Raw genomic sequence first — 60,948 nt, forward strand, 5'->3', positions numbered from 1 at the left:
ATTAGTGCTCGGACTAACTCCCACATTCCCCTAACTTTAGTCATGATCTTGACACGATGCACCAGTTTACAACTTTCAGTGTGTATTTAATATATATATGGTTTATAAGAGAAAATTGATATATCGTTATAAAAAACAATTAACAAAAAAATTCTATTAAAATTATAAGATGGTGATGTGTATATTTAATTTTTTTTTTTTAATGTTATCATTTGATTTTATCACTTGATATTATTTTATAATTAAAAAGATATTTTATTAATTTTTTAAGAGGATTAATCATTTCACACACAAAAAACTTAAGACTCTTCAAACTCTAATATAAAGAAACTAACCTATGACAAAGAGACTTATACATTGTGATAAAATCTCTCATATTGTAATGGCTATATATATGGTAAAGTTATTTTGAGAACATTTTTTTTTTGCGAGAACCTCTGAGAACTTTTCAAATCAAGCCCAACCGATGATTGTTCTTTACATGAAAATTATTTTTTGACTGTTTTTTGAATAACTTTTGTGTAATTTTGAAGTTTATAATTGTGTGGAGGCATGGATTATCATCCGTTATATAAATATGAGGAGATTTGGATTCTTGATTACGTGTGCATGAATATTACTATGATCACATGTATGCAACTCAATCATATGTAATCATAGCAATATTCGTGCACATGTGATCAAGAATCCAAATCTCCACATAATTGTATAACGGATGATAATTCATGCCTCCACACAATTATAAACTTCAAAATTACACATAAGTTATCCAGAAAACAATCAAAAAACAATTTTCATGTAAAGAATAATCATCGGTTGGGCTTGATTTGAAAAGTTCTCGCAAAAAAAAGGGTTCTCAAAATAACTTTTCACTGTATATATGGGGATGAGAATATAAGACTGTTATGTACCTAAGCTTAGGTGTGAAACACTCACATGTTCTTTTTTTTAATCCATAAAATTCATGGGGGCCATGTGATTTATTTAAAATTAACAAATATTAAAAAAATTAGTATGTGAGAGGTTCCACACCTCCTAAGCTTAGGTGCCGGACAACCTTATATTCATTTTTTCCTATATTTATATATATGAGAAAATGGGGTATGTGGCTGTTAGATACCCAAGCTTGGGTGTAGAACCTCTCGCATACCAATATTTTAATATATATATATATATATATATATATATATGCTTGGGCCCCCAATGCTTTTCATGGATTAAAAAAACAAAATTTGAAGGGTTCTACACCCAAGTTAGGTATATAACAACCACATACTCCATACCCCCCCTCTATCTCTCTCTATATATATATACTAGGTTTTTTATCCGCACGATGTGCGGCTATTTAAATATTTGCGTGATCATTTAAAATATCGTTAATGAAATATAGAAAACTAATTTAGATGTAAAGATATGTTGATGATTGGTAGAAGTATTTTTTGCAAAATTATACATCCATGTTATTCATTGGCTCTTGCATTAATTGGAGTTTAGTAATAGTTATAGTTTATGGTTGATAAATGTACTCGAATTACTTGAAATCTACATAGTTTTAAAGTTATCTCTTACTATGATGTGTGCTATTTTGCATCCTTATAAATAATGAACATCCTTAAATGTTAAGAAACAAAATCGTTAGTGATTTACATATATAAGAAAAAAAATTAGGGAGATTGATATAAAACTCAAAAAAATATAAAATTAAACCTATGTTACACAATACAAAGTACATACCTTCTAATTTGATAAACATAAAAAAGTGGATATTTTCATAACCAATGATTCAAAGTTATTTGATCTGAAAATGATTAGAGAACCATAGTTCAAGATATATATATATATATATATATATATGTGTGTGTGTGTGTGTGTTCTTCCAAGACTAAATTAAACATTGTGTAGAAAAAAATTGAGAGGAAAATAAAACATATATCAATCTAAAATAACATAATAGATGAATTTTAATACCTATATAGTATTCAAAATAAGTATGTTAGATTATTCTTTTTTTAATATTACATAGCATCTTTGAGGTAGTCTTATTTTCTAGAATATATACATGTTCATGCATTTTTTAGTTAATTATTAATGGCATATATTTACTTTTGAAAATCACGTATTTATTATATTGAGAAACTTTTGCCAAACAAATTTAGAAATGGATTTAAATGTGTTATTTATTTGTTTATTTTCTTTATATATATGTATATGTATATATATAAATAAAAATATAAGAGATATATTGTAATAAAGTGTGGAGATGACACATAGGATTTATCCTATGTGGCAATATTTAAAGATAGTTTTAGAATTGAGGAAGACTTTAAATCGCTAGGATTCCTACTGTTTTAATAATTATATAGATATAAGATTTTACCCTGGTTAATTTTTTTTATTATTATTTTAAAACCTTTTCTAACAATCTGCCCTTATATATATGTAGAAAGTCAAATTCAAACCTTGTTAAAATGCCTCAAGGTTAAAAATCTTATCAATATATCATCAACCCTAATGGTTTTTCAGCATACATAATATGTACCTTTTACAAAGAAACATAAAGAAATCTCTAATATTAATAAAGGAAGATTGTTTCTAGAACAAAAAATCTTATGTGTCATATTGTAATTCTTCCCTACATTCTATATAATTAAAGATGATGTCACATTACAAAAATATAATTATTATAATCTAGCATTTTCTTTATTTAGTCATCATAGTTTAGAATTTCCACTTAAGTTTTGATAAAATATTTATAAATTAAAATTAAGTATATCTTCTATATATCTATCTTTAAGTAACAATTTATTTTGAAATTAAAATGCATAACTACATGTCTATTAGTCTACCTCGCTGGTGTATTGAGTTTATGGTTATAAATACGTAAATTATGTTTTGTTTTTATAGGTTGTAGGTTATATTATTATTACATAGTGATGATGCTAATATTATTATACTTTGAAGCTTGTATAGTCTAATTAATGTCCACCTATAACAATTTTTAATTATTACAAATTTATAGTTATGATATTTTGTTCATTATTGAATTCAATATTTGATAATGTTAAGATTAATGTCTGCCTTTTATAACAAATTTTATTTTTGTATTTATTATAACGAAATATATTTGTAACTTCTCGGACTGCATCCTGGTTGATTAAGATTTTTTAAAAGATCTTGACACCTCATAATGTTTCTAAAAATAGTTGTAAAAAATAATCCTTCTTTATTATATATAAAGATAAAGATTTCACATAGTAGATTAACATGAATTTTTATACAGATTGTAATTTTCTTCGAAACTTGGATGCACTGTACTTATAAATTGGATGCCCTATTTATTAGATTTCATATATTTTTAAAAATGTTTATCTTTCATTTATGATGTCATATTTAAAAAAACTCACTTAATGCTTATTTAAAATTCCTAATCTTTTAATTTTTTCTATATAATATTTTGAAATGTTTTTCTATACTTTGTTAATGTAATAGGTACTCTTCATATCAAGTTATAATATATCGATAACAAAAATTAGATACATTCTTTTTGGTTTTAAAATTTTAATTACAACACCCGGGTTGAACCCGGGTCGATTAACTAGTGTTACTGTACATAATAATTGTATTTAAGCAAAAAAAAACGTAAATAAATGGAAATAGGGGCCTTTATAACCATTTTGGTTAGTGGGGGTTTAATTTTGAGAAATGATATGAAAGTGTTTATTTGAGTTAGTTACAAGCAAATATGGGTTGAATAAAAAAAGAGGGTTGTTTACAAGAATACAAGCAAATATGGGTTGAAAAAAAGAGAGGTTTGACTTAGTTTGACCAATTCAAAACGGTTTAAGGAACGGTGCGGTCTGACTGATGTGATTCATGCGATTTGATCCGGTTTAATACTATGGATCGATTGGTATTTATTGAACAAATTTAATGGAAAAAAAGAAAAACATACAAAGCGTACGGATACAAAGGGGCGAAACTTTAATTTACTAGCTAGTTTCAAGGTACAACCACATGGACTGTGTGAACACCATCTTTTAGTGATAAACAATTCTACGATTCTCCATCTAGTTTTCATCGCAAAACCGCATTTCGAGTTTATTCATATAATAATGTTAACATGGATACAACTAAAAAGAAATACCTCTCAAAGTTATACTAGCTTCGAGTTAAGTTTTATATTTGAATAAACGTTCATATACAAGTAATGTATATATACCACATGACGTATATATGTAAACAACAACCAAAAAACTATCCAGATTGCTAGCTAGGGTCTTAACAGACCCCAAAAATATGACATTATATTAATGAAAATCTAGTATATCAATATAAGAATAAAATGATATAATATAGTAACTAGGAAATTAACCTCATAACACATGAACCAGACAGTCAAACTATGTTATCAGAGCGTTATAATCATAATAAATAATTGTTGAAAATACTTTATTAAATATTTTAATGTAATTGAATTAATTTGTTTGACCATCATAGACACAATAAGACATAATATAGGTTTCATTATAACAAAAATGTTTTTTTGCAACAAAAATTTGTGTTCGCTAAAAATACGCTACACGACAAAAAACTTTTGCATTTTGGCATTTTTTTAGTCAAACATCTTTTTTAGTCATGTTTTTTGCAACGAAAAATTTTATTACAAAAAGTGATTTTTCTTGTAATGTTTGCAAAGTGCACGCCTATATAAATTTATTATGCTTTGGGGGCGATAGTACTGGGGTCCGGAATCAACGCCCTTAGGAGCGGGGTTCAAGTGGTAGTAACCCCTAGCGGGGACCAAGGGCCAAAGCCCCTGATTGAGGTCGAGCTTATGATAAAAATGCCCTAAATTGAACAATATGAATGAATCGCTGAATTAATTCAATCTAAAAGTAATTATACATTTTCCAAAAAATACTATAAATCCGAGTTGATTCTTTGTTTACTTATTTTCTCCAATACAGTTGCTGATTTGAGTAGTCGTTCACATACAAATAGATAGTTTGAACTATCATTATAATATTAAATAACTTTCTTTAAAGCTTACATTCCTTTTCACAATTAAACAACTTCACCAAATGTATCTAAACAAGTAATTACGTAGTTCATGTTAGAGTGTTGGCAATGTTTCACATATTTTATACAGCACCTCAAATTTTCCATTTTTATACCATATTAACTAATAAACTCGAGTTCAACCCGAATATTTTAATTAAAATTTTAAACAAAAAAATATATTAAAAAGATTGCATGTAATGTTTGCTATTGATACAATAGTGTAATAATTTATAAATAAAATTGACTATTGCAATATATAAAAAAAGTCATTTCATTTCAATAAATGATTAGGATTTTAATTAAACATTTAAAAGGTTATTTACTTTAAAAAAAACAAAAATAAAGAAAGTTAACCCAACAAGACAAAGAAAAAAATTGCCATGAATTAATGTTTGCAGTGTGATAAACTTTGCCACAACACAACAAAATAATGTTGACGGCAGTGTTATACCTGGTAAAGCCGTAAAGGCTTTTACCACCTCAGTTTATTAGTGTTATCACCTTTAATTATAAAGTTAATTATTTAAATATTACCTAATGTTTACTCGATATCGTTGATTTCATACCTAATGTTTAGTTATTACCCAAATCATACCAAACGTTTTAAAAATTCCACTCGGAAACCAAAACGACGTTACCCTCACCCCGCCCCCCACGTATGGTCCACTCACGCCGTTTTGCTCCAGGTATATGGTCTGAGTGGAATTTTTAAAACGTTGAGCATGATCCGCGTAATAATTAAACGTTAGGTATGAAACCAACAATATCGAATAAACATTAGGTATCATTTAAGTAATTAACTTTTATATATACTTTGTCATTTCCGATATATAGGAGGGAGCATCACCCATTCACCCGACCTGCAGAACATTAAGCATCGCTACGCTCTCATATTTGATCTATATATGTATTTTCCGTTTTACACTTTTACGTCACTTCCACTTTCGTTTATATCTTAATTAAGTTGTAGAATTCTAAAGAATCAATTAAGCATATTAATGATATTTGGGGGATTAAAATTTTTCAGATTGGATGTAATCATATTTTGCATGTTTACTTATATTTTGACTACTATCTAGATTTTGAACAATAAAAATTTAGATACTAGTCAAAATATAAGTAAACACATTTAATATACGACCCGAACACGCAAAGACTTAGATCAAGTGGTTATTGTTTAACAACGTTATCTTTGAAGACAAAAGGTATTTGTTCGGGCTTTACCCTTATAAGGCCAGAAAATCTATTTTATTTTAGGTAGAATTCGATGCAGCTCTCTATCGTAAACAAGGATAAAAGTATAAGACTATCGACATCTATACCTCCTGATGGGTCGTAGAAAATATGATTAATTAATAGTTACTTATTTCACATTTATGTTATCTTTTGAATTATGTAATTCTCTAGATTTGAAAAAATCAATTCTAAGTATAATTTGAAACAGGACGGGTAGGTATACACGAATGAGGCATAGCAAATTAGCAATAAGCAAATAGTATGAACAATTAATTAAAGAGTTTTGTTAGTGACAACCCTTAGGGGTTGTCAGTAAAAACTAATTGGGTGCATTAAAATTTGTGTCTTGCTGTTAGAAAAATCAGGGGGCGGTTTTTAATATATAATGTACAAGTTTTTAAGCATATAATATGTTGTTAATGACAGCCCTTAGGGCTGTCATTATCATTTTCCTTAATTAAATTAATGAGGTCATTGATGACAGATATCATTTGTTGCCTAAAAATCATTCTAAAACCATATAAACGTGACAAATAGATTTTACTCAATTTCTTTTCTAATCTTACCTCTTGAATTTTTACATGTCACCATTCTATAAATTAAGAGGATTAATATTAATAAATGCTATATATATGATTCATATTCAAATTCTATCTTTTATTATACTAAAACACGGTTGCTCTAATAACTTATTGACCAATCACAACTCTCGATTTTTTTGTTGACTTTTGTTTTCAATTTTGACTTTAATTTATACTTTTTGGTTTTCCATTACAAATTTACACTTTTTACCCACAAATTTTAATATAATAAATAAATAATAAAAGCAAATATATATCCAATAGAATAATAACTAATATGTATCCAATAAAATAATAACTAATATATATGCAATAATATGTTCTATCATATATATAATTAATTAATTATAAATAAATAATTTATTAAGATTTTATTTTAATTTTAATATACACTAAAAGACAGTTGAACTAATGACTTATTAACCAATCATATCGCTCGATTTTATCAAATTGACTCTCGCCGATGTCATTATTTAGTTTTTTACATAATTTTATCTAATTAATAAAGAACAAATAACTAAAATAATTTTTTACAATGTTATTAAAATTGGTTTCTATCTACAAAGCCCGATTTTCACACACGAACAATTGTACATTGCAGTATCTCGAGTTAAGTCGAGAAAGGGCTTTAGGGTGTTAATATGTGACACTTAAACAAATTTCGTCTAAAAAGAAGTGTTTCAAATGATGAAGGGGGTATATGCTTTCAATGTTTTTTTATTACATAAGTTTTCTTTTTATTAGCTTAATATTTTTGATATTTGAATTGAACACTTATTATCTATTTATATTTCAACTTTGAACTTATAAGCTTTTATGAGTTACATGTATTAATATCTAATATTAATTTAAATCTAGTGTTAGACACGGGTCTAAAATCTAGTATCTATCTATATGTATAATAAATTAATAATAAATTCACAATATATCTATAGTTATACTTATCAACCAATAAACTAAAACATGATTAACATGTTCTTGAAACGACGCGTAGCTTAGTCTTTGATCGACTCGTGTCCTTTTAATTTATTTATTTTGTTAATATAGTTTTTTTTTTTATATAAATCCAATTTTCTTATTAGGCTTAGAATTAAAATTTAACTCTTCATAAGACATTATAACCTTATTTGATTGATCGTTTTGACATTAATAAATTATCTATTTTTCTTTCTCAATTATTCAACTCCTATTAATTATATTTATTATAATAAGTTATTAACATGAAATTTCAAAAATTTGAGTTTACGATCCGAAATCACAAGGTTATTTGTCATCATCCGCTATGCTTAAAAATGCTGATTTTGTTGTGGTTCTAAAAACTTAAGGTAAATCCAAAATCGTAACTAAACATATATTATATCTATCGTTAGTGTTTATTATAATTTAGTTTCGATCATCGATTTACTTTAACCACAATTTATTTCATACTCACGAATCATGTATGAGACATATTCGAATTTTTTTATGATACAATCTACATAGCTATCGTACATCGTACAGATATTAGGACTAGTAATTATATATAAGCATGTATATATACAAGTCCCAACATATTAGATTTGTATACTAATACTAACATATAAGGAAAGTAATATATTAATTAAAAAGTAGATTAGAAATACATTTTTCGATGAAGGATTTTGCTACATGTCATTTGAAGAACCTATCAATCCAGTTTTAGTTTATTGGTAAATATATCACGTTAAAGGATAACAGGGAAGATATTGGTTACAAAAGATATGGTAATTAGGACTTGATAAATTAGCTACCAAAAGAAAAGAGAGGGAGGGAGAGGGGAAAAAAAAAAAAAAAAAAAAGAAAAAAAAAAGAAAGAAAAAAAGAGAATAAATCATCTCCATTGATGAAAAAACAGTAACAATATACAACAAATTTTTTAAGTGTAAATCTATAATAAATGACACCCCAACTCAAATGGGCTAAATACCTTCAAAGTATCACTTTATGTCATTCGAAAATACACTGATGCGAGTTTAAAGTCTCATTTGAGAGTAACTCCACCATGCGCTGCTCCAGCCTATTGGCTCCTGGACCAGGTTTCAAAACATCAGCATCACCCCAAATTGAACAAGCTTCTTCCTTAGAGTCACCTAAACACCAGCCACCTGGAACCGTTTTGCCCTGGACACGGTTCAGCAGCTCCTGGTCAATACGGTCAAGAATTGGATCATCAGGAAGAAACGGAGAAGCAAAGGCTGAACCACTGTTGGTGAGGTCATTAAAGTCGTCTGAGTGGAGTGTCCTTGGTTCGTATTTGGTCTCATATGCAGAATATTGCAAATTGTGGTTAACGACTGTTTTGTTTAATCGGGGAGAATTACATAGAACAGTTGGAAAGTATACAGATTGGGATGAAAGACTGTTAGATAAGTACATAAGTAAGGTCCGGGGTAAGTTTTCTGTTCCTAAGATGCAAAACTCCACAAACTTGCGGCTCAATATAGATGTTGGTGAACCTGCAGTAAAAATAAAACATTTGTCATCAATGATGCATAGATGATTATCTTTTAATCTCTTTCATCATAATAGACGAAAGGATTGCAATTTCAAAGTGATTTAAATGAAGATTCATCCAAATAATAAGCAGTTTTCTTCTGATAACTCCTTGGTTCTTACCATTTTCTCCAAATCTGAGTATTTTTTGACCCTAATAACTAAAAGACTAAAATTATAAGTAGTTTTTGACAAACACTTCAAACATGATTATTGTATATTCAAGTCGCAATAATGAACTTATATGCACATCTAAACACCTTACATAAGATCTCAGATCTCTTGGAGTCTCGGGGTGTTATCCTTTGCTACTTTGATATCCTTCAATGTTTCTCGAACAGTATAGGAGCTATGCTCATGCCATCAGGGGATGTATCTTTCAAAATTCAAACTGATATAAGAATTAGTGAGTCTAATTCTTGTTTTCCACCTAACCTCTAAAGTCTAAAGTTCACTCGTCTCTACATCTCATGTCTTGACTGTTTAGTAATTAGTATATAACCAGGAGTAGCAGAACCAATGGTTATTAAGTTTCTACATACAGACATAGGGCAAGAAAAGAACCTTTAGCAGTTTAAGAGAGCAACACAAACATCATATTATTAAGACGGTAAAACTTTTTATCACAAAAATCTTGAGGCATAGAGAATGTAACAGTAAACTGCTGGAACTAATACTTTCCTGTGAACAGCCGGTATGCATCTGGTAATGGCCGTCTTTGGGTGCCATAAAAGATCTCACTATGTTCAGCAAGATATAGCCCTGGGTCAACAACCACTGGTTTCAAAATCCGCGACCTACAAAAATATGAAAAATCATAAAACTCCATGATAGTCACTCCGCTTCCTATGCAAAAATATTAATACGTAAAATTGAGTTTGCCGTACTCTTTCCAGCCAATATAGCTTGTGTGATTCACAAAGTTGAGATCTTTAGGCAAGTATGATAAAATATGAAGAAGATCTACAAAACAAAAGAGTAAGGTAAATGAAGATTATTAATTTAAGCAAATAATATACAACAAATCCCATTTAATTGACTAAATCCATCCAAGATTGAGATGTAGATATGGGTATTCGCAAAGGAACTGTGAAACCAACAGATATCGCACAAACGGCAAAACTAACATAATGAGTATATAGGCCAACAAGCTTTCAAAGTAAAACATATTCAAAAATGATAATTTTAAACAACAGTGTGGATACAACCTAGAACAAGAGAATCTTTACCAATGCAAGATGAAGATTTCATGAAAAGCTTTAAAAATCAACAAAACATAATTATACTCGGGGTAAACAAAAGGCGACTGAGATGTACACAGCCTAAGCGGTATATCCCTGTGGGCTGTTCCCAACTTTTTCCATGGTTAACCCCTAAGATGTTTACCTAGTAAATTATGAACCACGGACCTCGTGTGTCGGGACTAGTTGATGGAGGACTAATAATGGGTCGGTAATCCTAATATAGTTGTCACTTTACAATGTTAAATAAACGATATTAAAAACAGTCATCACGAGTATACTAAAAGTGTTGATTCAATAATAATGAAGTATGAAAATAAGTAAAATTAAGGGGGAAAAAAAGGCACCATCTTGAGTAACAAGGGGATAATCAAAAGGAGAAAGATTAATAAACCAATCCCAATCAGAAGAAAGCTTCAACAAAATGGCAGCACCGTGTAATGTGGATGATATGGTTGAGCACCCTTTGGCTGATACTATATCCGCTTTCCCAACCACGTTCACATTCTGTGCTGCCCAAAACACCCCTATTGATTGCACTTTCAGTGCTAACAAGTCACGTTCTTTTTGAGGGGCAGAACGGTCAAGGTGTAATAAATACTGGTTTCTTGGATGGTAAACAGCCAGCAGCAGCCGGAGGATCCGACCCGAATCGTTTGAAGATCCCGATATGAAATATGCGATGGTGGGTGATGCAGGTGGTGATGGGTCACTTGTTTTGTTGTTGATGAATAGGAGTTGGTGGTTGTGATATTGGGCGGTCGATTGGCGGTGGGGGAATAGATATGGGTCGGAGAAAGACGGCGGCGGAGGGGGCGATGGGAACGGAGAGAAGAAAAAAACAAGGAAAAAGATGGTGGTTATTGTTAAGATGGTGTAGATTGTGGTAGTTGAGGTGGTGGTGGTTGGTGGTGGTGGTGGGTTTTGCATATCTTGAAAGAAAATAATGAATCTTTGGAGTGTGTGTTTGTTTAGAGATGGTGGTTTACGGTGGTGGGTGTGTCGGTCGGAGGCGGTGTGATGTCACAAGAAGAATGATGCTGTGAATTGTCCGTCCGCATTCTTTGAGTGAGAGAGTGTTTGTGTGTGTTTGATTTATCAATTGAATTGTTTTGAAAATTTAATTTAGTGCGAGTTCGATACCATCAATGATTCAATTCATTCGTTGTGTGATAATTTTCTTTTTGATGTGTGTGTTCGAGAATGTGTTTGTTGTCTAGATTTCAAAGGTTACCCAACGAAAACGTTACCTTATTAGTTACGAGTATTTATAATTTAATTAGAAGAAAAGATAATCAAGTCCTCATTATCATTTGCCATTTACCCCTAATGATCCTTTTGGATTGCTAAGGTTCGAATCCTAAGGGCTATCAAAGTATTTGCAGAATGTTCATTTTAATGTCAAATCTTTCATTTCATTTTTTTTTATTAACTTTTATAAATTTGCATAAATAATATTTAAATTACTTTTTATTTAATGATATATACTTAATAAACCTCAATATTAAGAAAATAAAAATTTCAGCTCAAATAAATACTCTTATTAAATGTGTCTTACTTTGAATTTTCAAATTCTTTTTTTTTTTATAAATTTTGACTTTAAATATTTTAATTTGTGTTATATAATATTTTGATGAAAGTTATACCAATAAAATATACATTTAAAACTCAATTAATTCATATAACTTTCATTAAATATTATATAACGTTAACACAAATCAAAATATTTAAAGTCAAAGTTTATAAGACCATTCGTAACTGTTCACCTTTCACCTACACATTTTTTCACCACACCAGCATCACCTTCTCATTTCTTTCACCTTCTACTTTTTCCTTCAACCATTCACTAATCATTTGGTTCCCACTTTATTTAACTAAATACACTTAATAGATATGTAAAATAAAGTAACATTATTAAAAACACAATACATTTAATCATTTGGTCGCCACATCTTGTCTTTTTACCTAGTGGATCACCTCCATTCACCTTCACTTATCACCTACACCCCTTAATCATTCACTCTTTTCACTTTTACCTTTCACCTACCTCTTTGCAAATGGTCTAAATGAAAACTTTAAATATTTTAAATATGACATATTTAATGGGACGGAGGGAATATTATTTTCCTGATGGAATAAAATATGTCTTTCCATTCCGGACCTCATTCTAGCATAACAAACACCCCCTTAATTACTTATTTCATTCTTCTATAATAAAAAACAAAAAAAGTATAATAAGTGGTCAAATTCTTTCCTCTAGTTCATATACCATTACAACTAAAATACAAAGTATAAATAATAACTCAATTAAATTTATTTATTTATTTATATAATTATACTGGTATTAATATCCGTGCGTGATGCACAGTTATGTTAATATACACCTGTTTAGTGTTTTCGGTTTTTTGAAAGTTGAAGGGCACAAATGCACACCAAGATATATCGGTGATGACACAAGTTAATAACCCTCAAAATAATATAACATGTTAATTTATAGTATATTATAAAATAAATAAAGTTTCAACTTCAACAATGTACACATGATAATGCATGATTTATCATACATCAATGTTGCACAACTTTCAATTTTCATTTTTATCCCTCTCCACAAATCTCAACTACTCATTTATTTCTTCTATAATCATTTTATTTCTCTAATTCATTCAAAATCTGTTATCTAAAAAACCGTATATCGATAAATTATAAAAATTATATGGGTGTTCTTAAAATTTCATGTTATTTCATTAGAGATGTCATTAGATATACTTTAGATGAATTTTTAAATCTGAGAGCGGAGCCCGTACAGATAAGACATTTGGCTATCACACTTTATGACCTATCACACCACCATCTTACCGCCGCAACGCACAGGTACTGATTCTCATTACTCCAAAAGAAAATAAAAGAAAAAAAGTAGGAGACAAATATGTGACAAAATTCTAATTGAAAGCAATGACGAAACAACCAGAGATTGGATACAAACATAATTTACTTGATGTCCTTATTACTTAACTAGCTTTATACCCGTGCGATGCGGCAGGGCATAGGAAAAAAACGTTGGTTAATTAGCGGTACCTGCGTAATTACCGGGTCACCGTACCTATGGCTATGTGTGTTTTAAACGGCGCAGACGACGACACTTTTGGGGGGCGGTGGCTACGTGTGTTTTAGAGAGAGGCGGTTCCGAGGGGATGTATGTATGTGTTTTGTTCTGGGGATGTATGGGTGTGTTTTTTGTATAATATGTGAGTAGCTTCAAGGAAAGGGAGGGAGACAAATCGGGTGTAAGGTTTTCTTAAGGGCATTTTTGATATTTCAGGATTAAAGTGTTTGGTGGTAGTGTAAATTAAAAGGGTAAAATATGGAATTTAAAAATAGAGTGTTTAATTTGAAGAAAAGTAGTTTGTTTATATATGAAGTATAGATAAAGTCAATCTATTTATGTAACTTAAAAGTTTAAATTATCGCCATAATATAGGTGATTGTGCATACGATAATAAAAAATAATGAACATCAAGAAGACGATAACATTCAAAACATTAATGAAAGTTAATTTTGAATTACATAGGAAGTTAGATAATATTTGAAGTCTAGTACATGTCAAGAATACTAAATTACAACATGAAAGATCTTATAGACTAAAATTTATCATTACCGGAAGATACCATTACATTGTTTGAGATCGCGAGAATACGGAAGAGTAAAAGATAATAAATAATTGTAATCGCAAGAGATGTGTATATATATATACAAAAAGGTATATAAAAGATCGAGTAGCATGGATCTTGATTATATATGTTATTGAGAAAACACATCTCATTCAAATAATGCGCCATATGTCTTATTAAAAAAAACCTTAAAAAACCTATTTTTATTAGTAGATACACTGATTAATAATAATTTCATCCCAGCCTTTTACTTGCCTCCACTTTTCCACATAAATAGATAAACCAAATAGACATCTGTTGCCCTTCTCCACATAAATAAATAAAGCATTATAAAGTACTAGATGGATCCATCAGTAAATTTGTGATTACCAAACACCGACAAAGATACCACGGATATGTGATAAATTGTTTGGCGCCGATGAAGGTGGGATGAAATTCAATTCGGTGTAGAATGCCACATCATGTTCGGGGTTCGGGCTTACCTTTCCATACCCCATGCTCTAAGCGTAAAAGTTAGAAAAGAAATGGTTAATGCCACATGTAAATGTGGTGAGAGGTCTTGACAACACTATACTTATTTAACACATGTGGAGCAAGAACTTTAAGGCATTTTAAGAAATCGAACCGGCATAAACACATCCGCATGAGAGGTATTAGTCATTTATCTGTTATTGCATGTCTTTAAAAAAAAAAAATCCTCATTATCATTTCATTATCATTATTATTTCTCTTTGTTAAAACATATGTCCATTTCCTTTTCAAGTTTTTATCTTTTGAAATACTCAAAAAGCCTGAGTATATGTCCATTACCATTTGTCATCGCCACCATTATCCGTCGTTGCCATCGTCACGCAACCTCTACACCATCGATGCTGCATTGTGCAGACATTTGTCTAGTTAGTTTCTTGATAAAAAGGAGGATTTGAAAAAAGTTTACCAATAGAAATTTATTTGCATATAATTTAATAATACTAGTGCATTACAAGTTTACAGAATCATTTCATTTTTTTTTTTCCGGATGAAAAAATACACAAGGACACGGTAATAAATGTTTAGCTGATTTTTTTACCGCAAACTAGCGGTGTTAACGAAACCTCCAATTAGACATGAGCAAACGCCATTGTGTCTTTAAGTGTACGTCATTAATATCAAAGAAAGACCTAATGCCCGTAGGCCCATTATTGTCACAAAACCCTAGAGTTAGGATCTACCTTTATTTGTCATTTTATGTAAAGAACTAATTACGTTTTTGGTCTCAGTGTTATTTACACTTTTCGTACATTTGGTCCAAACTGTCCAATCTAAAATTTGGACCAAACTTGTATAAAGTGTGATAACATAAGGACAAAAAATGCAATTAGTTTTTATGTAACTTACTTCCTATATATCTATATCTGAATGAGTGTTGTATTTTTAGTTGTATTGATGTTTCTCTGGTGTTGCTGTATTTCTCCGTGCTTGACCAAATGGCTATTAATTAAGTAGTTGAGTTTGTAATTTGTTGGTTGGTTGGTTTTACTCCAATGTTGCGAGAAAACGAAGTGATGACCTCCAACGTTGTAGAGTTAATTGCTTTGCAACTTAGGTCTTCCAATCTTACAAATCTTATAATACATTCTTATAATAGATATGAATCCTTCCTTGAATTCCATCCATCTTAATTGGAAACATTTCACATACAAATTAATTTGAAGGAAGAAAACAAACAAAAAGATAGACAGTTACTTTTAATTTGTTCACAAAATTAACCCCCCCCCCACACACACATACATGAATTGAAGCACGACCCGGCCTTAAAAACAAATTTTTTTTTTTTTTGATTAGCTAGTAAGAAAGATGAACGGTGAGCCTGAGCAAGGACTCCACACCATCAGCAACAATCTGACCAGCCGGTATTAGGGAGCGAACCTCGGCGAAGCCACAGGCATGTAGAAACTTGCCGGTTCCACCGGTGAGTGACAAGCGAGACATTGCGCTTCCGATATGGTAGACCCCAAAGAAGTTGATGCTGTCTCCGTACTCCCCTCCTTCCATCATTGCCGTGAATGTCATCATCTGCCTGCTTCCGTCTGCGGAGCTCGAAACATAGACGCCCTGTGCCCTTCCTAGTGGCTGAGAACCCAGCTTCGAGTCAATGGTCAATAAGTCATCTATCACTGTTATGGTCCCAAACCCAAGACCCAGCCCATCTGGTCCCAGTTGGGCTGCTGCTACCTGGTTTTGGATTATTCCTGCTGCGGCCGCGAATTGTGTGCCAACCAAGCCGGTTCCGAGCGGAACTCCATTTGCGTTGACGGCTGGAATGGCACCGTTGGCGTTAGGAATGACAACCCCGCCTTGTGGTGCGCGGAAACCGATACGTCTAGCGAAAGGTACCTGACCGCTGTATATGTTACCTAATAAACCTGTTACTGGTCTGGCTGTTGGGTTGCTGCCGCCTAGAATATCATGCATGTACAGCTCGAAAACATGTCCTCCTCCTCCTGCCGCCGCCGCCATGATATGATCTACCGCTACTACTGTTACCTCCAAGATTCCAACAAGTACTAGTATTGTAAAGATCCATGGTAAAGATTGCTTTGACATCTTCTTCAAAATTTAAATTAACTACTCGTAATTAAAGATACGAAAGCATATATATATACATTCTTAATTTATTTTGTAGTGGTTCTAACAAAACCATGATATATATATATATATAGATAATGTGAATTTGATCGATCGATCATAAAGGTACACCTAATTTCCATACATTATAAATTATTAATTCTCATCGTATTAATTATGTAGTAATAAAAAATACTCGTAATACATACTAATTAATGGGATTACGTACATTCATTTAATTAGTAGTACATGTGCAGATCAATCCATTAATCAACGATATGATCGCGACCAATATAAACAAAAGAAAAACTAACATTATATATAATGCAAGTAGGCAGGTTACTTTTACAATGTTTCACTTGAATATTGACGACGACTCATAACACAGCATATATGCACTACTTAATTTGAATCTTGCTGATGCTCTTGAGGTTGTTCATCATAATTCATGATCTTGGGTTGTCTTACAATTGGAGATATCAATTTCCATACTGCATTAATTACAGTATACGTAGTCGGATCATTTATGAATTGAAGGTCACAAATTAATCAAAATATTTAAGTAAATTAATTAATTAAGCGCATATGTATATAACCAGAACCAAAAGCAGGGCCGGGCATGCATATACTTACAATATAGGGTGGCGGCAAACCATTCATTAACTATTTTCACCCATGTGCTTGCCCACCCGACATCTATGCTCCATCTGCAAGTCAATTCACGCTTATCAAATCTAGCTATATAGCTTTCATCTGACTTACTATATATATATTCGTTTTGTGGATTAATTGATATATGCAAGTTAATGGCATCTGCATCATCTTAATTACTTTCTGGTGGAGCTGTCGTCGAGATTCCAGCTGATGAAAAGCATAGCAAAGTACATAGCCCCCAAGGAGAATATCAGGTGAAAAAATCCATATCTATATGGGATATCGTCTTCCTTTCTATCTTCTTGTTTCTTCCGCTGATCATCGATCAACAAATTATATACTTTATTACAAAGCAATTAGCGATCACTAATTAATTGCGGGGTTAATTAATTAAAAAGGAGATCACTTTAATTTGGGAATAACCTGAAATGTTTGTGAATCGATCCCAGTGGAAAATGTTGCCATGACAATGGCAAAAACCCCGATAAGGAAGCCCTGATGAAAAGACCAAGAGTCACAATTCATAAATAACTTTATTTTGTAATAAAAAAAAAAAAACCCAATATCATATATACTTCAACTTCAATCAACTATATATATATATATATAGATAAATATTTGAGGGTTAAAATAGATAGAGGGAGTGTCGGCGCTTCATTACTAGAACAGTCATCCAGTCAACATGTTTGTTTTCATTCTTTTGAGGACTGCATTTCTCGTCGGCAGGCTCACTGTAATTTATAAGATTATTAGGATTAAAGTTTCCATGTAGCTGATCAGTAGCTAGCTAGTATGCAACATGTTATATAACAAACCTTCTTAGAGCAGACCAACAGAGGAAAACAATATAAGATGCCATGATTCCTGATGATAGAAGGCCTTTATTTACCTGTTCCGATCCAGATCTCATAACATTATTTATATATTCGCTAGCTAGCTGATATTTAATTAACAAGAACGTCGATTTGCGCTACTACTATACAGATCGAGGGCAGGCATATATATATATACCTTTGAATGCAAAGATATAACCACCATGACCAGAAGCAAAATAGCCGTCCATGTGATGAAAAATATGTTGAGGGTGCAGGATGGTTTGGATGCATACATTGCATACATCATTATAATCCCGCATAAACAAGCCATATAAAACAGCGTCGACATGAATAATCCGCAACACGAGCTGTAAAACATGGAGCATGCATGTCTCATTTTGTTGGATGTTTAGTACTGATCAGCTTTTATATATATAAAGAGAATGTTAATTAAAACCTTTGCTTCTTTGTTTCCTCGGGCATCCAGTAAGCATTCCACCATGCTATGAACTCAATCACGCTTACAAGTTGAAGGAGCAGAAAAATCCTGACGGAATCATATATATATATAGGTACGTAATTAATTAAGAACTTGATGTAAAATTTAAGGATATATATATAAACCCCGCCCGGCCTCTTAATAAAAACGAAGAGTTGATGGAGAAGATTACCCTGCACCAACTCGAGCAAGTTCACCTGTCAAGAAACTCAAGATTATTTCAGCTGCTCCGGCCACTAGTATATATATAGTATAGATAATTTGATTAGCTAATTAACCAACCATATAAATGAACATAATCCGAGGGGATGAAGAAGGAAATCACAAGAGTGATCATCAATATGGCAAACTTAATGGTCCACCATCCAGAATGCCATGTATTCCGAAGGCTAAACAGCTTGGCTGTACCACACGTGGTTAGAAACAACATAAAGAAGAATATCTGGAAATGGACGTCAAGGCTAATTAATTAATTAATTAGAGATCGAAAACAAAACAATATGGAGTAATTAATTATGTTACGATCGAGTTCATCATATGATATGATAATAATTTAATTAAATTTCGATCCTCGATCCCCTGCATGCTAATTAATTAAAAGGATACAAAGCATCCCAAGCTCACGCGAAGAACCCCCATCGTTTGGAAACATTCATGGCCCTCTGGTCCACAAGCTCTAATAACAACTACTGAAAATATATACGATACGTACTAAATCAATGCATGTACAGCTAGAATTCGGAGACCAATTAACTTGATTAATGATATGATCAGGAGGAACTAACTTACTATGGAAATGATCAAGACAAACCCTGTGGCCATAGTCACGAAGAAACCAAGCTACAAGATTTATCAATGAGAAGATAATGCCATATGTAAACCGGCCTCTAAGTGACCTCTTCTTCCTCACTAAACACTCTATGCTACTGCTACTTCTCCGTTGCATAATCTCCAACTGACCAATCTCAGCATCATCGCTGAGTTTGATGTCTACAAACACTTCATCTTCGATCATGTCTCCGGGCTCAGCCATCCTGATCGAAATTAATTAGTTCGCTAGCTAGCTAGTCGAAAACCAATCAAAAATGTTGTTGTTTTTTCTAAAAAATGTAACAATATTCAGAGTAAAACGAGTGGAATGCTGATGTACTAGTTATAACCAGAATATTGAGCCAAGCTACATTAACTTTAGCCATGTTTTTTAATTAATGTAAAGATATAATGACTAACAATTGTATAATTAAGCACAAGCTAGCTTAAAGTTTTCTTTATTACCGGTGCCAATGAGAGCAGAAGGAATTTAGTGAGGCTCCTTGGATCCTGATATCATGTTAATTAGTTTCTTCTGCTCTGCCTAAAGTGAGTGAGTGAGTGAGTAATAATTAATAAAAATACAGTGTAAACAACAACAACAAGTGTCCAATTTGTCAGGTTTGAGTAATAATTGGTTTAAAGTCAGCCCCCCAAATAACTAAAACCAGTCTTATTAGAATAAACTAGCTAGGTACGCACTATTATTTACTGTATGTATGTTTAGAAGCATCCATTCTCATTCTGTTTGGCTTTGCATCTTAATTTATTAATTATTTATTACGGTATTTAATTAAATAGCTAATATCGACTAGGAAAAAAAGTGGATGAGAAAAAAAAGTAGTGCTTGTAGGTCGAGACAAGTTATGTTCGTTCTTCATGTTTGGGTTTACTTAAATTATGAGTACAAGTTAACACGTTGGAGTGCGTGTATCAACCAACAGTAGTAGTTAGGAAGACTATAATTTTTTAAGTAAATGAAGGACCAAATTTATGTAATATAGTCGGTTATAAATGGATGAGGTTTTCCGGCCTGTTTGGGTTTCCTAGAGATGGCAAGTTTATTTATTTTAATTCAGATGTATTCGTCCTTAAAGTGGTACCTCCATAGCAGTTTCCCACCATTTCCCTGACTATCTCAATTAAGATGTTTTCTTAGGGAGACCTTTTGTGAGAAAACAATATAAGTAATTTAACCACTAAGCCACCTCGGTGGTGGTTAAAATTATGACTTCTCTATTTTATTTTAATTGTCCTATTTTGACTGATCAAGTTTTTTTCAACCGATTTTGACTGTAAATATCTTTGTTTGTATTATATATTAGTTGATGAAAATTATATTAATGAAAAGTACGTTTAAAACTCAATCAATTCATATATGTTATATCAAGGGTTACATAACACAAACAAAAATAATTACGGTCAAAGTTGTAAGAAAAAGACTCAAAAAATTAATTTATGACACTTAATATGAGACTATCAGACTTGATTGAGAACCTTCCTATGGAATATATTTATATTATGACAGGGGAAAGAAAACTATACATGTGTATTCTTCTAACCTTTCTATGGAATATATTTATATTATGACAGGGGAAAGAAAACTATACATGTACATTCTTCTACTCAAATATAGACGGTTGTCACACACACACATGCATATATATATAAAATAAGTATAATATAATATAAGAGGTAACAAATATGTTGCTAGAAGCATCATACTTCTAGGAGCGGTGCCACATGGGGGGCAAATGTCTCCCTCAAAATTTAGATTTTGTCATTTATTTTTAAATTTTTCATCGATTTTAAAATTTCTTATAAATTTTTAACATTTTAACCCCTTTTATATTTATATTTTACGGATTTTTTAATTTTGCCCCCTTTGAGATTTTTTTTTTTTACCACCTCTGCATACTTCTATGATTTTGTGAAGGAGTGGGGGAAGATTTTGTATTTATACATGTGATTTTCATAGGGAAAAATTTGTGACAATTTCTTCCCTATTTCTCCCCTAATACTAGAAGCATATTAGTTTTTTCCATAATATAATGCATGTATTTGATTTGGTGGTGTGAAAATGTATACGGAAAGTGTTGCTTTGAGTACACACTCAGATCAAGCCATAAGCAAAAAAACAGATACAAGATGACAAAAGGTGGTAGGTCCCAACAGGTTGACCCAAATATTTATGTCTAATCACGGGCTACCCGACCGTTGTTAGGAGCGGAACGGTGCTCGATAAATGAAATACAGAAATACTCGTATCTATTAATAATACCAATGACAAAAAAAAAAAAAATAATATAATAATAATAAAAATAAAAAAATAAAAAATAAAAGCTTTTTGGGTTGGAATTGAATGTGATTGTTACTTACTTGCCTCCTTTTGTGCTGTATTGAGGCGTTCTGCTACTATTGTTTTGTCATTAGTTAGAAGATTAGGTGAGATGAATGAATACTCATATTGTTAGAGGTTAGGTGGTGTTTTGTGTGATTGGGATTAGGTTTGCCCTTAAAAACATGTCACCATATATTGCAAGAATAAGAAATCCCTTTGTAATGAATAGTCCAATAAAGGTCAAATTTGCTATTGGTTACAGCCTATGGGTTCTGCTTCCATGCATGATGGACACACAGCTTGTAATATGTGAATGGTGTGTGAGGGTTTGTATAATTTGAAGATAAAATAATCTTGAATTATCTTTAATTTTTTTGTTTTGTACTTTGAATAAGGCCATCTAGTAAAGCATCTAGAATTACCCAAGAAAATGTTTTTTTTTTGGTTTTTGAGTGTAATACGAGTATAAATTTTGTGCATACGGGTAGGCCGGTATTTTGAAAGGGAAGGGATTCCCTCAAGTTGTTTAAGATGACAAGGCATATCTTGATCGTTACATTGAAATCAATAATCAAGATTCAAATATCATCATGTTAGACATATCTTGATCATTGGATTGAAATCAATAGTCAAGATTTAAAGAATTTGAATCTTGACTATTGATTTCAATCCAATTGTTAAAATGTTTTCAACTTGATCCTTCAAGTTGAAAATAACTTGAGGAAATCTTTTCCATCTTGAAAAGGGTATAATGCATTTCGATGTATCAAATTATTGTTATTTTTTTTAACCTTAATCACGTTTTTCTGAAATTAAAATTGGTTATATAAAAAAGAGGAAAGTGAATATGAGGCTGTTAGACACACAACTTGGAGGAAAAATCATTCACATACTACTTGTAATTTTTAATACATAAAAACATAGGAACCCAATCATTTATTGAACATATTAAAAAATAACATGTGAAGAGTTTTTCACCCAAATTGGATGACTACAACTTTATACTTACTTTCCCATATAATAATAATATGCCGCTAAGCCTAAATTTACCGTTTAAAAAAAGCTTTTTCTAAAGTATATAAAATTTCCACATTATAAACACTTGCACATTCTTTGCTCCCGATCATAGCAAACCGACATGTTCTTGTGCTTTATAATTTTGTGAGTACGTAAATGCATGCCCGTCATTTGCATTGTAATACCAGAAGAGTTTATCATTTATACCAACCATGCCTGAAGCTCCTTCGTTCCAGCTTTAAGGAAATGAACGACCCCAATAGGCAATAGCTACCCTAGTCGAAGTCGTCAAATAAGACATGCTTTACACAAAAGCAAATATACATATAAAAAAAAGAACGGTATGAGTAATTATTATTAGACTAATACGTGCATTAACCAAAGATAGGTATTCTTATCATTTATTCACCTAAATATCAAGTAGAGCCATAAAATTATCAAGTAGAGTCGGCAAATTGCGAAATTCTGTCTAGATAGTCAAAATTGGATTAGTCTGGACTTTTAATACAAAACATTGGGTACTTTTAGACTTTTTGAATCCAGATTGCGGGTCATTACGAGCTTAGATAAAGTAACCAAAATACGATCATCTTTTGCATAAATTGATCGATCAAAACTACTACAAAGTATTCATAGTTTATGCACTGGGAAGTAGGTAATATTTCTTGATTGAGTGGTCCGATCAGGCTCATTTTAACCCAAACCCAATTGATCCTGAACTTATATAAATTTACAAGTATTTTATGCGTGGAGTGTACAAGCTTTTAAAACATATATTAATTTTAATCAAATTTCGTTTTAATCCCTAAACTTTAATCAAATTTTGTTTTAACCCCTTAAAATTTATATTTTTTAACTTTTACCCCACATCAAAGTTTTCACTTTCATTTCCGTTACACTAAACTTTTATGTTCTCATGTTTTCATCAAACAACTTTCAATTACGTTTTTACCTTTAAACATTTGGTCTTTGATTATTTTCATCTGTCTTTTTATACATATAGCGTTTCATTATAAATTAACTTTTATCATCGTTACGTCTTACGTTCATGTTACATTTAATACATTAATATAGTTATTGTTTATGTTTTTACACATCTTAATATTCTTATAAATTATTTTTATTGTATTGCTACATATTTAGTTGTTTTTTCGATGAAAGTTTTCATCTTTTAACTTGTATCCCATATCAAAACTTCTAGATTATCGGGTTTTCATCATACAATTTGCATACAGTTATGGTTTACTTTTAAAAATTCGATTTTTTTAATAATTATTTTCTTCCTTTTTATACATATATATATATATAACGTTTTAAATATATAATAATTTTCATCATGCTTACGTCTTACATTCATGAAAACATTTAAAGCAAATATAGTTATTGTTTGTGTTTTGTACAACTTATTATTCTTTTACAATATTTTTGGTTGAGAAACGAAAAATAAAAGGGAGAAAAAACTTGGTAAAGACATGTTGTTTTTTGAAAATAAAAATATACTAAAAGGGTACCTGCGTGATACGGCGGTGGTGACGAGTGGTGCTGGCGGTGGTGGAGGTGACAGTGGTAGCGGCGATGTAATGGTGACAACGGTGGCGATAAAGAATGTAATGGCGGAAGCGGTGGCGACGGTGTTGGCGACAACGATTGGTAGTGGTGGCGGCGGCGACAAGTAATGTAAGTTAGTGATGTAATGTGGTTTTGATGAATTGTGAGATATTAAAACTTAAAATTCAACAAAATGAGATTTGCTTTATAATATAATAGAGGGATGCCCGCGCGATGCGGCAATGATGGTGATAGCGACGAAGGTGTGGTGACGGCGGCAGTGCGGCGGCAATGTGTGCGGTGACGTTGGTGGTGGCGTGGTGGTGAATTTAAATTGATTAATGTAACAGGGGTTAATATGGTTTTTTATGGATTGGAGGATCTATGTTGTAATTTATTTCATTAAGGATATTATAGGTAAATAGGTGAAGATGTTTAAATGTAACACCCGTCGTTTAAAAATATGGATTTCCAAAAATTTTCGCCCAACGGCGTCAAAGAAAGCAGAATAAAACTTTAAAAGACGAAACCAACAAAATAAGTTCAATTGGAAACCCATCGGTTGCCCAACATTAAACAACCGATCACAATATCAATTCAATACATAAACATCTTAACGTTTAACAAATGTCTAAAACAAGTATCCACTATGGGTAAACTACAGCCAGCTTCAATATCATCTACTCATGTCTCACATCTTCTCACATCTACCTACTTACTAGTGTTGGACTTGGGGGCACAACACATTTTAAAAGAGCAAGTGTTAGCTAAGTAAGATAACACGTCATAAATAAAACATTTATCCATTTAAAACTTTATAGAAAAGTCATATGAATCATTAAGGCACAAGTCACATCATACAATACATCTCACATACATATCATCACATCAAACATCTTCATATAGGATGGGTCATCCTAAATGTGCCTAGTCATCTTTTTGCATCTTCACATATAACATCTAATCATCTTTATAGTTGTGACATAAGTCACGCATCTGATATAACATATACATCTTTATAAAGGTGACATAAGTCACACTCGACTAGATGAACAAACCTTACGGTTGTACATCAATGTCATTAAGGAATGGCAAGCCAATCCCTGAGTGTTAATCCGTATGTTTAAGACAAGTGGGGCGGGTCAGACCTCTTGTACTACTCTTCACATCTTTGACCATGTTGCAAGGAGCCACCCAAGCAACCACATCTACGCACCCGCCGGGCAAGGGCAAGTACGGGTTAAGCTTAACACTTTCACATCTAATTTACGAGCTCGATTTTCACATCTCATATAGTTTAGGTGTCAACGTTACCTAAACATCATCACATAATCATCTTTTACGTTTGGGCCCTTAAACGTGGATGTGTCATGGCAACTTAACAAGTCTAGTGAACTAGATGAATAAGCCATGTAATCATGCACATATCACATATCATCAACATATATCGCATTTCAATTCATCTCAAAACATTACATATCATTTCATATCATATCATATTATTACATCTCATATCATTGCATAACATCTCATAACATATCATTACATCTCATATCATTGCATAACATCTCATAGCATATCATTACATATCATCTCTCATTGCATAACGTATTTCATAATAACTCAAAGCATTTCATATCATATCATAACATCGAATATTTTTGGGGTAGCATTTCAGGCTTCAATATGCATATACATAGCCCATATCACCTCCCGTATAATCCCAATTAACCATAAGTAAACAAGATATCAATTGGGAAGTTATTATATGAAAACCATGTTTTTGTTGAACCCTCAGCGTGTCAAAGTAGTGTATCTTACCCCGGAGAAGCACACAACAAATGATAACGTAAGTTACCGAGCTTTGCAAGTATTCCCAACTACCTATAATCATTAAATGCCATAATGAGCTAATAAGTACCCACTCACTTATGGTCATGACTCAAGTCTAAATACCTATAAACATGACTCATGACAATGCTTGATGCATCAGAGGTGCGTTTAATACTTAAGGCTTACATAACTCGATAAAACTCAACATTCACTCACTAAATTAACCTTTCTGGAAACTTGACATCATCATCATCTTTTAAAAGTGTTACCATTAGAAAGTAGACTATCTCACGATTTTATGGATAGCATATTTGTCAAAAACGGAGTTACGATTCAAAAGTTATGGCCATTTGAAAATTTTGCCGCTATTGCGTCGCAATGAGCAAATTGCGTCGCAACTTAAGTCACTCTTTTTGGGTTGCGCCGCAACTAGCCCCGATTCTACACAAACCTCATTGTTTAACCTCCAAAACTTAACCAAACACACCCCAAACGACCTCAAACCTTATGAACGACTTTTGCACCTCAAAATTCACCATTTTAAGACCATAATGAAGCAATGAAAACATTGTATAACCCCTACTTTATTTGCATCACAATAACAAACGTTTTAGGTTACCGAATCGATCATAACACTCGTTTATGACATCAATTGATCCTCTAATGAGTAGGATCAGTTATGGATCTGATTATATGATTGAAATGATATAAAATCAATGTTATTATACCTCTACTACCTATAGATTGCAAGAAGGATGCAAAAGACTTGATCAATACACCCGAAAACGTATGAAATCGCACAAGAATTGATCAAGAAGGGGATGGGGCGGCCTAGGGCTTGGAGAATGTGTTTTGGAACTGAATAATCAAAAGGATTAAGGTTTAATCACCCTTAAATTTGCTAGACACACTTTCCTAAGCTTGCACATAGGCCCCTCAACTTTACATCTTCACATCTAAGGCTTAAACGACTTGACGGGAATACTTAATTACCGACACATTTAACACATCTTGATCATCTTTGACACATCAAACACATTAACATATACATCATTAAGGCTTTAAAACCCTACACATAATGCACATTAATCACACATAAACAATAAATTTCCTAGAGACTTAGCGGACACGTTGTGTTGACTTAACGACTTAAGGCAACCGTTAAATAAAAGTTCGGGATGTTACATTAAATTAGTAAATAAAGAATATGAATAATATGGTCATTTCAAAATCTTAATTACTAAAAGGGGGAGGAGTATTTTGCTTTATAGAAGTATAGATATAGATATAGATATAGATAAGTTTCTAGGATAGGATATGTGGGTTTTTTGTATGTGTGAAAAGGTAAATTTGGAACTTCGGGGATAAAGTGAGGGTATTTTGGAGGAAAAGAATATGCTTAATGTCTTAATGTTATCTTCTTTATAAGGGGGGTATAGATAGATAGATTAGATGTAAAAATTTTTAAATTTTTATAAAAATTTGGAAAAACTTAGTAGAGGTATAAAAAGTTTAGAGTAAATTACACTTTTCATCCCTAAAGTTGACACGTTTTGCACTTTTCATCCATTAAGTGAAAAAAATTACAATTTTGACCTTAAACTTGACAGAATTTTGCAATTGACATCCCTTGGCTTAAGTTTCAGCCGTTAAGTCTCACACGTGCAAAACACGTGATGGACTAAAAGTGCAAAAGGTGACTAGTTTGCCGATATCTCACTTGTTTATTCGAATTAGACCATGAAACCACCACTCAAGATTAAGTTCTGCACGAATCCTAACTAAGATATCGCATTTTTTGTTGCGATTTTCATTTTTTGTTGGCAATTTTGTGATAATCCGAAAAACTTTGGCTGTTTTGGTACAATCGCAACGAAAATTGGTTATTATAGCGATTTTATCTCCATTTTATTCAATTTAACTTGTTATAATTATTATTTAAAGATTTAAAAAGAATAGGGGAAAGAGGAAATAAAGAAATCGCAATGAACAGCTGAAATTGTTGTGTGTAGCTCTCCGGTGGAGGAGGTGGTGGTTTGTGGTGGTGCCTTTAAATTAGATTAGAAACCCTAACACGTACAGCCGCTTTCTTGTCTTCATTCATTCTTCTGTTGGTATTATCTATCAATCTCACTCCCCTTTTATATGTGTTTATTTATTTATTTATTAATATCATCATCATCATTATCGTCTTCTTCATTCTTTCCCTCTCTCTTTTTCTCTCTCTCTACATATGTGTGTATGTGTGTGTAATTTCGCTTCAATTAATCATTGCTAAAGTACCTTGTTATGTTCATTATTAACATCAATTAATTGCTTTACTCCCCAGTCGCCTTTATAAAATATGTATGTATGTATCTATTAAAATTATGAGTAGTGTAGTATATATGGACTGCTAATCAAGTATCTTGAAAACTAAATCACCTCTCGAGTATCGAATTATTAAAAACTATATATGCAGAGAGACTGTTAACGTAACAGCAGCACTTGTTTGTGGCTGCAGCCATGGCTACCTCTATTGATGATGAGGCAGATGGTGCTAAGGTTAAGCGCACACGCAAAACTAAACTCAACCATACCTCTTCTAATGCTACCAAATTTGTGGACGATGTTCTTAATGGTGACAATGACTTCTGTGTCGAGAATTTCCGTATGGACAAACATGTTTTTTATAAGTTGTGTGACATTTTTCAAGCCAAAGGTCTGCTGCGTCACACTAGCCGCATTAAAATTGAGGAGCAACTTGCCATTTTTATGTTCATCGTTGGCCATAACCTACGTACTCGTGCAGTCCAGGAGCTCTTTAAGTATTCAGGGGAGACCATTAGTCGCCATTTTAACAATGTCCTTAATGCAATTATTGCCATTTCTCTAGATTTCTTTAAGCCCCCCGCCTCTGAAATCCCTCCAGAAATCCGAAATGATCCAAGATTTTACCCTTATTTCAAGGTGATTTTTTCCATTCTTAAATTACTCAATTTTCTGATACTTTATTGTTGGTAACTAACTTTCTGTTTGTTGCTATGCCTACTGTTATAGGATTGTGTGGGAGTTGTTAATGGCATGCATTTCCCAGTGATCGTGGGCATAGATGAGCAAGGACCTTTTCGCAACAAATATGGTGTTCTTTCACAAAACGTTCTTGCTGCATGCTCATTTGATATGAAGTTCCATTATGTTCTGGCTGGTTGGGAAGGCTCAGCACCAGATTTGAAAGTTCTTAATTCAGCTCTTACAAGGAAAAACAAGCTTCAAGTCCCTGAAGGTTTGATGCCAATCTTCAATGTTATGTCATATCAATGTGCTTGAAATGTCATTGACAGTAATTCTTGTTGCAGGCAGATACTTCCTTGTCGATTTTAAGTATGCAAATATTCCAGGGTTCATTGCTCCATATATAGGTGCTCCATACGGGTTATTTGATTATAAAAATGGGTCCCAACCGCAAGATGCAAAAGAGTTATTCAATCATCGCCACTCGTTGTTGAGAAGCATTACTGACAGAACATTTGGGGCCCTCAAAGAGCGTTTCCCCATACTGATGTTAGCTCCTTCTTACCCTTTACCGACACAAGTGAAGTTGGTGGTTGCAGCTTGTGCTTTACATAATTTCATTCGTGATGAGAAACCGGACGACCATATCTTCAATAAGTTTGAGAATGAAGGTTGTGTTCAACAGTTGGAGGAATCAATGGCACAACCACTTGATTTTGAAAAGCCAGAGACGATGATCCATGGAGAGAATCAAATGATGGATGCAGATTTCCCCTTTGATGCCCAACAAGTAGAAAACTGTTCAGAATTGCGTGACGCAATTGCGGCCGAGATATGGAATGATTATATTCATGATTTCCCAATTACTGAAGTATTGCATGGTTGACTTAGCTAGGCACTTCTCCTCTTTTGCTCTTTCTTTTAGATGGTAGCCGGTAGGTACATATTTAGCTTTATTGGGAGGAGGCGGGGTCTCTAGTAATTGTAATTGACATTTTTGATGCAGTAAGAAGTAAGATCAAGTCTGTCTTTGTTTGAGGTGGATCTAAAAAGGACTTGCTAGGGTGTCACCTCAATATACTTTTTTTTTTTTCTGTACTTTTTCTTTATCTCATTGTATAAATTTCTACTTTCGAAATTGCGGAAGAGAAAAATTACAAAACTGTGTTATTTTTATGAGAGGGCCAAAGTGTTCAACTCTTGGAGTCTTGATGGTATCATACGACTTTATATCATGATGGAAATATGTATCTCTGAAGGCTATATGTGGTGTAGAATAATTCTTTTACTCAGTTCCACGAAATTTGCAGTTGCAAGCTTTTCTCGTTGCCCTTGCAACTACCTGCTAGTGCTTCTGCATTATCTTCTAATAAAGGTTCGCTCTCCCCTCCGCTGCTCTGCATGTCATACATCATATTTTCTCTGCAAAACAGTTTCCAGTTTCTAGTTTGTTGGTTCAAATTTTGATGATAATAACTACAGGTATAAATATATAAGGGAGTGAAGATAAATAGATGACCGGAGGCAGCGATCTAAGCCATGTCTCCTATCGACACCTATCCAGCAAAAGACCAGTACGTCCTTACATCATGTTTATACATATTAGTTATAAGAAGACTGCATTTCATCATGTAATTATACTTTTTTTAGTTTTATGATATTTTCGGCAGTGTAACTAAGAAATAGGGCCGTATTTTAGTGCTCAACTGCTGTATGCTTGTCAATAAAAGAAGCATATCTTGGAAGACAAAATGTATCGCATGGAAATTCAATTCTTCTTAGAAAGTCATTGTTCAATTAAGCTGTACCAAAAAATTCCTGTTCAAAATAAACATCCAGAAAACCTGATTTTATAAAATGTTCTACATCTTTAAATGCTGAATGAAGCTCAAAGGACATGGATGGTGACAACCATTGCAATTGACATGTTGAATTGTGTTTTGCAGTATATCAGTTTTCCAAGCTTAGTAGAAATGATTTCACAGTGTCATTATTTATGATACTGTTTTAAATGACTTCTAGTCTTCTACTTTTTTGGTTTGTTGTCAGTGATCCAGAGGATGGACTGTCCGCAGGACCTGTTTTGGCAAAGGTATGCACTCCTGAAAACATAATAATAGAAAATCTCACCTTATTTGAGTGTCTTATTTCGATTATTAGTATGTTCCTGACGACGTTCTAGCAGCAATGGTGATAAGTCCACATTGTCTTCTCATACTAATACATCTGCTTTAGTTAATAACTAGGATGGTTGAGCTAAATGCTTCTTAAGCATTAATTTATTCTAAATCTTTCAACCTAGCATTAGAAACAGGCTAATTTTATACTTCAAGCTATAGCTAAATATGCTTGCTTTTGTTAACTAGTCATTTTTTCCAATATTTTTGTACACTCCTGATCAGTTGAACTCTTTGTGTCTATATATTTTGAGATAGTTACATATATTAGTTCAGTAATAGTCTAGCTTTACTGATTCAGGAAGCTTTTGCGTCAAATATACTCTATGGATGACTTCGAGACATTTGAATATTGACCTATTTCTTATTAAGCTCTGTTTCTTGATTTATCTGCTTGACCCAATAGGGACAAAACACGATCAGGATTGACCTATTCGTCAGTAAATGTGTCAAAGTTGTCACCTTCTAGAAAGTATTTTAAAGATACTTTTTAGAACTCTAGTATATCATGCACAACCTTCACATGAAATTTTATAAGCTGAAGGTCTACATCATAACTCCCGTCCCCTGCACATGAGTGGAATAGAAAACAGGGCATTCATCTTTCAGGCTGCCTTAGAGGCTGCTTAAGAGGTTTCTTTCCATATATTTCTCAAAGTTGATGGTATGGAGCTATGTTGGTCGATTTGTTTTGGGGCACTATGGGAAAGAAACAGAGAATTTCTCTTCAGGGCAGTCTTAAAGGCTGCTTTAGAGGCTTCTTTCCACATATTTTATCATTGAGGGTATGGAGCTGTGTCGGCTGATTGGCGTACTTGTCTTGGAGCACTACTCCCTAGGAAGCAACTGTAGGTCCACTATCTTTTATGTTCGCCATCTCCACGGTGGCGACTCTTGAACATACAGCTAATCAGTACTTTGACCACAAGTGTACTGATACTTCGTGTAGATGATGGAAGAACATTTTTCTCATTAGATGAAGTCTTTTCTAGCAAAAACTTATTCAAATATATGGATGGACAATATAAAGAATTGAAGATTAACTTGAATCTGATTTGGAGTTTTGTTTAGTTTATCTTGTCCAGGTCATCCGAATTGAAGAAGGTGCACTTAGATATGGGCTGAGGCATAGACAATGAAATGCTTATTCAAGAAATGAAAAATTGTAGATGAAAGGATCTCTGTTATACACCCCACCTGCATAATCAGTGTTAAAAATCATAGTCACTTTAGATTGGTCATTTTTAGTGGAGATTGATGATATGATGGTCAAGTGTTTTGCTATATGAATTTTTTGTGATTGTTTTGGTTTGTCTTTCGTGTTGATTCCGTCGTTGGAGTCGACACAAATGGTTAGTTGCAAATTTGTACCGGATGATAACTCGACAAGAGCCATATTAGAAGGATGAATTCAACCTGCCACAATATGATATTGAAATGATATGAACCAAGAAGTGTGGGATGACCATGAGGATAAGATTTTAGCTCCCCTATATATTATACAGAACATTTATTCCATAGTCAACTGATTCGCGGTTTGCTTCGGTTCGGGTTCGCAATTCGGGATCGCAATTCACAGGGCCTCGAGAATCTGGTTCGGGAGGGGTAGACTCATTTCAGTTCGCCTCGGTTCGGTGAACCCGAATTTAGAAAAGTAACAATAGATTCAAATTTTGAATATTATAAAGTTCAAACATTTTTAATACTTCAAAAACAAATTATAAGTCTTTAAAATTAAAAGTTTAAAACGAACTACATAAAATAAAACAAATGCATAAAACTTACTCCATCTTCTGGTTTTTTTTTCCCATCCATTTAATATATTTACTTTAATAATTGCAAATTTTCAATATTTAGTTACTACTTAAATCAAAATCATTGAACCCAAACACAATTTATCGAACTCAGTGCTTCCAAAACGTGAATTTTTCTTGTTCAGATTGCTGGACTACACCCATTTGGGGTCGTCCAACCACCTTCTACTAATTCGGTGTTTTTTGTCTTTGGTTCGCGAAGGAGTTCGCGAATTGGATCGTCGAACCAAGAACGTAATTCGTGGGGTGATCAAACGAATCCTGTAACTATGATTTATTCAATCTCTTGACCTTAATTGTATATTAAGGAAAAGCCCATAAAGCTATTATTTTCGAATGAGGTTGTTCTCCCTATACATATATGAAAGGAAGAAAAAAGTCAAATGTTTTCAACTAGAACGTGCATAAAAAGTTCTAATTTTTAATCTCTTAAATTTATGATAAAAAATACAACACTTTATGCATATTAATAAAAGCTTATATATTATTAATAATTAAGATTTTAAATATCTACTAGAAAAATATTTGCTCAATGTGTAATACTTTAACTAATAAAGATAAGTATATTTTAGATTACAAAAAGCTATTTATTTTTCTATTGCAATTTACGAACTTTTATAAGTAAATAGCTCAAAACACGTTCAATTTTTTAAATTTATTATACATAAACTATTAACTTATTAACCTATCAGGCTATCACTACTACATTATAAAACATTTGTTCCCTTTAAAACAGAGCGGAGCTACTTTAGATATAGAGTGGGCCACGGCCCATCCCATATATGCTAATGATATTAAAGTGTTATACATATTTTGCTGTTGTTTTATTTTATTTACTACTTTGACCCATCCTATTTGAGAAGTTTAAAAATCAATACAGTTCAAAGGTTTACGCATAAGCTTTTTATCTTTTTATGTGCAATGAGCTCTACCAAGTTCTTCTAGAGATCCTGATCAAACTTGCATTATCATTTTGAAAAAGTAGACTTTATATATTTATTATAAGTTTACAACTCATTTGACATGTTTAATATAAATTATAAAATCGAGTGAGAATTTAGAAAAATGACCACCTAATGTTTGTAGTTGAAAAGTTTTTATTATCTTCGGCATTTTATATACTTTATTTATTGCTAAGATATCATTGTTTTGCTATTTGTTTGTATTGTACTACTTTTTATTATATATTGTACTTTTGTTCAAAATTGCTTTTAAAGTATTTTTAGTTTGTATATTTTTAAGAGATGTTTATGTATGTAGTTATCACAGAATTTAATTATAAAGTATATTGTCTTAAGAAAATGAAAGATAAAAACAATTATTTACTACCATTATGATTGTTTCTATGTTATTTTATACTAAGAGCAGCAGAATAAGCTATGTTCAGTTAATTTTTTAGACCATTGTTTGTTTTCATGTACTAATTACATGTTGTTTTCATGTAATATTATGGTTGACTTGCTAAATGGTTTCATTCTTTCAAGGTGTTGTATTGTTGTTGTCTTGGTATAATTTTACAATATGTTATATTGTTGTTCTTTGCTAGCTATATGTCTACTATACATACACATAAATGTTCAACTAGTGTTCGGGTTAAAATTGGCCCTTCCTAGTTCAAATTGTTGGCTTCGCCACTTTAAAAATTTTCAACTTTTCAACTTTTTCAACAATGTACACCTACCAATGCATAATGTATAATATATCTATATACATCTCAACCACTCATTTTTCTCTCTCTTTCATAAATCATTTTATTCCTTTAAATTCATTCAAAATCTTTTATCTCAAAAACCGTACATCGATAGATTATAAAAATTATATCTGTTCTTAAAATTTCATGCTCTTTCTTAGAGATGTTATTTGCTATACTTTCGATGAATTTCATATGGCTAAAGCATTTGGCTATCACACTATATGACATATCAGCTCCTATGACCTATCACACTCTATGACTTATCACCTCCACCATTTTACCGCCGCAATGCGTAAATACTTTGTCTCGTTATTATAAAACATTTGTTCCCTTTAAATTTTTTGGGTAGAGATTCCCTCAAGTTATCACAACTTGATGGGTAAAGTTGCAAAGATATTGACCATTGGATCAAAATCAATGGTTGAGAGTCAAAGATGAATAATGAATTTTGACCATTGATTTCAATCTAATGGTTATGATCCTTCCAAATTTACCCCTCAAGTTGATATTAACTTGAGGGAATCCTCACCCAAATTTTTTTAACTTTCAACCACTCATTTTCATTCTCTCCTTAAATCTAAACCACTCATTTTTTTCTCTCCCCCATAAATCATCTTATTCCTCTAATTCATTCAAAATTTTTTATCTCAAAAACTATACATCGATAAATTATAAAAATTATATGAGTGCTCTTAAAATTTCATTCTCTTTCATTAACGATGTCATTCAATATACTTTTGACGAATTTTTAAATCCGGTGGTGGGGCTCGTACAACTAGGCATTTGACTATCACACTCTATGACCTATCACCTCTTATGATCTATCACACTCTATGACCTATCACCCCCACCATCTCACCGCCGCAACGCGCGGATACTTTCTCTCGGTAACCTATAACAATGTCAATAAATATTAGGCTAATATATTACATTACTAGCGTTGTACGCGTGCGATGCATCGGGGAATAAGAAAAAAACGCCGGTGGTTTGATGGTGGTTTGTGGGGCAACGACGATGAAAAAGAAAAAAAAAATAAGCCGGCGGCAGTGGATGGTGGTTTGATGGTGGTTTTTAGGGCGGTGGTAGATGGTGTTTATGGGGGATAGTGTACATAGAAGGTGGTATTTGGGGTGGTGGTGGATGGTGGTATTTGAGGCGGTGGTGGATGGTGGTATTTGAGGGGAGAAAATCAGAGAAGGGGGGAGTGAGAGAAAATCAGATGAACGTATGTGTATGTAATGAGCGTGATAGAGAAAAAATAGGGTAGTGTAAATTAGGAGGGCATAAAAGACATTTTAAAGATAGAGTTATTAAAAAGGGATGGGGTAGTTTGCTTATTAATGGAGTATAGATTGTATTTGTCACACCCTGCTAGAGCGGAACTGCAGGATGCACAATATAATAGTAGATCGCACGGAAAATAGATCACAACACACCATAACTTACATTAATAAAGTACAAGATTTCAATGTACAAAGAGATGTACTCGCTAAATACATAAGTACCAAAAATTGAGCACATCAAGGTTACACTGAGTTATAGCTAGATAGAAGTACGTTTACTAGAAGAGACTTCAACATATACTGACATAGTAAATGAACGAGAACTTAGTTCCTTGCACCTGAAAAGCATGAGGTAAAAGGGTCAACTACAAAAAAAAAATAGTTGAGTGAGCTCACAGGTATTTATTTATGTACTGTTTAAAAATCAAAATGATTAAAAGAAGAGGATCAATTATGAACCCAATATATTAACAAAATGTACACTATATAGTAAGTATAAATATTTAGGAGATGTAAATAAAATTGCGTGCTTATGAGTCACTATTAAGCCTTGACCATGAACGATGAACTTAACCAATGTACAGCCCGTTCTATCATGACGGGAATGAACTCAAATAATATGCACTCATAAATACGTATATTATGAGTGAGGACCGGTCACTCCTAAACAGCGTTGTCCATAATATCCTAGACTCACAATGGAGTTAATAATAGTGTGATAGTCTCAAGCACGACTAAAGCAGACCATAGATCTAATAAATAATAAGTACTAGGCATAATATAGATAAATGTACTTATATAGATGGATCAATATGGCCATCGAAAAGCTATAACAATATACGTCAATAAGAACGATATAAAAGTAATAGTCATGCTAATCACCCCGCATTTTATAAAAGGTTTGAATAAAAGGGGCTATGAACTCACCTTTTGAAGATGACCTGAGATCAAATGAAGTATGCACAGGATGGTAGTTAACTCCTACGAACGGCTAAACCTAACGATACAATCATATCGATTAGGAACACGTTCTAGAGTGAAACCCTATACTTAACTGTTAATGTTTAAGAAATGCCATGATGTCTTTACGTATTTTATTTATGTATTATTAGCATGTACTTTACTTATAATGTCCAATGTTAATTTAGTAGGTTATATAAGCTTGATTAAAATGTACATATTTGTTTTTCTTAATTTTCCATCAGTTTGACCAGATTTGACTGGGTTGACCACAGTTGACTGGTTTGACCAGATTTGACCACCACTAACTAGCTCTATTACGAAATTTATTTTGACCTTACGTGATTTTAACAATCTCACAATAAAAACTTAGAATTTTGGTTCTTGTTATCAAACTTCCTAACATCATACTGTTGAGTGTTTTACTTTGACCATTTAATGAACATATGTCCTTAATTTGCTGTCCAAAAATCCCAGCCAACATGTGGGTTCGTTATAGTCTCAAAACTTTGTTAAAATATATCTTTTCATCCATGTTTATGTGGTCCTTGGTTATACCCACTTATTATCAAAGTACTCTTTTATTTTTCTTTCACATGTTGACATACATATACAAGTGCAAGTACTTGTAGGCAAATTGTATATGTTGGCTCCATCAAAACATTATATTTTAAGGATTCATATTTGCTAGTATACTCATTCAAGATTTCAATTTTTGGCATAAAGCCGATTTATTCATTAAATAATCCTTGTTCTTAATATTATATAGATACATATGTACCCATAAAAGAGATTTATTTTCAACCCATTCTTTATCCTTCCTGTAAACTAGTGATATACATATATATATTTGTATATATAACATTAGTTTATAAAGAGGTTGAACCAACAACCTTTGAAGATCAGCAACAAATAGAATGAAGGCTGAAGGAGAGCTGTTTGAACAGTAGAAACGAAGTTGAACAAGATGGTTACACCTAAACAAAAATCAAGATTTACTATCACTCTTGATATTTAAAGTTGATGGGTCATCCAAAAATAAAGATGCATGTGTTTAGAAAAACGATCATCTGTAAAATAAAAGAAAGAGGGTATGTTTAACAACCTTAGATACTCCAAATGAAGCTGATTTGTGGCTGTTGTGAGTTGATTGAGCTGTTCCCAGCCCCGAAATTGAGTAGTAGGCGTGTACATTTGATGAGGATCGGTTTTCTTGCAAGATTGCGATATTATTTAGTTGTTATATGATTGTTACGTACTATTTTTTTTTTTCCTTTTTGTGCTACTAGCCGAATGATACACAGAAGAATATGGTTCCTTCTTGATGAAGCATAGAAATAGGGAGTAGTTGGTGAATTATATATATATCTACTAGAAGTACAAGAATAGTGTAGTACTAATGAGAAGTAGTACTATTTTATAAAAAGAAAATAGAATGGACGGTTTGGCTTGCAATTGTTTTGTTTAATTTTCTATTTTATTTTATACTTTGTTTTATTGGGCAAATATTTTAGTGAGTGTTGTATATATTTAGTTTGTATATAGTCTTGACACTAGTAAATTTAATTTATAAGTGATAATAGTTTATATAATTTTTACAATCATACTTAGTTGTATCTTAGTTATATTTGTTTGATTAAACTTGTAGTTAATTATTAAAATGATCTTTGTCGAGGCTTGAATACAATTATGCCATTCAACGTCTTTTTCTTGAACCATTATATTATATGAACTTTAGATAGGCATTTCTTCAGACATATGATAAGTCGTTCAAGTTTAGATACAAAATGATGGATTTTAGAACGGATCTTGAGACTAAAATTTTGACGGGTGTCACAGTATTGTATATTGTAACTAGATATATCTATCGTTCAATTGCTAAAAAATAAGTCTTAACTCATCATCCTAATAATCCTTCTAATATTTTAACTTAATAATATCTATATCTCTATCTATACTACATTATAAAATATTTGTTCTCTCTAAATTTTTTCAACTTTTCAACTATGTACACCTATTAATGCATAATGTACAATACATCTATATATATCTCAACAAATCATTTTTCTCTCCATCAAATCTCAACCACTCATTTTTCACTCTCCTCCATAAATCATTTTATTCTTTCAATTCATTTAAAATCTTTTATCTCAAAAACTGTACATTGATAAATTATAAAAATTATATAGGTGTTTTAAAATTTCATGCTCCTTAATTAGAGATGTCATTCGCTATACTTTCAACGAATTTTTAAAGTTGAGGGAAGAGCTCGTACGGCTAAAACATTTAGCTATCACACTCTATGACATATCACCATCTATGATCTATCACCCCAACTCTTTTACCGCCGTAACACGTGGATATTTTGTCTCGTGTTAAGTTAATGCAAAAATGTAATCCACTAATTCTCTATCATAATTTCATCCTTTGATTGCACCATGTGTCATGATCATATTATTAAGAGGATTTTTAGGAGACAAATTAGGAGGATTGCTCATTTTTTAAAATAGCTTGATAAGAACTTAAGGATAAGTATAAATATATTATTTGCACAAGGATAAATCAACCTAATTGGTGTGTCTAAAGATATGTCTAATAATAAAATGATGACATGTGAAAAAATCAAGGGACAAAATTAAAAAAGAGAATTTTTAAATATAAAAGTTAGATTGATTAATCATTTTCGTTTTCCTTTCCACAATAATTGATAGGTTGTTTTTGATAGAGATTTGTTGACGGTAATTTAATACGAGTAGTATAGAAGCTAATCGGAGTTTCTTTTTTCAAAACTCAAAAGTAAAATGGGGAAGGAAAAAAAAAAAAGTGATAAATGTATCATAGGAGTATTTTAGATATTTTATAATAATAATAAAATAAGTAAAGAAAAAAAAAATATATGTAGTGGAAAATATATATGTGGCTCATCTCATCTCATCTCATCGTGTGCAGGTGTTGGCTGGTAACCCACAAGAAGAAGAAGAAGAAGAAGAAGAAGAAGAAGAATAAGAATGGCTATTTTGAGTGGGTCGTTGCCGTTACTACGACTACGATTGCCTATTGTTTCTTCCTCTTCTTCAAATAATAATAATAATAATAATAATAATGGAAATACAAACAACAACAACGAGAAGAAGAAGAAAGTGAGAGATGACTGGAGGCAGCGGTCCAAACCCATTGCACCCGGGGCCACCTATCCAGCCAAAGATCACTGCAGGTCTTCATCTACTTTACTCTTGTTATTTATATATCGAAATTATTAATAATTGGCTAATGAATATTGGTTGGTTTTGGTAGCAAATGTGGGTTGTGTGATACTTACTACGTGGCTCATGTCAAGAATGCTTGTGCTTTCCTGGGTGATGGCATGTCCAGAATTGAAGTCAGTCTCTCTTTCTTTTCTTTTTTTTTTTCTATTATTATTATTACTTCATTTTGCAATCTGCATACTGTATATATAGGGGTTAGAACAAGTTGTCCATGGCAGAGGTCGAAATCCCGATTCTTTAGATGAAACTTACCTAGGTGTCCATCAACAGCTCCTCTATGCTCGTAAAACTAACCCTCTTCCAGGTATCAACTTTACCTTCCATTCATTCATTTTTCATATACATATATGTATTTTTAAAACTTGTTGCGTCGTTTAGGTGCTCAGTGGACAGGGATAGTTACTACTATTGCAATTGAAATGTTGAAATCAGGCTTGGTTGAAGCCGTCATTTGTGTTCAGAGGTCCTCACTCCCCTCCTGGAAGATACTCTCATGCTCTTCTTATTTATGCCACTGTTTTCATCGACATCTTGTTTTCGTTATCTCAGTGATCCCGAGGATAGATTATCCCCACGACCTGTTTTGGCTAGGTATGCATTGCTCATAACTAACATTTCCCTACCTTTTTTTTCCTGATTATCTTATTTTTTTTGCATTGTCTGTCAATACAGGACCCCAGAGGAAGTTTTAGCAGCAAAAGGTGTTAAGCCGACCCTGTCTCCCAACCTCAACACACTGGCTTTAGTTGAGGTAATTCCCTCACCACCCCTTCCCCATTTCTAAGACAACATAACCAGAATGATTTACCTAAACCAAGCATTACAAACCCATGCTTTGTTGTTTGTTTCCCTACATATTAAAGGCGGAAAAGTGAGTGTGTTGGGCAGATTGGTAACATGTCAAAAACGCATTACGCTTTTGTGTATGTTAAATTGGTTGGCTTGATCCGAAACTCTTTTTATCCAACTTCTTTTTCCATCCAGATAGTATGTTGAATATGATTGCAGAAGTTAAATAAAAAATGTATATATCTTTGAATAAAATGATATACGAGGACCAAAGGACCTTTGACCTATAGGTGTTGGGGTGACCATCAATCAAGAGGCTGTGGGTTCAAGTTTCACTTGAGACAAATACTTATAATATCAAGTAGTTAGAGTTTGTAGTATTTTCCTTTTAAAAAAAATTGATTCAGGAGGTGTATTCATTGCAGAAGAACACTTTGGGTGACTTTCGACCTGTTTGACTTGTTCCTCTTAAGCTATTGTCTTTTTTTTTAATACCCTTTTGACCCATTAGTGATAACACATAACCAGGACTGACCCATTAATAAGTAAATAGTTCGAATTGCCACCTTTTTTTACATATGATAATATTGTTCTCTGTGTATGATAGGCAGCGGGCGTAAAGCGTCTACTCTTCTGTGGTGTTGGATGCCAAGTACAAGGTATATCCCTTGGTGTTATTATCTCGTATGTAATTTCTTTTAAGTTACTTCGTTCTTGTAACTTCACTATTGTAATGCAGACTAGTTTCTTAATCTGCAGCCCTACGATCAGTTGAGAAGTATTTGAACTTGGACAAGCTTTACGTGCTAGGGACGAATTGTGGTAAGTTTTTTTTAGCTCTATTAATGTTGCAATACAACATTTTGGTACCCATATCCTTATTCTTTGATTTAGTCTGATACTCCCTGATGTGCGTTTGTATTGCAAAGGGATGCATTCCTAGACTACGGTGGTATTTGATTTGGAAGCGTGATAGCATGCTTACTTTTTTTCCCCCTCCAATTTGTGTTGCAGTGGACAATGGAACACGAGATGGCCTAGATAAGTTTCTACGAGCTGCTAGCACAGATCCAGAAACGGTTCTTCACTATGAATTTATGCAAGATTATAAGGTATTTGACAGTTCATTTTACTTTCTGTAAAAACAGATTTTACTTGTCATGAGCCCATTCTTGTTTCTTCTATGGTTATCAATGTCTGTAGTTCAAGCTGGTTCTGAAATAATCTTAAACACTTTGGGCACATTTGTCATGAGTTGACTATACAACTTATTGTAGCTTGTCTTACAAGTATAATATCAGGTTACATCGTTTCATGCATGATAGGTCCATCTGAAGCATCTGGATGGTCATATTGAAGAGGTACCCTGTACAAAAAAAAATTCTAGGTTTTTTTAATACAATTAGCATTATGTTTTATCCAGCTTTCATTAACTAAAGCAGGTTCCGTATTTCTCTCTGCCAGCCAATGATTTGGTTGATGTTATAGCACCATCTTGCTACAGGTAATCTGTATGAGTAAAGTGTACAAATTTCTCAAATCTTCAGATGGGGCATAAAATCAAATATAGTTTCTACATTTCATGCATGTTGTTCTTTTTTGCAGTTGTTTTGACTACACAAATGGATTAGCTGTAAGTTATTTTTCCTGCTGCTCCTAAAGTGGATAATGTTTTATAATGTATATCAGTCTATAAGAGTAATATTCTATGTTTTTATAGAATCACATTTTCCTTTCAGGATTTGGTGGTGGGATACATGGGGGTACCAAAATATTCTGGTGTCAGCATGACACAACATCCACAATACGTTACCGTGAGGTGAAGAACCTCTTTATAATTTATTTTCTCTTATGCTTCATATGGTACTTTGGATATATCTTTTGACCATCCAAATTGCAGAAATGAACGTGGAAGAGAAATGCTGAATTTGGTGAAGAATCTATTGGAAATTACCCCTACAATAAGCGGTGTAAAGTGCTAATTTCTTGTCATATGATCATCCATTTGATACAATTGCTTCTTTGTACATAACCACAATTGCTTTCATCAGGGAGAAAGACGCCCATTTGTTATGGAAACTGTGAAGGCAGATGACAATGCTAAGCTTGGTATCTATAGTATAGTGTGTCTTTCTTTACTATTAATAGTTTCTGTTATTTTTTAAAAGTTATATGTTTTCCCCGTTCAGGAAAGGGTCCTGCTCAGCCTGCTCCAAAGTTGATTGGGAACATTATCGCATTTATACTAAATCTAGTAAGAGTTTGTGAATCTAAGCTACTTTATAAATTTTTACCGAAAAGATTATAACTTGATTGTATGTTTCAGATTGGGCCAAAAGGTCTGGAGTTTGCTCGGTATTCATTGGATTACCATACCATTAGAAACTATATATACGTTAATCGTACATGGGGAAAAGAAAGGTAAGTTTCTAAAGTCTTATCAATTCTAATATTTGGTAGGAAGTTACATTAATTTTAGGATTTGATGATTGTAGAGCTGATAGACACATGCCATCATATGCAAAGAAGCTTGTGGCCATGTATAATGAAAACGGTGAGATTGATCAGATCCTTTCAAACAAGCGATCATCTTGATGGTTGATTTGGCCATGTTGTTGATGAGAATGCGTTTGTGGTCCACTTGTTAAGGATCTTAAAGGTGAAACCAACATCTTGTACATGTCGATATTGCTATATATTGGTGAAGTGAGAGAAATTAATTTAACTGTAGCTGTTTTTAAGGAGGACATGGTGTATCCTGGAAGTCAGGGCTGTTGTATGTGTTTAAAGAAACAGAATGTCAAACAAATTTGGATGGGCCATATCTGGATGTTTTGAACTACAGTATGGGGGAGTCATGTGCTTGTCTATGCATCTATTGAATGAGAAACACTTAGTATTGTAGGGATGTGGTTAGGATGGTTGGAAACCGTCCAACATTGGCATGGGAAAGGGGTGAATATAGATTTGATCAACTAGAATATACAGACTGATCTGGATCTTAGATGGGAGTGTGCAAAAAGTATATCAGCGGTTACTATATATGCATTATTCACTTATTGTAATGTCATCATTGGTATTTCTTATGAAATGCTCCTGTGATTTTGAATGATGGTTAGTAGATCAAGCAGTCATGCTATAGTAAATAATATCCACAATGACGTTATCTAATTCTACGAGGGTGAGTAACGGGATTACAGTAAATCATATCATATTACTATATCTATTTTATCCTCTTGTGTGTTTAATTTGCTTCATCTGACAGTGAATAAGCCATTGGCTCATTAAACTAATAGGTGTTACGAGTAGTATCTAAGTTAGATGCCTTCAAATGAAAACCAAAGAATATATGTTGTGTTTAAAATACTTAGGAATAAAGATATAAACTTGTCATTCAACTTTGGCCTTAATGTTTGGTTATGAACTTAAGCCAACTATTTTAAATTGTGCTATACATGACACTAACTTTCATAACTAACTAGATTTTAGACCCGTGTCTGGCACTAGACATATGGTTTACGATATTATCAATATTAAGTCTTCATACATTTAATTAATTCATAAAAACTATTTTGAAGATGTTCATCACTGTTATTATTAGCTGCTGATACATATTGATGAGATGTTTGTCGTAGTTAGAGCCGGCAACTTCCGTCCAAACTCATAGATATGGGTTATACTGGGTGATATTATTAATTGTTTGGGTGATTTTCGGTGATGTTTTAGATTGTAACGGGTGAGAATGGACAATAATATTTCATCTTCAATTTTAAAACGGGTCAAATTGGGCGAAAGATTAAAAAAGTGCGGTTTGTTGTTTGCCCAAATTCAATAAAACAAACCGATATAGAACCAATTAACTTCCGTCACAACCACCGTTGAATTACAACAAACTTCCGATGACCACCTACCGCCACCTTGACTGTCACAACCACCCTCAAATTACAACCAACTTCCGACCACCACCTACCGCCACCTTCTTTGTTACGACCACCCTCGAACCACCGGTGTTAGAATCAACTTCTGGCCACAACAAGCACAACCTACCACCACCTTCACCGTCACAGCCACCCTCGAACAACTAACATTACAACCAACTTCTGACCACCGTTCCAGTTACTGCGTTAGCCTTTAGTAGATGTCGAAATCAAATTGAAACGGTTCAAACAAATAAGAAAGAGTAACAAAACTTGTTGATTGCTTTCTTATTCACTTTCACTGTAATAAAGGCAAAAAAGAGAAAAATAAATTTAAGAATCAAGAGAGAGAAATGAGATCTACACCATATTAATAAAAGGTATAGAACACGTGTAGCTTAGCTGGCTCCTTTTTAATTGTATGGATAGATTTATATACATACTGGTATTATATATATATATATATGGATATGGACTTAAGGAGTGTTTAACATTTTTAATTATATTCATTATGTAATAAAGTATAAAGAGTTATAATATATCCGTACAAACTTATCACTACTCGTGAGTCGTGACCGATTCCTCCGATATATTTAGATTTGATAGATTATATGATGGCAAAATTTTTTTACAAAAATAAGCCAAGTCCTTGCTTTTTTTAGTTATTTGATAAATAATAACCTGTTTTGACCCGGGTCCATTTTGACCCCTTGACCCGTTTTAAAAATCAACCGTATTGACCCGAACCCATTTTGACCCGGACCCCTTTTAACCCGTCACCCAACCCGATCCGACCCATACATTTTGTCACCTTTAGTCGTAGTCATTACACAAGGCACATGCTATAATAATTTATCTATTATATAATTTTTTGAAGCCAATTGTACTCATAATGTGATATTATTATGAAAGATTATTATGACTTAAAATATAAAGATACTTGTAATCTGATACTTGACATTCAAGTATTCGTGTTTGATCATGATACGGGCCATAGCGTGAATATGTTTATTTTCAACCACTGTCCTATAATAATTAGATAACAATTAAGATTGTTTTCATATTGTTTGATAACAATTGAGACTTTTGATTTGATTGACAATTGTAACTTTAAAAAAATTAAATATAAATACTTTTTGTAACGTTTTTAAAAAATTTAAGAAAAAAGCGCTCAAATTGATGGCTAAAAATAAATATATATATATGAAGTATTTAGGGTTAAAAAGTGTAAATTATTTATGGAAAACAAAAAAGTGTAAATTAATGAGACTTTCTCTACAAATTAATATAAATACCAATATACTAATATATTTGGATAATGATTATTAGGATTTTTAATTTATAGCTAATCCAAATGATAACATAAGCAAGAGTCAATTTAATAAAATTGAGCCAATTTTAAATGATACATAAAATTTAGAAATCTTATAAGTTAGAAATAAAAAATATACGTAAGAAATTAACTATATAATTCAAATACCAAAAAAGTTACCAACTAAAAAGCAAAATAATGTAATAAAATATAGTATAAGCATTCAAGTATATTAATACCTTGAGGCCCCTTTTCTATTTTACCTAAGATACTGCAACATATAATTGTTCGTATGTAAAAAACGGACGTTGTAGATGTTTTACTTATTTGTATAGAGTAATATTTATCTTTTTTTAATACATAGACACAAGTAATCGACAAATCTGTTAATTTTTTCTATAATTTAATACTTATCTATATGACTTTATCTAATACATAAATATAGGTAGAGTATACCTTTTTTCCATAATAATAATCCGTTAATATTTATTTATGAGTATATAAGTCATAGAATTTAGAGAAGCTTTTCAAACATTTTTTTTGATTAATATAAGAAAGTTAAAATAAAGTTTTCATGATAAAGGAAAGTCTACTGTAAGTTACATGTTTTAAACATCCACAATTCAAGACACAATATCAATAATTTATTTTCATAGTCAATAAGAAAACACTATAGTACAATAACCAACATATTTGGTATAATAAAATCAAGAAATCATCAATAAAATTAGAATAAAATATTCATGGAGTAAATATTAGGAATGCAAACCTGTGAAAGTAAATACTCATACCAATGTGATTTTCAGCCACATGATAAAGGAAAGTCTGCTAAAAATTACATGATTTAAACATCCTTAAATCAAGAAACAAATTCAATAGTTTATTTTCATAGTCAATAAGAAAACACTATACTACAATAACATATTAAATACATTTTGTATAATAAAATCTGGAAATCATCAATCAAATTTTAATAAATATTCAAGGAAATAAATATTAGCTAGGAATGCATACATGTGAAAGTAAATACTCATGCCAATGTGATTTTGAGCCAATATCCATAACTTTTAAAAGCTCTAAAAATCGAGTGTATTTATTAGTACTCGAGCAAGCTTTCAAACAAAAAAAAAGTAATCAAAAAACCAACTTATAAATTCCCATAATTGTGAATAAGAAAATTGAAAAACAAATTCTCACAACATATTGGTTTTTCAAGCTTTTTACGTGCATGCCTTTTATTATGTTGGTTATTCAAGCTTCCTTCTATGTTTTAGTCTATATATTTATATCATCAACTTAAAAGTGTATATATATATATATATAAGAGGATGGGAATATAAGGCTGTTAGGTACCTAAGCTTAGATGTCAGATACTCACATATTAATTTTTTAAACCATAAAAATCATGGGGGACAGACATTTATTCATTAAACAATAAATAATAAAATATTAGTATGTGAGGAGTCCACACCTAAGCTTAGGTGTCAGACAACCTTATAGTTTCTTTTCCCATATATGTATATATATATAAACTAGGTCTTTTACCCACACGATGTGCGGCTATCAAAAAATCTAATTGAATTCGATATTGGTAAAGCTTATAATGTAGACGTCAATCATGATTAATTATTTGTTTTTTTTCTTTCTTTTTTTTTAGATTTAGTAGTATAATGCTAATGTATTGGTTATCTTGTTTTTTTTTAATTTAGCAGTATAATGCTAATGTATTGTTTATTTGTTAATATATGAACAAAAATTATATATTTAAGGTATGTTTGGCAAAAATTGTTGTAGCTTGTATTTATATTTTTTATTTTAGCTTTAAGTTGTAGCTTTTAAGCAAAGTTGTTAACTATAAACTTTATCTTTTAGAGGTCAACTTCTTTACCATTACTTCAAATGTCGTTTCATTTTGAAGTTTTTTCTTTAAAATAAAAACTAAAGTTGGTTGTATCTAAACAAAACTTTTAGCATAAGTAGAGTTATATAAACATATAATTAATAATTAATAATTAATCTTTATACTAAATAAAAGATAATTATTTTTCAAAAGTATTTTTAGAAAAACTATGATGTGCAGTCTACATTTTTTCTTAAAAACTCTTTATTTTAATTATGATGTCATAAATAATGTACAATATTTTTAATTAAAAATAACTCACTAAATACTTATTTAAAGTTACTAATCTTTTATTACAAACAAAGAAATTTTTTTTATAATTATTATGTTATTCAATTCATCATCTCTATATAAATTTATTTTTTTAGTATGGTGGAAGATTTATATTTTCCTATAAAATTGGATGTAATTAGTGAAATACATATAGTTCATAAATTTTCATATATTTTGTACGGGATTTTGTTGAATTATTATATTGTATTTATGAGATTTGAAAGATTTCTTTAGATATTCATATGAATAAATAAAAATAAATATTGTGCAAAAAAAATGGAGATGACACGTAGGACAAATCCAATGTGTCAATGTTTAAGGATATCTTTGAATTGTGAAAGAGGGCTAAAAAAACTCGAATAACTACTGTTTTAATATATATATATATATATATATATATAGAGAGAGAGAGAGAGAGAGTTAAGTTATTATGAGAACTAAACAATTGTTGAGAACTATGAGAACCATTTCATATGAGGATAATTTTGTAATTTTGATATAATACAATTTTTAATGATAATAACTAACTAGTAACATCTTATAAATATCTCCTTATCCACTGTTGCACGTTAGATTGCAACCATAATCATCATTAAAATTGCAACCATGATTATCATGTCAAAGTAAAAACACAAAAAAAGCCCATATGAAATTAAACAGTTAATTATATCATAATTATCATCCGCCATGATTTTGAGTTACTTTACTTTTCTACATCTTTTTCTATTTCATGTTAATTATTATCACATCAAATTAGATGTTTTCTTTATTTTATATTATTTTTATCAACTTTAAGTTTTTTAATATAAAAGAAAATATGTTTACAAGTGCAAAATAAATGTGAATATGTGTACGCATGTATATTATTACATGTGTATGCTTCTATGACATGTGTATATTTCACATGGATACACATGTGTAAAATTAGATGTGCACATGTGTATGCATGTGTATATGTATATTACATGTGTATGCACATGTATATTTTACATGTGTACGCTTCATATTTTGAAAATAATTTTTAAAAAAGTGATATGTTTGCGTGAACACTTTAGATATGCACCTATAAACAACTCAAAAATGTTGTAAAGTCATCATGTGTGAATATAATGAAATCACACTAGTTTACTTTTGCAAATAACTGATAATTAAATATATTAATAGAAAACTTGATATTTTTTGCATATGTACCCATCTAATGTTCACATAAGACCATAGTTGTTCACTTATTCAAAAATTTTCTACCTATTTTTTTTTCAACGTCGATATAAAATTTATTAAAAATGCTAGTAAGAAGCTAGCAAGAACAATACATGGCCCGACGAATAAAGGAAATAGTTGAATATATTTATTTCAATCCTTTTATAAGTGCTAGTAGTTACACACTTAACAATTCTGATAACGTTTTTGAATCTCATTACAAAATTATTCCGTTCAACCGTTAAATTTATAAATTTTTTTAAAAAAAAATTTATTCAGTTCATTCTGACCAAAAGTTTCAATTGTTTCTTTTTTCCACAAAAAAAAAAAATTTTGACAGGCATTACATGCGTATAAGTTGTAAGAAAACCAAATACTGTTATTGTTATTTTTATAAAACTTGAATAACAACACTACAACGGGTAAAGTAATGTTAAATTAGTTTGAAACTTAATGAAAAAAATTGTTAACTTAAGTTCCAACCCAAAATGGTAAATATTTTAAAAACTATACTAATTTGATAAATAATTTTTTTCACTACACTAGTTTGGAAAAAAAAAACTCCGTTTTTCTGTATTATTACCACTTTAAAAATAACATGAAAATTCTATTAGCAAAATTAATGTATAATAAATTAAAAAGAATTTAAAACATGGTCAAGCCTCTATGGACAGAGCCTTTGAAAGCGGAATTATAATCTTTGAATTCATGATTTCCGTTTCTTAAAAATATATTCCAGTTATACCCTTCTTTTAATAGTTAATTTAAAGTTTTCACAATAATTACATAAATATCATTAAAACATTTTACCCCTTGATTTAGTTAATCCAATGGATAGAATTAGTTCTCATACTTCTTGACATTTTTAAGGTTCTCATTTTATCTTTTTACTATATATATAAATATACCTATATAACACTTTGGTGAGAACACTCTTAAAATAAGAACGGTGAAAACACCTTAAAAACATCATTTTGATGCATTAAAAGTTCATAAAACTAACATAGTGCATAACTAATTATCATTATTTAAGTGTTTAAAAACACATTTATCCGTCAAAATCGAAATAATCATGTTTTTTGTTTTGTGCATCCATCTTGGATGCATATTCATCAAAATGATGCATCCAACAAAAAACGTGATTTTTTTGATTTTTATGAATCAATGTGTTGTTAAACACTTAACTAATGATAATTAGTTATGCACTATGTTACTTTTATGGACTTTTAATGCATCAAAATGATGATTTTAAGGTGTTCTCGCCGTTCTTATTTTAAATCTGTTCTTATTTGATTGTCCCCCTATATATATATATATATATATGGTGTTTGCTCATTTACATCTTTAATTTTCCATGAATCTCAAGGGCTTAATCTTAGCCCTTGGATCATTCCCATCAATGGTTAAGATTAACATTTACCCCTTATTAAAAATAAAACACAAAGGGGTATTTTCATAATTTACACCAAAATAAAGAACCTTATCTTCCATTTCTCTTCTTCTTTTTTCTCCTGATCAAAACACACACACAGACACACACATACAGTCTCTCTCTCTTTCTCTCTCTCTCTCTTCTCCTCCATGGATGGTGACCACCACCACCACCACCATATTCGACCGCCTCCACCACCACCAGCATTACAATTTGGATCTTCATCTCAAATCACTAGCAACAACAACAAATGGAAGATGATGTTTTATATAGTTTATGTTTTTTATATAAAAATGGATAAACAAACCATTTTTATCCATGATTTGTAGTTTTTTCTCTTATTTTTGTTTTTTCATATGATAAGAAGTTGTATCTTTGGTTGTTGTTGTTTAAAATTTTTATAATGAGTTTTGCCCACAGTGTTTGATGAAATGTCTAAACCAAAGTGTATGTACGAAATCAAATTTGATTATATACGTATTTACTGATTGTACAACCAATCATACTCGATTGTACATAGATCTATTCTAAAATTTGAATTTGTTAAATATGTGTTTTGTAACTTTGTTTGTGCAATCAAATTTGATGATATATTGAGTTTTTAGTTACATGTGTGTTTGTGACTATATGTCTATAATCAAATTTTATTATGTGTTGATATTTTAGTGATTTTTCTATTTTTGCAACTTTATGTCTAGAATCAAATTTGATTATGTATAGAGATTTTAGAGATTTTGATTTTGTAACTTTGTTTGTACAATCAAATTTGATTATGTATTGAGTTTATAGTTACCATTGTGTTTGTGACTACATGTCTACAATCAAATTTCATTATGTGTTGATATTTTTAAGAATTTCTGTTTTTACAACTTTATGTATAGAATCAAAGTTGTTTATGTATAGAGAATTTAGACAAAATAAATGAGTTCCATATCAAGAAACCTATTCAAAATCAAATTTGATTTTGTGCATACATTGAGACAAAACAAATGAGTTCCAAACAAAACAAAGAAATCTATTCAAAATCAAAAATGATTTTTGGTATACAGTGTAAAAAGCTATACAAAATCAACTTTGATTTTATGCATACATTTAGACAAAACAAATGAGTTCCAAACAAAGAAACCTACACAAAATCAAATTTGATTTTACGCATATGGTTTCAAAAACCTATACAAAATCATATTTGATTTTGTGCTCACATTGACACAAAACAAATGAGTTGCATACAAAGAACCTATTCAAAATCAAAACTGATTTTACGCATACATTGTGAAAAAGCTATACAAAATCAAATTTGATTTTATGCATACAATTAGACAAAACAAAGTTAGTCCATATCAAGAAACCTACACAAAACCCTTAAGCGTACCGTATACATCCATTCCCCCACTGTATGCTTTAGCATTTTATAGTTTAGATTTTCCCAAGTTTTTACATGGTAGCTTAGCGTTTAGGGTTTGAAGTTGTAGGGTTACCCGTTAGGCTAACCCTACGACTTCAAACCCTAAACCCTTAAGCGTACCGTATACATCCGTCCCCCACTGTAGGCTTTAAGCATTTTAGGGTTTAACATTTAGGTTTTAAAATGTATGCATAAAATCAAAAATGATTTTGCATAGACTTTCCCGGGTTTTTACATGGTAGCTTAGGGTTTAGGGTTTGAAGTTGTAGGGCCCTACAACTTCAAACCCTAAACCCTTAAGCGTACCGTATACATCTGTTCCCCCATTGTAGGCTTTAGCATTTTATGGTTTAGATTTTCCCGGGTTTTTACATGGTAGCTTAGGGTTTAGGGTTTGAATTTGTAGGGTTAGCAGGCTAACCCTACAAATTCAAACCCTAAACCCTTAAGCATACCGTATACATCCGTCCCCCACTGTAGGCTTTAACATTTTAGGGTTTAGCATTTAGGGTTTTAGAATACAACTTTTTCTAAAATGTACGTATAAAATCAAAAATAATTTTGCATAGATTTTTAACATTATCCATGTGAAATCACTTTTGATTTTACACAGATAGTCTTAAAAGACACTTATACTTTAAGCGTACCGTATACATCTATTCCCCCACTGTAGCCTTTAGCATTTTAAGGTTTAGATTTTCCCGGGTTTTACATGGTAGCTTAGGGTATAGGGTTTGAAGTTGTAGGGTTAGCCACTTCAAACCCTAAACCCTAAGCGTACCGTATACATCCGTCCCCCAACTATAGGCTTTAGCATTTAGGGTTTTAGAATGCAACTTTTCAAAATGTATGCATAAAATCAAAAATGATTTTGAATAGATTTTCCTGTGTTTTTACATGGTAGCTGGCTAATCCTACGACTTCAAACCCTAAACCCTTAAGCGTATCGTATACATCCGTCCCTCCGCTGTAGGCTTTAGCATTTTAGGGTTTAGCATTTAGGGTTTTAGAATGCAACTTTTCTAATATGTATGCATAAAATCAAAAATGATTTTGCATAGATTTTTAACATTATACATGTAAAATCATTTTTGATTAGAAATTAAGCTTTAGTTTAGGGTTTGAAGTGGTAGGGTTAGCCGTTGACTTCAAACCCTAAACTAAAGCGCAAGGCCGAAGGCCCTCGTGATCACACTTTCCCCTCGGATTTTATTTTGAATAGGTTTAGTGAAATTTCATATATCTACACAAACAAATGAAATTCCATCAAATTTGATTTTGAATAGGTTTAATGATACCGAACTCATTTCTTTTGTCTAGATGTATGAATAAAATCAAATATGATTTCGTACGGGTATTTCACACTATATGCTTAAAATCATTTTTGATTTGTCTCAATGTGCTATACAAAATCATATAGCTTTTCCCCAATGTATGCGTAAAATCCTTTTTGATTTTGAATAGGTTTAGACTTTATGAGTAAAATCAAAAAATGATTTTGAATAAATTTTTCTTTAAGAAAGCCATTTGGTTTGACTCAATATGCTACAAAAAATCATATATGATTTTGTATATTTTCTTGACAATGTATGCATAAAATCATATATAATTTTTCACACTGTATGCGTGAAATCAAAATTGATTTTAAATAGGTTTATTTGTATAGAACTCATTTGCCTTGTCTCAAATTTATACGTAGAATCGTATATGATTTTGAATAAATTTTTCATGGTGTATGCTTAAAATCGATTTTGATTTTGAATAAGTTTATTTGTACGGAAGGATATACAAAATCATATATGATTTTGAATATGTTTAATGATATCAAACTCACTTTTTTTTGTCTAGATATATGAATAAAATCATACTCGTATATGATTTTGTATAGGGTTTTCACACACTATGGATAAAATCATTTTTGATTTTAAATGGTTTTCTTTGTATGAACTCATTTGGTTTTGTCTCAATGTGTTATAAAAAATCATATATAATTTTGTATAGATTTTCCCCAATATATGCGTAAAATCATTTTTGATTTTGAATAGTTGACTTTGAATAGGTTTTTCACAATGTATGCGTAAAATCATTTTTGATTTTGAATAGTTCATTATATATAGGATTTTCACACTTTAAGAGTAAAATTAAATATGATTCTAGGCATAAGAACACAAGTAGCTAAAACCTCAATACAAAATCAAATATGATTGTACAAAACAAAGTTACAATACACAAATCTATAGAATCTATATACAAAATCAAATATGATTTTACACATACAGTCACAAAAACAGAAATCTTTATAACCTCAATCAGATGTGATTTTACATATACAGTTACAAACAAATGGGTTTTATATCAATAAACCTATACAAAATCAAATTTGATTTAGAATCATAAAGGTTATCAAACTTTGGTTTAGACATTTCGTCAAACACCTTATATGCGATACTCAATCAAATGTGATTTGATACTAAATCATATATAAGAAACTTTGGTTTAGAAATTTCATCAAACACCTTGTAAGCAATATTATACCAAACAACAAAGTCAATTAAATAACTAATAAAATTTAACAAATTCAAATGTTAGAAAGATCTAATCACATGTTCTTTAATTACATTTGAATATTTAGAATTTACACAACAAAAAGTCATCTTCAAGATTAATTGATGATGAATGTTGGAGATGATGATTACAGAGGCAACGATGGCTATACCATATCGATTGAAACGCGAATACGCGATGGTGACCTGAGCACAGTGGTGGTGGTGGTGGTGCTACTAGTGGGGGAGAGAGAGAGAGAGAGAGAGAAAGAGAGAAAGAGAGAGAGATATCTGATTTGTGTGTTTGTGTGTGTGTGTTTGAAAGTGGAAAGAAATCATTGAGGTGTGAGATAATATGCAAAATTACCAAAGTACCCCTTTGTGTTTTTTTTTAATCTCAGTCGTGGATTGCTTTTGATCTAAGGGCTGAGATTGAGCCCTTGGGTTTCACCAATTTTGGTGGCTTCACATGAATACAACTCATATATATATATATATATGACTTAACAAAATTCCAATATCTTTACAAGAAAAAAGTAGTTGTGATTATAAATTTACTCGATCTGTAAACTGAGTATACAAACAGACTGAAATATGAATCTAGAAAAAGCCTCATCTTCGTTAGCTTGTGTTTTGTACAGAATGCAGCCTGGAATAATAGGCTTTTACTGATCGAAGAGGGCTGATCTACTTTGTCTGTCTCTTTAACTTATCTAACCTTTGTTAAATTTCTTTAATTTTTTTTAATCTTATCGATTTTCGGTCCAAAAAAAAAAAGACTACAAGAGCTAGTTTGGAATATATATCTGATGACATTGAAGAAGACATGCATATTACTAGGTAGCTAGCTAATTACGTATGACATGATGATATATATTAATCGGATGATGATGATGATGATGGAAGTAGTGAGTGTGAGTGTGATTACCGCGTACTACATAATACATGATGAGGAGGAGGAGGGAGGGTTGGTTTGTTGGTTCCAAAGTTATGATGGGCAAGGCAATATGCCGTGAAACTCTAATGGCCAAAAGATGCACCCCACAACCCCTTTCTCCTGTACCCAACTGCGTATAACCCTACTTGTTGGACTCACGAAGTTGTGACCTTCACCGATCATATATCAGTCCGATATGATAATTGACAAATAATTGAAATCCTTATGTCGGTAAATATACGATGAGCGTATTTACCATTAATGACATACTATAGGGTTTCCCATTAGGTGATTGGAATTATAGAGAATTATATTGCACACTCATAAAACACCAGGGGGCTAAAGTGTAAATGTTCTATTTATAAATAGAAGCTAATTACACTTCATTAGAACACTTAATCACTTTCTAATCTCTCTTAATTGTGTGCTTATGCTCTCTTAATCACGGCCTAATTACCCAGCCGAATAACACCCCATCAAATATACAATCACCTTAATTTGGGAACCAATCTCAATGGCAAGAATGTTGAATCAACTAACAGGTTCCTCAGGATCTTCAGGTTAGTGTTATTAATCATGTTTATATTATATTAATTAATACGAATCATTATTTTTCCAACATCTGGCATCAGAGCCACGGTTTATGTTTTCTTGATTCGTATTATTATTAAAACCGAAAATGGTTTATAAAATTAAAAACGTGATTTTAATAAACGATAATAAGGTTTTGGTTATAATTTTGATCATAAAAAGCCTCGTTTTTTCTTAAAAAATTGAAGAATCTTAATTGTGTTCTTCGTGTTCTTGATAAAACTCATCTAATTTCTTTGAGTTTGATCCTAATTACTCTTAATCTTGATGTTTGAATCGTGATTTTTCACTCGAGCTCGACCTTAATTTCTACTCGAGCTCGACCACTGGACTAAACTACACGAACTCGACCTCAACTTCAGTCTTGGCAAGCTCGACCTCGACCTAATGGCTAAGCTCGACCTCTAGCTCGACCTGCTAAGCTCGACCTCGAGCTTGACCTGCCTAAGCTCAACCTCAACCTAGTCTAACCTCGACCTCGACCTAGCTTAACCTCGACCTCATCTTACACTAGTCGAACTTCGACCTAAATTGTGGTGCTAGTCGACCCTCAAAACTAGTCTAACTTCGACCTCAAGCTAGTCAAGTTTGATCTAATTTCCTAGTCGAACTTGACCTTAATTGCTAGTCGTTTTTTGACCTTAATTTAATTTACTCGAAGTCGACCTAAAAGTATACTAGTCGAGTTAAATATAAAAGCATTACTCGACCTTAATGCATTATTAAATTTGACCGTATATTAATTTTTTGATTTAGACTTTATTCAATTCGACGTTAACTCAAGTCGTTTTTCGATTTAGTCTCTATTGAATTCGACATTAATTTTAGTCGATTTTGATTTAGTCTTTATCGAAATCTGAAATTATACGGCCTTAAAATAACAACCTTGACCTTAAAATAACCCCATAATTTTATGGTCAAATTTGTCTCTAATTTTTCAGAAATAATTTTTTCTAAAACATTTTTACCATAGTACTTTAAGCTCGATCCCAGCCAGGGGCTCTGCCCCTTGGACCCCGCTTCCAGGGGCGCTGCCCCCGGACCCCTGTAATGCTTGGGGGCTTCGCACTAATACATGGTTTCATTATTTGTGCCCAAAGGTCAAATATGATTCTCGTGTTGCGTTTTCTTTCCCTTCTGCATAATAAACACTTAACATATTAATTCTGCCCAAAGGTGATTTAATATGTTATGTGTGGCGAAAGGAACTCTTTTTCATGCATAATATACACGATGCTTAATTTTGTGCCCAAAGGTCAAAAGATAAGTGTTGTGTTGCACGAACCTAAAGCTCATGTTTTTCGCTTAGATATTAGTTACTTCTGCCCAAAGGTGATGTAACATCTAAGTGGAGCCTAATTTTAGCTTATGGTTTGGGTGTTTACTATAAGCGTACTTATCACTTGCTTCATTAATATAATGGTCACAGTCTCATAACTTTAGGAACATTAGGCATACTTAATTTAGTTCCATTACTCTAAGAGACCTCACTTAGTCCGCTTTACACAGCTAACAACGTCACTATAAATAACCTTCTTTAACTCGTATCGTAAATTCATATCCTCTTTATCTCCATTGTCCGTACCTAACTTTGGCATTGAGCCACTCACTGGCGCGAACTATGCTTCTTGGAAGGATCAACTAATGCTGACTCTAGGCATGTTAGATTACGACCTTGCCATTCGCCAGGATGAACCTGCTGCCATTACTGAGCAATCCACTAGGGAGCAGAAGGCGGCTTACGATAGATGGGAAAAGGCGAATCGCTTATCACTTATGCTGGTCAAGAATACAATCCACCTCAGCATCCGAGGAGCAATTCCTGATTCTGACAAGGTGAAGGAATACCTTAAATCTGTAGAGGATCATTTCAAGGGATCATCGAAGGCGCTGGCAAGTAATTTGATGCTGCAAATGCTTACTCTGAAATATGATGGTAGCAGTGGTGTTCGTGAACACATTATGAAGATGACTGACATGGCTAATAAGCTTAAGAGCCTTGAAATGGAAGTGTCGGATAACTTTCTTGTGCATTTCATCATGACATCCTTCCCTGCTCGTTTTGACACCTTCAAAGTGAATTACAATGCTATGAAGGATAAGTGGTCAACGAGTGATCTAATTTCGATGTGTGTGCAAGAGGAGGAACGCCTCAAACTGGCACAGCCTGAGTCTGTTCATCTTACCACCACTGCTAATTCTAAAAAAAGGAAGGGTAGATCTGGTAATTCTGGTAATAAGAATGCAAATAAAGTCCCTAAGACCAATTCTAGTGCAGTTGCTACTAGCTCTAATCCCTTGAGTGGCAAACTTCATTGTAAATTCTGTCGTGCAAATGGGCACACTCAGAAAAATTGCCCTAAATTCAAGGAATGGCTAGCTAAGAAAGGTAACGTACTTTATGCAATATTTGATTCTTTTATGACTGATGTACCTATTAATACATGGTGGGGTGACTCTGGTTCTATGGTTCATGTGACCAACTCAATGCAGGGATTCCTTACAATCCAGAAGCTACCGAAGGGCCAAAGAAAGCTTAGAGTTGGAAGTGGTGATCTCTTAGATGTCGAAGCCATGGGAACTTTAATTTTACATATGAGTACTGGAAAGACTATTAGACTAGTAAATACCTTATATGTACCGAGAATTACTCGGAATCTTGTATCTATTGGTAAACTTGATCTTGAAGGTTATGTAATGATTCATGGTAGCGGCAAGATTGCTATTACTTTAAATAATGAATTGCTTGGTCGTGGTTTTTTGGATGGATTACTGTATAAATTAGAACTAGATCATAAATTTTCCCAGTCTTTGTTGTCTCTTAATGTTGATTATGTAACTAAAACAAAGACAAAATCACCTAAGAAATTGGAGAATTCCTCTATGTTGTGGCATAAACGTCTTGGCCACATCTCACAAGATCGCATGAAACGACTCGTGAAAGATGGAATCTTACCTTCTCTCGATTTCAGTGATTTTGAAACATGTATTAAGTGCCTTAAAGGCAAAATGGCTAAAGGTAACAAGAAAGGAGCCACTAGAAGTTCCAACTTGTTGGAAATAATTCACACTGACATTAGTGGCCCTTATTCCACATCAATTACTGGTCATACATCATTTATTACATTCATTGATGATTATTCGCGTTACATGCACCTGTATTTAATTAAGGAAAAATCTGAGTCCTTGCAAACTTTTATTGATTATAAAACTATGGTTGAAAACCAACTTGATCGTAAGATAAAAGTTGTAAGATCAAATAGGGGAGGTGAATATTATGGCAGACATACTGACATTGGTCAAGCTCCTGGTCCTTTCCATAATTATTGCAAAGACCATGACATTATTAACCAATACACCATGCCTGGTTCTCCTCAACAAAATGGTGTTGCTGAAAGGAGAAACCGAACCTTAATGGACATAGTGAGAAGTATGCTTGCCAACACCAACTTACCTAATTTCCTTTGGACTGAGGCCTTAAAAACAGCCGTTCATATACTCAATAGGGTTCCATCCAAATCTGTCTTTAAAACTCCTCATGAGATTTGGACAGGTAAGAAACCAAGTCTAGCATATATGAAAGTATGAGGCTGTCCTGCCGAAGCTAAAATCTATAACCCAAACCTAAAGAAACTAGACCCTAAAACCATTACATGTTTCTTTGTTGGTTATCCAGATAACTCAAAAGGTTATTGGTTTTACTGTCCTACCCATACTACTTCCATCACTGACACGCAGCATGCTACTTTTCTTGAGGATCAGTGGGAGCACGACAAATCATAACTTGGATTTGCATGAAGTACAAGATGTGGGGGGAAACCACTCGTTGGTTATTAATCCTCCGATAATTCCTCTTGTACCCAACGCTGCTCAAACCATTGATCAACCTTCTCCTAATCACAATGCTGCTAATATCAATGATCCTCCTTCTCCTAATCAGAATCCTCCTCCTAATCATAATGTTGATGCTGCGAATAATGAAGGACCTTCCGTTACAGAACCCGAAATTCAGCTTAGAAGATCATCCAGGCAACGAAGGA

General features: G+C 32.2%; 5 protein-coding genes and 1 long non-coding RNA gene across 6 annotated transcripts; 2 read left to right on the forward strand and 4 right to left on the reverse strand.

Moving 5' to 3' along the window:
• Nucleotides 1-8,714: 8,714 nt before the first annotated feature.
• Nucleotides 8,715-11,854, reverse strand: LOC122603116 (beta-glucuronosyltransferase GlcAT14A). The gene is made up of 4 exons (XM_043775739.1): nt 10,978-11,854; nt 10,277-10,352; nt 10,071-10,186; nt 8,715-9,352 (listed from the first exon to the last, which is right to left on the reverse strand). Exons 1-4 carry the CDS (start codon nt 11,558-11,560, stop codon nt 8,844-8,846), a joined length of 1,284 nt encoding a protein of 427 aa, XP_043631674.1. The 5' UTR covers nt 11,561-11,854; the 3' UTR covers nt 8,715-8,843.
• A 4,268-nt stretch (nt 11,855-16,122) lies between these two features.
• On the reverse strand, nt 16,123-16,884 carry LOC122596561 (dirigent protein 18-like). Its single transcript, XM_043769171.1, has one exon. The coding sequence runs from the start codon at nt 16,882-16,884 to the stop codon at nt 16,123-16,125; it is 762 nt and encodes a 253-aa protein (XP_043625106.1).
• A 251-nt stretch (nt 16,885-17,135) lies between these two features.
• On the reverse strand, nt 17,136-22,082 carry LOC122585653 (probable serine incorporator). Its single transcript, XM_043757782.1, has 14 exons — nt 22,063-22,082; nt 20,149-20,227; nt 19,663-19,907; nt 19,480-19,562; nt 19,156-19,315; nt 19,046-19,070; nt 18,832-18,921; nt 18,571-18,742; nt 18,375-18,448; nt 18,221-18,290; nt 17,983-18,054; nt 17,737-17,873; nt 17,539-17,612; nt 17,136-17,396 (listed from the first exon to the last, which is right to left on the reverse strand). The coding sequence occupies exons 3-14, from the start codon at nt 19,904-19,906 to the stop codon at nt 17,308-17,310; spliced, it is 1,290 nt and encodes a 429-aa protein (XP_043613717.1). The 5' UTR covers nt 19,907; nt 20,149-20,227; nt 22,063-22,082; the 3' UTR covers nt 17,136-17,307.
• Nucleotides 22,083-28,388: 6,306 nt separating this feature from the next.
• LOC122585836 lies at nt 28,389-33,031 on the forward strand. The gene is made up of 7 exons (XM_043757960.1): nt 28,389-28,536; nt 28,926-29,371; nt 29,462-29,687; nt 29,761-30,791; nt 30,899-30,990; nt 31,466-31,508; nt 32,665-33,031. The coding sequence occupies exons 2-4, from the start codon at nt 28,928-28,930 to the stop codon at nt 30,300-30,302; spliced, it is 1,212 nt and encodes a 403-aa protein (XP_043613895.1). The 5' UTR covers nt 28,389-28,536; nt 28,926-28,927; the 3' UTR covers nt 30,303-30,791; nt 30,899-30,990; nt 31,466-31,508; nt 32,665-33,031.
• Nucleotides 33,032-36,521: 3,490 nt separating this feature from the next.
• LOC122585430 lies at nt 36,522-38,666 on the reverse strand. Its single transcript, XR_006321705.1, has 4 exons — nt 38,449-38,666; nt 38,237-38,320; nt 37,311-37,380; nt 36,522-36,721 (listed from the first exon to the last, which is right to left on the reverse strand). It is a non-coding gene; the product is annotated as an uncharacterized LOC122585430 (long non-coding RNA).
• Nucleotides 38,667-40,277: 1,611 nt separating this feature from the next.
• LOC122601359 (7-hydroxymethyl chlorophyll a reductase, chloroplastic) lies at nt 40,278-44,569 on the forward strand. The gene is made up of 18 exons (XM_043774128.1): nt 40,278-40,557; nt 40,638-40,722; nt 40,802-40,913; nt 40,988-41,072; nt 41,159-41,200; nt 41,282-41,360; nt 42,006-42,057; nt 42,158-42,220; nt 42,413-42,510; nt 42,724-42,759; nt 42,841-42,902; nt 43,004-43,031; nt 43,138-43,217; nt 43,299-43,368; nt 43,450-43,507; nt 43,588-43,652; nt 43,725-43,819; nt 43,894-44,569. Exons 1-18 carry the CDS (start codon nt 40,352-40,354, stop codon nt 43,991-43,993), a joined length of 1,416 nt encoding a protein of 471 aa, XP_043630063.1. The 5' UTR covers nt 40,278-40,351; the 3' UTR covers nt 43,994-44,569.
• The last annotated feature ends 16,379 nt before the right edge of the window (nt 44,570-60,948 follow it).

This window comes from Erigeron canadensis, chromosome 1 (genome assembly GCF_010389155.1).
Source record: "Erigeron canadensis isolate Cc75 chromosome 1, C_canadensis_v1, whole genome shotgun sequence".
NCBI lineage: Eukaryota > Viridiplantae > Streptophyta > Magnoliopsida > Asterales > Asteraceae > Erigeron > Erigeron canadensis.

Coding starts and splice junctions, on each gene's coding strand:
- LOC122603116 (XM_043775739.1), bottom strand. CDS start 11,560: ATGCAAAACCCACCACCACCACCAACCACCACCACCTCAACTACCACA. Junction 10,353..10,977: donor TCCCCTTGTTACTCAAGATG/GTGCCTTTTTTT, acceptor TTTGTTTTGTAG/ATCTTCTTCATATTTTATCA. Junction 9,353..10,070: donor TGCATACCGGCTGTTCACAG/GAAAGTATTAGT, acceptor TTTTTACTGCAG/GTTCACCAACATCTATATTG.
- LOC122596561 (XM_043769171.1), bottom strand. CDS start 16,884: ATGTCAAAGCAATCTTTACCATGGATCTTTACAATACTAGTACTTGTT.
- LOC122585653 (XM_043757782.1), bottom strand. CDS start 19,906: ATGGCTGAGCCCGGAGACATGATCGAAGATGAAGTGTTTGTAGACATC. Junction 18,922..19,045: donor CTTGCTCGAGTTGGTGCAGG/GTAATCTTCTCC, acceptor TGATTCCGTCAG/GATTTTTCTGCTCCTTCAAC. Junction 17,613..17,736: donor GACGACAGCTCCACCAGAAA/GTAATTAAGATG, acceptor ATTGACTTGCAG/ATGGAGCATAGATGTCGGGT.
- LOC122585836 (XM_043757960.1), top strand. CDS start 28,928: ATGGCTACCTCTATTGATGATGAGGCAGATGGTGCTAAGGTTAAGCGC. Junction 29,372..29,461: donor GATTTTACCCTTATTTCAAG/GTGATTTTTTCC, acceptor CTACTGTTATAG/GATTGTGTGGGAGTTGTTAA. Junction 29,688..29,760: donor CAAGCTTCAAGTCCCTGAAG/GTTTGATGCCAA, acceptor TTCTTGTTGCAG/GCAGATACTTCCTTGTCGAT.
- LOC122601359 (XM_043774128.1), top strand. CDS start 40,352: ATGGCTATTTTGAGTGGGTCGTTGCCGTTACTACGACTACGATTGCCT. Junction 41,201..41,281: donor CCACGACCTGTTTTGGCTAG/GTATGCATTGCT, acceptor CTGTCAATACAG/GACCCCAGAGGAAGTTTTAG. Junction 43,508..43,587: donor AGATGACAATGCTAAGCTTG/GTATCTATAGTA, acceptor TTCCCCGTTCAG/GAAAGGGTCCTGCTCAGCCT.